General features: G+C 41.5%; 1 protein-coding gene across 1 annotated transcript; it reads right to left on the reverse strand.

Moving 5' to 3' along the window:
- Nucleotides 1-2447: 2447 nt before the first annotated feature.
- On the reverse strand, nt 2448-44284 carry KPNA3 (karyopherin subunit alpha 3). The gene is made up of 17 exons (XM_063428789.1): nt 44113-44284; nt 31070-31114; nt 27083-27172; nt 23972-24001; nt 23827-23879; nt 22751-22846; nt 21598-21683; nt 19928-20014; nt 18373-18542; nt 12203-12247; nt 11880-12011; nt 10775-10903; nt 9912-10016; nt 9718-9789; nt 8194-8356; nt 5784-5878; nt 2448-5477 (listed from the first exon to the last, which is right to left on the reverse strand). Exons 1-17 carry the CDS (start codon nt 44179-44181, stop codon nt 5379-5381), a joined length of 1566 nt encoding a protein of 521 aa, XP_063284859.1. The 5' UTR covers nt 44182-44284; the 3' UTR covers nt 2448-5378.
- Nucleotides 44285-72089: the final 27805 nt, after the last annotated feature.

The raw sequence follows: 72089 nt of genomic DNA on the forward strand, positions 1-72089 counted from the left end.
ACAAGTAATAAGAAAAATATGTGCAAATATTTAAATATAAGAAAGTTGCTACAGTTGCTGAACAAAAAGATGTTGAGCCACTGATGCAAAAATGGGCTAGGTAGTTTACTCTGATTTATGTCCTTTGTTGCCTATCACAAAGAAAAAATATTTGTAGAATAAAACAAGAGGCTTTATTGCATAACTCCCCGTTAGACATACTGTTAAAATAATTTTAAAAAAAAATATTCTACCACAAGATGGCAGAAGAAACCTTTATCTCATTACTAAAAAAGTAAATGGAAGGAACATTAAAATAACTGTTGCCCTTTCAGGTCATATTGATGTCCAAGTCCAACTACATTCCCAATCTGAGATTGCACTTTAGATCTTCAGATAAAAGTTTTAAGATAAATACCTGATATCCTAATGTAATTTGGTACATCACACATTTATTTGAATTCTTATATGAAAAGTGTTTAAACTGCAACTTGTGCCTCCATCTTAGTTCCCAGGCAATTATAGTTATAAGCTCTGTTCTTTGCACCTGGCAGTCCACATAAAAAAAAAAAAAAAAACATCTACAAGAGGAGAAATTAAATCTTGTTTCTATTTATCTTCCTCATTGACATATGCTTTGTTTTTTTTCTTGTTCTGAATAGTTATTGGCTAAATCTTTAAAGGAACACTATAGGGTCAGGAACAAAAACATGTATTTCTGACCCTATAGTGTTAAAACCACCATCTAGCCTCGCTTAATTTAGTAAAATCATACTTGTATTCAAGTCTACAGCTTCTGCTTCTGCCCCTGATCTGCCTGCTTGGCTGACATCAGAAGTGCATCTCATGAAAAAGTTAAACAGAACATGTTTTAGCCAGTTATAAAATCCAAAATAACAGTTCCTCTCTATTAAGGGTGCTTTTTTTCAACACACAGGTTAAATGGACATGCTTATCTTTGAATGAGATAGTTGCCTCACTCTGCATGCTGAAAATAGCAGGAAAATAGGAATCATTTTCATATTTACCCCTTAAGGGTCGACCGTGATCTAACCAGTGTTCTATCCATTAGAATATTTGTATTTTAAGCTAGAAATTTTATTGGGAGGGACATGAGAAAAAAGTTTCCCTCTTGCAGGCTCTCTGCAAGGGAAAGCTCAATACGTGCATTGTGCGCTGAAGGATGTATTTTATGCACATAATTTATATTAATCTGGAACAGAGCATCAGCCCAAGTCACAAGTGCTGGGGTTTAAGTAGCCCCCCGTACACAAGTGCAGATTACATTGTATGTGCAGTCAGTGGAGGCACTAACAGAGAAGGCCATGGGGCAAGAATTTGTTTGGCCCCGCTACTGCAACAGGGCCAAAAAAGTAGATCCCTATCTGTCATACAACTTCCACATTGCTTTGCCATTTGAGGATCTACAATCAACCCATCCTTGAAGGGTTGTATCCAGCACTGAGCATTGGTGTGTTTGAATGTAAGATTTTTTTGTATGGAGTGAATTTAGGGGTGTGGTTGTATGTAGTGTTGGTGTTTGAATGCAGGTGTACATTTTTTTTCCGCAGTATTGGCTTTGAATGCAGACACAAACACTGATACACAAACAGATATACTAGTTTACTGCCTTCTGTGTGCAGGAGGATGGTTTTGCTGGCTGAGGCCAAGGCTATAAGGAATCCTACAAAAGTATCGAACATGAGCATGTAATCTGAAGTCACCTGCGCACACCACAGTGAGGACGTGCACTCTACGCTATGCCAAGTCAGTGACCTGTGAATAAAATTCTACACCCCCTGCCCAAACATTATATACAAATAAGAAAAAGGTAACAGTATGCCGGGTGTAATTTGTATGTGGTTGAATTTATGTCCTGTCTATATGAAGACCAATACTATGCATTATTACATATTGATACTTGGAACTATGTACCCTTCATAGTTCCCAGTGTAGTGGTTAAGGCTTACATGCCTTTGTCAAACAGGGGAATCTTACCTAGAATTAATATTGTGAGCTCCAGGATCTGAAGGTAGGTTACACTTACATGCCCTAAAGCAGAGGTTCCCAACCCAGTCCTCGAGTACCCCCCTACAGTCCAGGATTTAGGGATTACCCTGTTGTGTCTTAAGTGTTTTGTTTTTTTCTTTCTAAGAACACCTTAGACACAACTGGGTAATCCCTAAGTCCTGGACTGGTAGGGGGGTACTTGAGGAAGGGTTGGGAACCACTGCCCTAAAGCATGGGATGCAAACATTTGGACCAGTAGTAGTATGTTGTAAACTCCAATTCCATCGACTAAGACTACATTAATATGGTTAACACAATATTCTCCCGTGGGGAGTGGGCGTTGCAAGGATAGAGGATCCCTTTATTGATTTGCAATTTACACTCAAAGTTTCCACCCAATTGCAAGGTGCTTTAGAAAAACTAGTTCAACTAGCACAAAACACAAAAGGAATAGTATATAGTATTTGATAGCAGCTTTTTATTGGTTACAAAACCTAAGCCCATATACAAAATTAGGAACACATTTTGATGCCTCTTTTGAAAGAACATTTTGTCTAGTTAAACAGAGTTTAAAAAAAAAAATTAAAAAAAAAATGCATTTTTTTCAAACACTGTTCTGAAAATTGAAGAGAAAAAAAAAAGTGCAGCAATATTCTTTTTTCTTCTTCTTGTAACTAACTGATGCAATCCCCACCAAAACTTGATAAGGTCACAATGGAGAAAAGCTAACCAGACAATTGGTTAGCGCTTTAAAGTAGTCATGTACACTTTAAAGGCTTTATAATGCAGAAAAAAAATTATTAAAAAGGTATAATTTGCAAAAAAATTCTGTTTTACGGGGTGCATCACCCACAAAAGAAGCAGCACTGAGAGAACAGAGTCTTGGAAAGAAACATCCTCTTCATGGACATAAATACGTTTTATGAATTTCAAACCGCGCAACCTTTGTGAAAATTAGAACGTAGATTAAATTTAAAAAAAAAAAAAAACACTACTAATTTTAATTGAGGCTTAGTCTTAAACAATGTGACCATATCAAGTCCTGGTTTTACTATTAAAGAAAGAAAAACAAAAACAAAAAAAAAACCAATTTTTAACTATATTGTGTTGTGTGAATGGGATGCAGTTACGATATTAAGCTTCAACTCTGAAGGATGGGGAGAGGGGGAAGAAAAAAAGGCACAATGAACTTCAACTCAATTTTTTTTTATGTGCACAAGAGTTGAAAACTTTTTGAGCCACCTTAAAGAGAAATTGAATCTAAAATTTATAAAACCTATAAATAATCAGAGGCCAAACCGCTATATTAAAACAAATTCTCTAGCAAGTAAAAATCTTGCAGTTTAAACATACGCTTGTATCATTCTTGGAATACAAGACAAACCCCCCTCTTTAAAGTGGCTCCACCTTGGCAGATATATATTGTAATGAATGCACATCTGCTGTGTAGTTCATAAAGTGAAAGGATTTGGGTAAAGGAAAGCTGATCCACGAAGCTTGGATGGCTTGGATGAAAATCTGTTTTCATTATCACAGTAAACATGACCCAAGTCTGCTAACTATAGTAGTTTTAATTAAATCTATCCCTTTACATCAATTATTTAGGGACGTCAAGTAAACTGCGTCATGTTACAGTTGCACCATGTCTTTCTTTGACACTTTGACAACTGAAGCTTTCACCACAATCAAAATAAATTTTCAGTTTTTGAAAGCAACAAAGCCATTCACAATGTAACACCATTTCAACATCTTACCAGATTCTAAACAATTTAACTATAATTGGGGTTCATGCCATTTAATAAATAACCCTTGCTTTAGGTCTACAAACATTAGGTGGAGGTTAATAGAATAGCACTGTACAGCTGAAAAGCAAAACTGCATTGCATCATTATCCTAGTGAACCTAGATCCATACTGCCTGTTTGGCCTAGAAATCCATTACTGGGCCCTCAAGATTGAACCTAGGTTCCTTGCAATGCCTAGAATTCCATTACGGGGTCTTCAAGATTGACCCTAGAACCTTGGTTCCTTGCTACGCCTAGAATTCCATTACTGGGCCCTCAAGATTTAAACTAGAACCTTGGTTCCTTGCTACGCCTAGAGTTCCACTCCTGTCCCCTCACATATGTATGCGATTAAACATGCCCCATTTGATTTTACCATTACGTCACTGTTTTTTTTGTTTTTACAAGCTTTTTAGGAATAAACCCTTGTGTTACTTAGAATAAAGCTTTCAGGGGTTTCTTCGTATTGAGTTGTCAACCACACTTTCAAAAGCACTGATTACGAAGTATAAATTCATTGTTTAAGACTAAATTACAGTAAACATGAAAAGCTCCACAGTTTGACCCCAATAAAAATTACCTATGTCCAACTAGATAAAAACAAAAATATATTATGTCCACTAAAAGTTGAAAGCAAGGTTTAGTTTCCCACCCTACCCCCGATTTTAGGAGGTTTTTTTTTTAGCAAAATATTCTATATTTATTGTTTAGTTTTAGAAACTCTTGCTTTCAGCTTGAAATCAAGTTTATAAATGTCAGGATCTAGAGCTCAGAGTAAATTCCATGCACAGCTTGTTACTCCAAAACAGCAGGAAAATATAGGCTGAAGTGGTCAAATAGGGCTTGATGTAATAAAATACAAAGCAATTCGCTTTTGTATAATTAGTTCCTCTTTTTTTGTTTTTACCGACCCTAACCCGCGAGGCAGTTTAGCAAATGCCAATTAGAGATAGAAGTCGTTTTCCTTCTTCTAAACATAATGTGTTTCAACAAATCACCCAAGTTAAACTTTTATTCAGTTTCATGAATGAAATCTTTTGGCTTGCCTGTTTTTTTTTGTTTTTTGTTTTTCATTAAATTTATAGTTCCACAAAATATGAAAAATGTCCATGTAGGAAGATGGAGGCTCAGAGCAGACTAACTCCTGTGAAGTCTTCCCCCCCAAAAAAGAACAAGGGAAAAAAAAGAAAAAAAGAAAGAAGAAAAAAAAAAAAAGTATGCATCATACCAAAGTCTTGATGTACAGTGCACCAGATTCAATAGAAGCTACTTTTCCACAGTAAGCTGATAAGCCACCACTATGGAATAATCTTAACAAAACTGTTGAATAATTGTGGCTGTCAGCACATGGTGCCAAATGGAAAAGGTAAAAAAATATAGTTGGGACTGTTAGAATTTCAAAGAAAACCGAGATCATGCATATGCAATTACAGTCCATGTGAGTGTGACATTTGGCAACTGCAAAGTGACAGATACATGGTTTGCTTTGCTTTAGAAGCATCAAAACGAAGAGGCGTGTCTATCTTGAAGCCTTGGGGTTTCTTCAACGGTTGGATGTCTGGTGGTGCTATACTTTGTGGGACAGAGAAAAGCTGCACTGCAACACTCAGAAGTTAAATTCTTTCGTTGGAAGGTTTGATGATGACTCAAAACTGTAAGTACCTCCCTGGGTGGCTTCAGGAATGAGGCTCTGATCTTCATCAATCTGTAGGCAAGAAGACAGAAGTAAATGCCTGTTAGTTCAAAAGGACTTCTCAAACCACAGAGGGAATTGTTTTAAGAAGGAGTAATACAGGTGTTCAAAGTCAATATATTCCATGCTTGAAAATCGTGGTTTGGTATTCAGCTTATACAAGATTCGTACAGAAATCCATACTGAAAGCAAATTCAGCTGATGGGGATTATGAAAGGCCAAAATTTAGTAAAATGTTGTTTACAAGCCTGGTCACATGGCAGTAGAGATTAAAGACACAAACTGTGATAAACACATTTGTAATACAGAAGTACTTACGTCATCACCAGAAAAATACTGGTCTATGATTTCAAAAGCTAGTTTATATATTTCTTCATTCTCATGTTGCTGCAGTGCTTCTATTTTCTCCAAACCTAAGCATAAACAGACAGACATGTTGAAAGCACCTTATCAAAAGAGTAATGTGCAGATAATGCTTGCAGTTAGATACAGTAATATATTCCATTTAAATACACAACGTCAGAGTATCAAAGCATGATAGTTACTTTGCTTGTTCCATATTTCAAGTACAGTAGCAGAAAGCACAGAGAGCTTTTGACAGGAATTTCCCATAATAAACCAGTTAATAACAGCCTGTTGGTTAAATGAACACACCAACCCTCCATCCCCCCGCAAAGCATCTCAGCCTGCTTAAAGTAACCTAGACCACTACATCTTAATGAAGTGGTCTGGTGCACTGTAAATGTTTACATTGCAGGGTTAAACACACTTATAGAGGCCGTCTTCTTGACAGCCAATAGGGGCGCTTCAACTGCACTGACCAAGTAAACCTCACCTGAAGTGGAAGCTAAAAGAAAAGCATTAAATAGAATTCTTTGCAATGGAGAAGCATGGTCCCCAATGCTTCCCTATAGTGAGCATTGGATTGGACTAGCACTAGAGGAGTACATGCCTGCTCCATGACGTTGCCTTAGTGCTGGAAAAAGGTAAGTAAAACTGTTTTAAACTTTAAGTAAAACAGATTTGAGTTTGCAACGCTATATTGTTTCTTTAAGACGTGCTGTAGTAGTTAAAGGGACACTATAGTCACCTGAACAACTTTAGCTTAATTAAGCAGTTTTGGTGTATAGAACATGCCCCTGCAGCCTCACTGCTCAATCCTCTGCCATTTAGGAGTTAAATCCCTTTGTTTATGAACCCTAGTCACACCTCCCTGCATGTGACTTGCACAGCCTGCCATAAACACTTCCTGTAAAGAGAGCCCTATTTAGGCTTTCCTTATTGCAAGTTCTGTTTAATTAAGATTTTCTTATCCCCTGCTATGTTAGTAGCTTGCTAGACCCTGCAAGAGCCTCCTGTATGTGATTAAAGTTCAATTTAGAGATTGAGATACAATTATTTATGGTAAATTACATCTGTTTGAAAGTGAAAGCAGTGTTTTTTCATGCAGGCTCTGTCAATCATAGCCAGGGGAGGTGTGGCTAGGGCTGCATAAACAGAAACAAAGTGATTTAACTCCTAAATGACAGTGAATTGAGCAGTGAAATTGCAGGGGAATGATCTATACACTAAAACTGCTTTATTTAGCTAAAGTAATTTAGGTGACTATAGTGTTCCTTTAACATTGTTAGCAGATTTTGGCACTTTTATAATAAACTGACATTGTTGCACCTTCCGGCTGGGAGGATGCTTAACCTGATGTAACACAAAGACAACATTAATGCTTCTAACAGAGAAGTACCGGATTCAATGCTTCCAAATGAGAAGCATCACCAGGCATTTGCTCTGTGTGGTCTTTATAGGGCTCACCTCTAAGTCTTTATAGTGCAGGAGCTTGCCCAACAAGCCAAAGTTAAAAAAAAAAAAAAAAAAAAATATATATATAAATATATATATATAGAATGCTGAAGTATTACTTCAGAAATTGCAATCAGGTCTGCTTATCTATATGGCCCACATACATATCAATCTGAGCCCGACTTGGAACTAGAACCGCACGCCAATAAGGTATTCTACAATAAAGATGAGAAGTTCCATACAGCTTTATTTTTACCTACTGCTTACTTTACACTTCTCCCATATTTATTGTAGCAACAACACTACAAGTGCTTGCATTAATATCTTGAAAGAAATAATGTTGCTATAATGTCCAGTTTACACATATGTTGTTTCCCTTCATCCCCCCACCAGACTACCATCTGACACCAACAATTTGCTAAACAGAAAAAGGAACCAGACCTCATCTATGGTCAGGTAGAATTTGGGGTGTTCATGGTGGTGTTGCTCTTTATAAGGCAATATATATTTAGCCTTTTAAATGCTAAATGTCCTGTAAGACAGGAAAGGAAAACTACCCATTTGTGATGAATGCTGCTTGGGGATGTTTGGAAAAAAAAAATACAAAAAAAATTAAAAGTGCACAGCAAGTAACCAAGGAAGCATTCCCTTTAAATTATTTCACACAAAAAGCATGTTCGGATTATAGGCCACATCCAATAACAATGTAAAAGGGTTTGTGGAACAAGCATATAAGGAAGGTGGAAAAAGAGGTTTGTGAGGAAATAAATTCACAAAATATCACAATTATTCTGACAAACAGAGGTATTTCAACATGACACATGGTATTATGCGCATCTGCATAATGAAGGGAAAAAAAAACCCAAAAAAGGATTTTCCTTACACTCCAATTTACATGATGTAGCTTGAGAAACATTAAACTGATGCTTACCTCCACATTCCTCTATGATCTCTGCAATGGTACTTGCCTCCTCCCCAGCCATTATAAGAATATTTTTTAATCCATCTAAAACAACCTGCACAACTTGGGAATCTTTGACAGAAAGCAAGCTGCAAAATGGCGGGATCACGTTCTGCTGAACAAGATACTCCACCTGCGAGGGAAAAAAAATGGAATATTTTCACACTGAGCAAATTGCCATTTTCCTACAGCAGGGATAATGTTCACAAACAGGCATCAATGTCACAGAACTGATGCAAAGCTCAATTTAATGTAAAAAATGGTGTGCATTCGCCTGCACTAGAGTATCAGTGGTCCAAAAATTTCCAAGATCCACTTTGGTAATTACCAGTCACTTTTAGATCATCTTGAAGGTATTGCCATAAAAGATGTTTTGGGGACATTACATAAATATGTATACATACACGTACTTCAGTGTTGTTTTTGTTAAAAGTCCAAAAGGTATTCTTTTGCATTAGAAACCCAACATCAAATCATGATCCAGCAGGCCTAATACCCGATATTATAGGAACACTCCAAGCATCATAACCACTACAACCCGTGTTCCAATGAATTGGGCTCACCTCTTGGTCTTTATAGCCCAGGAGCTTGCCCAACATGCCAGAGTTATAAAAAAATATATATTTTTTTAAATTATGTATTATTTAGAATGCTGAAGTATTACTTTTAATTGCAATCAGATCTGCTTATCTATATGGCCCACATACATATCAATCTGAGCCCAACTTTGGAACAAGAACTGCATGCCAATAAGGTATTCTACATGAAGATCAGAAGTTCCATACAGCTTTATTTTTACCTACTGCTTACTTTATACTTCTCCCACTGTAAGTATTCAAACTGATTAAGAACAGCTTGACAACATGTCCTGGGGACTGTCAGATGTCCATCAAAGCCCTCTCTGGAGTGGGCTGATTGTTATGGCGCATAGACTGTTCAGTCAATAAGGCATGAGTGCCAGACTACAATAAATCTGGGACAATGAAATAAGACCTTGGGATCCTTCACACCTAGATCAACAGGGCGGTTTTGTTTAAAGGAAAATTCATTTTATACACAGCAATATAGCCAAGATGTGTTCCTTTATCTGAACACTTACATGCATTCAAAACAAGTAAATATTCAGTGCATTTCCTGTCTTAACCTTGTATTATCTGAAGGACTGAAAGCAGTCACTTTCAAAAGGCAAGTGGAATTGTTAATATTTTTTTTTACCCTTTGTCAGCATCCAATGCATATAGAGATACAAATAACTTTTTAGGGACCTACATGTTTGTGCTATATAAAAATAATGATCAATAAACAGCAAATGCAATACTGGATAATCACATTAATTATACAATGACTGCCCCTACACTCTTGTCTTTTCAATTAAAGTGTACAAAAGCACAATCACCATTACATTTTAATACATTTGCAAATGTGTAACTACTTGTTTTAAGAAGTAATCCGATGCACACCAAGGATTGCATTTTATTATATAGTATATCTTACTTGATCTTTTCGCCCGCTAATTGTCAAGTTACTGATTGCCCACGCGGCTTCTTTTTGTGTTCCAAAGTCACCCTACAAAAACAAAAAAAAAACCCAGATGGATATGACAAGTATAAGAATTGGTTCTGTGCACAAGAGATCTGTAAAAAAAGGCTGTAGAAAAGGCTGAACAACCAGTGCTATCCTGGACTTACCTTTGCCAGTTGATGTATGATCATTGGGATAAGTCCAGCATCAATAACTGCCTGAACTTGCTGCTGGTTCCCTGCAGTGATATTGGACAAAAACCACACTGCTTCCTGCAAGATAGGGAATAAAAAAAAAAAAAACAAATAAAAAAAAAAAACATAAGGACAAAATGTACAGTTACTATGCAGTTTCATACGGGAATAGGCATTTGCATCCAAGCACAATCAAGGGCCATGCAGTTATTCTAGCTTTTATCTGATTAAACAAGACACTAGTCCAAGGTTATACTGTATATTAAACTAAGCTATATACATATTAACGGACACTTTTCCAAGGATGTGAGCAAGACCTGCTCTGTCTGTAGAATTGACTGTAACCGAGTGTGTGAATGCAGGAGTCTATTTTGTGTACGTGAAGGATCCCTGTATTTGTGTGAAACTTTATAAATTGAGTGCAAGGGTTATGTTGCCATTTCTAAACATGCCAGGTGACACGTGGAGGTAGTTAATCTCTGACATGTTACAGTCATTCCCCTTTACTTCTGACATTTTTCTCTTTATTGTGAGGTCCCCACTTGTTTTTTTTATGAAAGCAGGTGGGAGATTTGTCACTTGTTGCAAAAGCCAAGAGCTGCACTTTAGAGAATTACATACACAACCTTCCTAAAAAAAATAATCTCAAATTGTAGCGCTAGATAAAGCACAAAAAAAACACTAAAAACAAAACAACAGCACTTTGAGCCATTATCTACATTTTAATATTTTTTTTTTTAAATGAATGGTTAGGAGGACCTATAATAAGTAAAAAAAAAAAAAAAACAACACATTCTGTCCGTCAGCTTAATTTCGCTAATCTAGCAAATCATTACCTTGTTAATTTTCTCTTTAGGATGTGACAGGAGATTTTGGAAATGAGACAGCACATCACAGTTTAAGACCACTTGAGTCTGTTCGTCTGTGCCAGTCACAATGTTACCCACTGCTCTTAGAGCTGCAGTCTGAAAATAAAAATACAGTTAAGTAAGCATGATGACAATGCCAGGTGTGATACCACAGTTTATAATGATGTATGTGCCAAACAACAAGGCTAAACAGAACTGCATAAAGAGCAAGCATACGTCACAGATTTCCAAGGAGACAACCTCAAAACACGGCCTGAAGACGAAGTCTTACCTTTGGGCACTTTTTGTGGTTTTTTTTTTTTTTTTTTTTAAATCAAGGACACCAAATAGTATGTACTAAAATAATATATAGGCTACAAATTCCTGACGAATACTCCTTGAAACCTCTGGTGCTTGAGTGTATCGGCTGCCATACAAGTTAATTTGTGGTACAGTGTTTCTCAATGCCTTGCATGTATGTCATTAAAGGACCACTCCAGACATCATTACAACTACATCTCAAATCAAGCTGTTATGGTGCCAGGAGGTCCCAGATGCCATCTAATGGTAATGGACTAAACAGTTGCAAAGGCGGTGCTCATCAGCTCTATCTAGCTAATTCCACCAATGACTGGGCACCCTTGACTCTCAGCCTTGTCAGCTCCCCATTGACAAAGCTGAGTGAAAAAGATAGCCGAGTGGGAAGCTATTGATAGGCTGAGAGCGTCAGCTGACCCCTTCAGCCTATCAGTGCCGCCCAGTCCAAGGCTTCTTGAAGATTCAGTGGAATTAGCTGGGCACAGCGAACAGGCACTGCCTTTGCAAAGGTTTAACCGTTCATAAAACCACAAAACCCCAACACAGATAAAGGATGTGTGAACCTGAACAATTTGACTCTGCACCTTGAAGCAGCAATGTCTGAGATTTTTATATGAAGTGTCCCATTAAAATTGCTGCACAATAAAAAAATAAATAGTTGGAATTGCTGTCTGGGTAAGGAATTCAAACTTAATTTTAAATTTACGGTCAAAGTAGCCAAACTGGAAGCACAGCAGACTTGAAGAGAAACAAACAAAAAAAAAAACAATCTTACCTGTACTTTCACTTCCTGGTGGCTCAGAAGAGGTACTAAGTAAGGCACCACTCCAGAATCAATTACCATTTGGATTTGTTCATTACCCCCATCGGTTAAGTATGACAAAGCCCACACTGTATCCACGAGAATCTAAAAATAAAAGTGGAAAAGAAGATTAGTCCTGCAATATGTCCCCATTACTCATACCATGGTGCTGCAACTAAACAAACGCAACTAGGTTTAAACAAGTAATAAAACATTGCCCAAGTGTCTTAACTTATGTATATATATGTATATTTTAAAACAAAACTTATGTTATGAAAAAAGATGTTCACACTTACATTAATATCTGTATGATAGATGAGCACACACAGTGCCGGCAATATCTGAAAAAACAAAAAGCTCCAGTTTAATGGTTGCAGCAATTCAAACAGAATATATTAACATAACACTGACCAGTTGCTCTTTTTCCCACCCCACTCAGCTACAATAAACCTACATGGAAAGAACATTTAGGACAGTTATGCCAAGTCATTTCCTTAGATAATATTTGCCTATCAAGGCCTTCCTGAAAAATATCTGTTTTATAGGTCTAAAGAACATATGTGTAATTTAAGGCAAATTCGTAAAATATATTAAACCAATGACTGTAAAACATCCAGAAAAGTGTATACCAGAAATCATGGATCACAAACAGACCTTGAAGACCTTGAAAACAGACCTGACTTACAACTACAGAGGATTATGGGAACAGAAGTTCACAACAGGCATGCTGAACGCAAGGTAGCCAGTTGGACCACAAAATGCACATAAAAAAAAATAAAAAAAAGAATTTGGGATGTATTGCTTAAAAGTGAACCAGCACCACAAGGTATTGTCCAGATTTGGATTTGTCAGAAAGAGTGCAGACATATTGTATATATGTATATAAAGATATTTATAGCACGGATTATCTCTGTTCCAGTCTTAGCAACAAGGATTAACCTTGGCTCACTATCAATCACGTTCCAGTGCTGTATCCACGGCACACAAACATGTATCTTGTGCAATTATCTCAGCATTACATTATCGAACATTCTTAACAGGAACACATTATATCACTCCCCAAGCTTAAAATGATGCCCCCTTGGTGACATAAAAATTGCCTATTTTTAGCCAATCCAATGGATTGGCTAAAATCGTCAAGGGGCGGGGGAAACACTGTTTTGGCCAACCAGCACCTCCTCATAGAGATGCATTGAATCAATGCATCTCTATAAGGAAAATTCAGCGTCCCGATGCAGAGCGTTGAGACGCTGAACGGCAGGGCTGCCTACTGTGCAGCCCTGAGCCAGGAAGCCCCTCCAATGGCCATCTGAGGAGTGGCCACTTGGAGGTATCCCTAGGGGCAATGTAAACACTATCTTTTCCCTGAAAAGGCAGTGTTTACATGAAAATGCCTGAAGTGAGCTATTATACACACCAGATCAACTACATTAAGCTGTAGTTGTTCTGGTGACTATAGTGTCCCTTTAATATCTCAAGAAGAAAAATTGGACGATCTAAAAAATTTTTTAAGAAGAAACAATCTAGGATTTGTGGCCTCTCCCGAATCCTTGAAACCAGGTGATATTATTTCTATTATTTAAACCTGGATGCTAGACACTCCAAATTGCCACCATAACTATTTTAAATAATGTAGAACCAGACTGGGAGACTGTCTCGCCGATCCCTTCGTTCCACTCACCTGTTCGAGAAGAGCAATGATTTCAAAATAATGTCGTTTATCAGTTTCGTTTTTTGTATATTGTTTGGGTCAGATGGCCTTTTAGGTGTCGGATTCCCAGAAGCCCCATGCCTACTAATGACTTTGCGCCTCTATGGGCTGTGATGGACAGAGTTCCTTTCCTTTCTATAACCCTTTGTTACATCACTTCAGAGATGAGAGATGTCTACCAGACAACCCTTAAATCTACTCTAGCTTGTGTCCTGAAATTTAAGGTGGGCCAACACAAAAGAAAGGAAATTCTTACTTATTTAACAAACACCAACCACATTTCCTGTAGGAAACTCACTGATCAGCTACTACCCAACTTATTGCCCCGTGGATTTAATCTTGTATAGCGGTTAAATACAACTCCAAGGCCAGAGCAGTGGCAATCCTGCTGCATTAGCAAGCATACTCTGAACACCTGAGGGTCATGCACAATCCAAATTAGGTTTCCAAATGCAACACTTTTTTTTTTTTACTTGATGTGGAAGGACTGGGAAACTGCTAGTTTACATGGCCAATCCTAGAAACAAATTAAAACCCATAACTGCGATTGTTTCCCCTGAGGATCATAGACTTGCGTCTCATGAAACCATCAATAAAGTTTTCTTACTGTAGACAACTTATGAACCCAACAGACAACCATGATCAGGGCATGGCCTTCCACGAAAGCCTACAATTATCTCACATGTGTTTAAATAACCCATTACTGAAAGAGATCCATAAAGCCATTGCATCCCTTAAATATGGAAAAGCACTAGGTACAGATGACTATACTGCCAAATATTATAAACTCCTGAAACAGAACAGCACTACCCTCAAAGCCCTTTTCAAATGTATTTGTAGGGATTCCTGAAACACATGCTTAATAAGGCATGCACCGTTCTTCCAAAACCAGACACAGTGGCCCTGGCATCATATAGTCTAGTATCCCTACTCAACCACGACCTTAAACACCTCACTAAAATCATTGCACTGAGAGTGCAGACATTCCTACCCCAGGTGCTCACTGCACATCAGCTGGGCTTTGTGGTGGGACGTCAAGCAGCTACTGCAGTCCAGAGGGTACTGGTGGCGGTAGCCACTAGGGAGAGGGTTGGCTCTGCTTCCCCCTCACTCCTCAGTCTCGAGATAGAAAAAGTTTTTGATAGTATCACTTGGCAACACCTAATCAGAGTATTGAAACTGCGTTAATCTGGGCATATTTTTTTTTAATTGAGATGAGATTTTAATACAAGTGGAAATGAATACCAGCATACTTAAACATAGCAGTGAGAATCATACAAATCCCATGGTATAATTAAGGCTAGCATATAACGATCTCATTCTGTGAATTACATAGTGGATAGTCTAGTAGCATAGAACAAAAGTAAATGCAGATATATTTTCCACTGAGAGCGACAAGAATATAGTGAAAAACTATTTCTTGTGTATGCAACGTTTAACTTGTGGGCTGCAGAGATTACATCCTAGAATATGAATTGCCAAGTAACAGCTGGCTAAACTGTATACTTCCTACTGGGTTGGAATATGCAGCCATTCAACCTCACTTGGGTTGGTAGAAAGAGACAGCAGGCTGGTGCCAGGATCCACTTCTCGCAGGAACGCACAATTTACTGGTACGGCGTTGTGTAGCCCACAGTATAGTCTGCCCAGAAGAAATGTGAATTTGCTCAGTTGCTGAAGGACAGGTGGGCCCCACTGATCAGTGCATGTAGTAGAAAGGTGATTCCCTGACCCGCTGGTGATCTGGGTGTTCGCACCCAACTAGCCTGAACAAGTGGTGGCCATTCACTTTGCTGCAGTTTGGTCAGCTGCACTGGGCCCAGGAGGTCTGTCCAATAGTGTACCCTGTTGAGCTAGGGCCTCCCAGAAACTGTTGCATGGTCTATCGAACTTTGCCTCCAAGGAAGAGAATCCGGTTTCCAATGGCTCCCTGCTGCGGCAAGTAGCACCGCTTAAGCTTGGGGATCGGCCGGCTCCCTCGCCAGGTCAGGTGCCTAGGCCGCAGTCACTGAGACACAGTGAAAACAGGCGCGTAACAAGAACTGAGCAGACCTGACTGGATGACAAGATCAGCTATTTTGAGGCACAAAAGCTGTATGTTTGGGTCAAGAGCTCTGGAAAAGCATGTCTGCACAGCATGGCAATCAGGCCCGCCTCTCACGTTAATTTCTTTCAACATAATCCAACCTTTTGTATTAGCACAAAAGGCCTTAACGCCCCATACTTTTCCCTGGAAAGAGGGGTAAGGCACAGATGCCCCCTATCACCATTACTATTTAATTCAGCCATAGATCCATTATTCCGAGCATTAGGTTTTCCACAGGTGTTGAGAAACACCCCAATGAGCGACCACACCTAGAGCGTCTTGGGCTTTGCTGATGACCTCCAAGGACATAGATCACTGAATCTGCCCTGTCACTACCACCCTTCCTTGAACTGCTTGAGACTTTACATGACATGGCAGAACTCTAGATCAATAGCTCCAAATCTAGTGGACGCCACCTTTGTCATGGCATCCAACAGCTTTCAAATACCTTGGGATTAAAAATCATCAATCCCTTTACAAATTGACAGATGTTTACACTTATTTTTCAAGAACTAGAACGGCAAAAATTGCATCTCCTATATATAGGATGGGCTGATCTATATAAATTAGCTTTCCAAAACTACTATATCTCTTACAGGTACTCCCACTTCTCCTTTCCAAAAATAAAAACACAAATGCCTTCTGAATAAAAGGGTGGAGAGCTTGTTTGACCAAACTAAAATCAATCCAAAGAAAACGGTGGACTTAACCTCCCAACAGCTAGGGAATATAGCTTGGTGGCTGAACTTCGACATGCAGTGGATTGGTTTCAAACAAAGATTTTCAGAGCCAACCTTGGAGTCCTTCCTGTTGTTGCCAAACTCACTGCCAGCTCTCCTCAGACTACATAACCTCCTTTTTCGTTTGATATCCTCACAAGCCCTCTGGTAACTGTTCCTATTAGGGTTTGAAAATGATCAAGTTCCAGATTGGGAGCCAATACTTTATACTCTCTCCAAACAACCCTACCTTGAAATCACAACTTAAGGATGGAAATAATCACCATCCGTTCACAACATGGTCAACACAAGATGTACTTTCGTGGACTTTAACAGCCAAAAAGCTCTCTCATTTGAGAACTTCAGGGAGCGTTTCCTATGCCTTTCACTGCCATTGTGCGACATTATTTCCAAATCATAACACTTTACGCCTGCTGATTGGGATAATCCCTTGGACACTCTTATACAAATAAAACCTGGCTTTCTACTCCATAACAAAATGATATCAACTCTTGCGGTACACATCACACTGGACCACGATAGAGACAGGCTTGGGGCACTGGAAGGCAAGTTTTCCTGATATAAGCCAAGATATCTCTTCATTGCACACTACACCACAAAGCCAACTTCTACCCATTGACTCCTATTGAGATATGTTCCTAAAAATCACGCATTGGGTATATTATATTATTCCCCTGGTTAGACAGGATTCAGTGACTTATTTCAAATGCACACATACAAACACGGACTTATATCACTGTCTGTTGAAGTGCACCCCGATTAAGTCCTTTTAGAGGGAATTAAAACAGTACGTACACACTAATAACATTCTCTCTACCCCTCAATCCGGTGTTTCTGTTATAGAGGACCCTCACAGGTAATCCCATAACTCACAACAGATTTTTTTTTTAGTACAATAGCAGCAGTAGGATATTAAACTATCCTTCAGGTCTGGAACCAACTGGGTGCACCACCTTTGCACTAATTCTTGACAAACCTGGAGTACACAGCTGGTCGTGACCCTTTACAAAACTATGTCCCAAGATATCAACTACTCCTTCATATACACACTACCTAGATGGCCATTACAGTTCACACTTTTTTGTTTTTAGGCTTTTTACTTGTTTTGTTTCTTTGTTATGTGAGCTTTGGTTTATGGTTTACTGCCCTGCCTCTCTGTTTGATTAACCATTCCAAACCCCAAGATTGAGTAACACCTATTGCATAAGAGATCATGGCTCCTACAAACTCTTCAATCCACAATGCAATTGCTTCTCTTCCTAAAGCGAGGAGAGGACAAAGGGATGGGCAAATGAGTGGACAAGATTGGGAGGTGGTTTATTTTTCACAGATTAGGATTACTTTTAGTTTGATATTGAGAATTTTATAATCAAAATGTTTGAGTGTTGAATGCTGTATTGTATTGCACATTACGATCTTGCTTAACTTTTCATACTGATTACTACTCACTGTTTGTCAGGTATGGTTAATTACATTAATAAGATTCATAAAAATGCATTTTCAAAAACCCCCCAAAAAACGCATGTATTTGCATAGTAAATGAACTCTCCCAACCTTATTTTAATGAAGTTGCTATGGTGTCTTGAGGCCCTCGCTGCAGTGTTACCTTAAAAGATTAAACCATTTACAAATTGTTTAACACCAAAGTTGTATAGACTGCGTTTGTCTGCTTTGCCCATTTTCTTCCAGCTAAGTCTCAGCTTCAATGAGGAAACCTTAGACTGGACATTGGTAAAAGGCTGAACTGACACTCACAGCCTAGGACTAGCTTCCCACTGAGAAAACTGTGTGAGACAGGTATGTACTCAAAAAACTTATGTTCAAGGTTTCTGGACGAAAAAAATGCCATTTGATACAGAACCAAATTTACAAGCCAGATTTGCATACAAAAAATTAATTGTTCTCAATATCTTTGCTAATTTTAGTTACCTCCTGGACAGTCTCCATTGGCGGTGGGGGATCCTTATTCCTGCAAAGATTGACAATGACCCATGTGACGTTCCGGAGGAAGGTGATGGGTATGGAGGGGTTGATGAACGACAGGAGCGGTTTGACAACTCCAAGTGAGATGACGTAATCTCTACACTGGGGGCCGTCACCTATAGACGCGAGAAGAGTTTATAAAAATAAAATGGGGGGGGGGTAAAATATTTTTATCAATGATGCTGACAGGGCAGGGAAGAAAATAAAGAAATAAAAATGTGGAAATATACAGCATACCAGCAACCAGATTGTAACTTGATTTTATGGGGAAAAGAATGAATACATATGAAGGCAAAGGATTATATCAATCCTTTGGATATAATTTGCGCTTCTGCAAGTGCTCAATTAACAGAATAATGTCACTATTCCATAAAGTGATCAAAGTGCATCAAATATTAAAAGTACTGGCAACAATATACATGATAATGTTAAAAACAATGTTGCGCTCGTACTTTTGTGTGTCAGTGCAATGATGTGAAGAAGCGATTCCAAGGGCAGAAACTGCTACAGACGTCTTACCCTTAAAAGGAAAGCACGACAATAACATTTGTGACTTTTACTTGCTGCTAGTCTTAATAAAGGTGTTAAAGACCCTGGATTGACTGATGGAGAGTCCTTTAAAAGGAATACAGTGGATTCAACCAACACAAAGTATTGATCCTACCTGGGCCTGAAAGTTGAAACTGGTACGGAATCCACTCCATATTTGTGAGTGAAATTCCAATTTCTTTACAATATCACACATTTTTAATTTGACAGTGTTGTATTATGTTTGTATGTATTATTTGCAAGCTGTGTTGTCTACATAATTGAAGCATAGGCAAGTATATGTACACTGCATTGATATTTTTAAGTGTTTACACAGTGCACTGACTTTTTTTGGGGGGGGGGGGGGGGGGGGGGGGGGGGGGAGAACCTTTGTTTTTAACATGATCCGTCCAAATAACCAAGTGAAACTTATATCAGTCAGATGGTATCAGATACCATTTGAGTGGCACAGCGTGTTTTGCCCTGCATGCGGACTAATCTCTCAGTGCTTCCCTGCTGAGCCTAGCATTGCAAGGGAGAAAAGGTAAGGAAGATGGCTTTTTTTTTATACAAATGGGTGAACGTATGCATGCGTCACCTAACTAGTTAGAAAGGTACTATAGCCTTAGATACACATTGCTTTGAAAACAGTTCAGCAATTTCTAATATGTCATTACCACTATCATTAGCAGGCAGCTAAATCCAATTAATGTTAATTCTGTATTTGTAATTACCCCTACATAGGAGAGGAATAAAAAGAACAAATGTCAGATGTTATCTTGAGGTCGCACTTCATTTATGTTTGCCTTTAAGAAGTTGCAGAGTTTGTTTTTGCTTTGACTCACAGCTAGTCAAACATGAATGCACATTTATGTGCCAATGGATTGCTGTACTAATCATTTAAAAAAAAAAAAGCAAACAAAAAAAAAAAAACATAATTCTGTTTGTTGTCCAATAGACTAGTCATACTTACCAATTATATTTCCAAGTGCCCAAACTGCTTGTTCACATACATTTTGATGCAGGGAATGGAGAAGTCGTAAGAACAGAGGTACAGCATCTACGTGAATAATAAACATGGTCACATGGTGTGCCAAGCCTTCTGACATCCAAACAAACAATTCTGGCTAGTGCTCAAGACGTTACTAGCTATGGGACAGTCTTATCCAGATGCATAATACATACATTCACTAAAACTGTAGTTGCACAACATTTAATACATTAGATATACATGCGATAATTTTTTAATACAGAATCTGAGTGACTAATATTTGAATTTTAGACCACATATTTGTGTGTGTGTCCCTTCCTTTGTTCTTACCCTGCCCTTCTTTTCCCCAGTAGTACATACGTTAACCTGTTCCCTCTCAATTCTATTATATCTAGGTCTCATACACATTTCTATATCCACTACAAGCAATCTCTCACACACTCTCCCCCTTCTCCCACCTCTCTACTTTGGGCTTCATTTATAGCATGCCTTTGCAGGTGTTTGGCATCTTCCTTAAAGGACCACTCTAGGCACCCGGACCACTTCAGCTTAATGAGGTGGTCTGGGTGCCAGGTCCTTCTAGGGTTAACCCATTTTTTCATAAACATAGCAGTTTCAGAGAAACTGCTATGTTTATGAATGGGTTAAGCCTTCCCCCTATGTCCTCTAGTGGCTGTCTCACTGACAGCCACTAGAGGCGCTTACGTGATTCTCACTGTGATTTTCACAGTGAGAGCACGCCAGCATCCATAGGAAAGCATTATGAATGCTTTCCTATGTGACCGGCTGAATGCGCGCGCAGCTCTTGCCGCGCGTGCGCATTCAGCCGACGGGGAGGAGAAGAGGAGGATCGGAGGAGGAGAGCAGGAGGAGATCTCTCCGCCCAGCGCTGGAAAAAGGTAAGATTTAACCCCTTTCCCCTTTCCAGAGCCGGGCGGGAGGGGGTCCCTGAGGGTGGGGGCACCCTCAGGGCACTCTAGTGCCAGGAAAACGAGTATGCTTTCCTGGCACTAGAGTGGTCCTTTAACCCCTTAAGGACCAAACTTCTGGAATAAAAGGGAATCATGACATGTCACACACGTCATGTGTCCTTAAGGGGTTAATCACATCTAAGCAGTCTATGCTCTAGGCTCTCCGTCCATAATCTTCAAAATGTTCCCCTGCTCCCTCTTGTTTCAAGTCCCCATAGCATAATGCTTTTTATTGTAAGCTCACGAGCCCTCTGCTTTAGAACGGCTGTAAATGGCTGATCTCCGCTCATGGGGTGCAGGGTCCTCTATTTCCTTATATTTGTCTAATCTGCACTGTCCCTTTTCCTGATTGTACAGCAGTGGGGAATAAGTTGGTGCTTTATAAATAGGACTACCGTCTTAAATTATTCTACTACTATTCTATTATTGTAAGTCACACTAAAGTGCTGAAACATCCAAGAAAATAGCATAACAGAATCAAGTGGTCATTAAGAGCAACTCGTTTGATATAAATTACATTTGGTTAACAGACAGTTCAATATTCTATTTGGATTTTTTATCTAAAAAAACACACTAATAACTTTCCCAAATCCGCTATATTCCCAGCTTGGCTATATTAGCACATGTTTAGTTTCCCATTCACCACAATGCAGTGATCAGACACCATTTAGACAGACTTACTTGACTGAACCACTGCTTGTGTCTGTGCAGATGTGCCAGAGGCTATGTTGGTAAGTGCCCATGCTGCCTCAAACTGTAAAGAAGGGCTAAAAAGAGAGGGAAAAAAGTCACAAAAACTGCTTAGAAGCTGAAAAAAAAATCCTGGTCACAAATTAGTCAATAAAAACTTCAGAATGAATTTCACCAAAAAAAAATTTAATATAAAAAGTCTATGCTACAGTGATGAAAATATAGGTTTTAAAATTAATTTGAAGTAGATCTATTGAAACCAAAACTATAAGAAAAAAAGAAAACCTTGCAAAGGATAAACAAGTAGCAACTTGCTCTGTGCAATGGTAACCACTTATGGTCTCAAAATACCTGGAGCCCTATCCTCACTGACTGAACCAAGATATGAAATGTTGAATACACATGTATTTTTACTAGTTTGCTCATGTCTTAAACTATATAAAAAAAACAAAAACAAATAATATTGTATCCATAAATAAAAGTTTTATCTCATTAGTGCCATTACAAAAGAAGAATATCAGACAGGCCCCATAAATAAGACCCAGATATGGAAAGCAAATAAACTCCAAAGTATTTGCTTCATGTTGTATTTTTAATACACAATAAACTTTTCGGTAGCATAAATAAATATCAACGCCAGCTAGAACAGAAGAGGAGGGAAACAAAACAAAAAATGGTGGCTTTGATGCAGAGGAGGTTGACTGGCAGTTTGGACCTGGACTGGCCTTACAGGCAGATTAGGTCTTAAGTGGCGTGTGGCAAAGTCTCTAGTGATGGCTCGAGTTCATTAATGGCTGCTTGAGACAGCTGCCTGATTAAATGCAGTATATCTACATTTAGATTTTTAGTTAAGTAGTTACTAATATGTAGCCCTTGTTTTATTAACAGTCAAAAGAGTAGTGGCGATAAACTTGCAAAGTTTGATACAGTCCACGGTGCTTTACCATACATTACAATTTTTTTTTTTTTTTTTCAATCTCTACTGATCAATAGCTTTTAAGGAATATCAGTGACAACCCAATTCATAGATTATTTCAGAAGTAACATTCTCGTAAAGGTCTGCTTTTACAAAATGTACATTTTAATTAACAGAAATACATTAAAAGTGTTCACTATAGCAATAAGAAAATTTAACCATTCATACTTATCATCAGCCTCTAAGCACTTCACCAAGATTGGCAGAATTCCGGATTTTATAAGGTCATCAATCGGAGGGTTTCTGTCACTGGATAACAACTTTCTGGAAGGGGGAAAAAAAGTCAGTCAGTCATATAGCCTTAATCAGAGAAGGTAGAAAAACATTTTCAATGGTATATAGATATATAGACACAGTTTATTAATGTATTGGGATAAAATAGAAGTTGGAGAAGCATAAAATGTTGGAAAAGACTAAAATGGTATTTTAAAGAAGCCTACAGTGTAGTCTCTTCATTATCAGAGTGGCTATAAAAGCACCTGGGTGAACCTATTTTTTGCCAAACGTCTTAAAAATAGACTTGGGGAGACTGGAATGGGGTGAGGGGTAAGAAAAAATATCGAAGGATTTAGCCCACAGATGTTAAGCACCCCAGCCACTATAAAAAGTTGTAATGGAGATTGTACCTCCTCTTTAATAAGTACACAACTCATACTCAAGTAGAGGGAGATGAATCATTTAGTGCTTGGCAGATAAATGTAATTTTAGTTGCACAATTGGAGGACCTGAATCTTTTTGGATGTGATTTTTACAAGCATATATCTATAGTTGGCTAGGGCCAGTTTTGTGAATGCAGCTGTGCAGCATCTGACTGACATGTTATGCGAGTAAACAGCATGTGCACAATTTACAATTATTTGTACAGTCACCTTATTTGCTGTCAGAGGGCAAGAAAATTGCCTTACAGCAAAATTTTGCAAATCACTGCAGTTGTATGCAACAAGTAATAAGCATACATAGAGAAAGACACCATAACCTAGGCAATGAGCAGGTAGTGATGTTGCTTAAGGTGTCCCTTTAAGTAAAATAGGAACGCAGTTCTAAATGTTGCTTTTCAGAGAGGGAGAAATAGTATGTTTTCAGTTTAACACAAATAGCACTGCTCTAGCACTGAACACCAAGTGTTCTGAATGTTAACAAAAACAGGCAAATTGAAAAAATGTAGACTGTCATTGTTATATTTATGTCATATAGAAGAAATACAGCTGAATGTAAACATTTAAATAGAAATCTTGGTAGATTACCTTGCTGCCTGAACAGCGCTCAGCTGGGTTGTTGGGTTATCACTGGTAGCATTCTGTCAATTAGACAACACAAAACACATTAAAACTACAGGATGCAAATAAGCAAACTTGTGAGGCTATGAGAAATAGCAGTTTTAATACATACCTGTAATATTGCCTCTAGTGTTACGTTTTGCTTCAGAGAGAAAAAAAACAAACAAAAAAAACAATTATCAAGTTTCAGTTTTTGAAACAGATTTAAGCATAAACAAAAATGTAAAGATGATCTGTCATGTAAAAACTAAATTATGTACCTTATATATTGAGTGACTCGAATTGCTGGCATATATAAGAATTTTTTTTAGATAAAAATAAATAAATAAAAAGTACGATTATAAAGTCAAAATATGCCCTTGCAAAGATAAAGCGGTTATGCCAAAACATATTCACAAACAGTTGCAGATACCAGCAAAACCTTTCCAGCAGCAATAGGCATATACAGTTGCAAGAAAAAGTATGTGAACCCTTTGGAATGCTATGGATTTCTGCACAAATTGGTCATAAAATGTGATCTGATCATCATCTAAGTCACAACAATAGACAATCACAGTCTGCTTAAACTAATAACACACAAAGAATGAAATGTTGCCGTGTTTTTATTGAACACACCATGTAAACATTCACAGTGCTGGTGGAAAAAGTATGTGAACCCCTAGACTAATGACATCTCCAAGAGCTAATTGGAGTGAGATGTCAGCCAACTGGAGGCTAATCAATGAGATGAGATTGGAGGTGTTGGTTACAGCTGCCCTGCCCTATAAAAAACACACACCAGTCCTGGGTTTGCTTTTCACAAGAAGCATTGCCTGATGTGAATGATGCATCGCACAAAAGAGCTCTCAAGACCTACGATTAAGAATTGTTGACTTGCATAAAGCTGGAAAGGGTTATAACAGTATCTCCAAAAGCCTCCTGTTTATCAGTCCACGGTAAGACAAATTGTCTATAAATGGAGAAAGTTCAGCACTGCTGCTACTCTACCTAGGAGTGGCCGTCCTGTAAAGATGACTGCAAGAGCACAGCGCAGACTGCTCAATGAGGTGAAGAAGAATCCTAGAGTGTCAGCTAAAGACTTACAAAAGTCACTGGCAAATGCCAACATCCCTGTAAGCGAATCTACAATACGTAAAACACTAAACAAGAATGGATTTCATGGGAGGATACCACAGAGGAAGCCACTGCTGTCCAAACAAAACATTGCTGCACGTTTACAGTTTGCACAAGAGCACCTGGATGTTCCACAGCAGTACTGGCAAAATATTCTGTGGACAGATGAAACCAAAGTTGAGTTGTTTGGAAGAAACACACAACACTATGTGTGGCGAAAAAGAGGCACAGCACACCAACATCAAAACCTCATCACAACTGTAAAGTATGGTGGTGGGGGCATCATGGTTTGGGGCTGCTTTGCTGCGTCAGGGCCTGGACGGATTGCTATTTTTCTTTTTTGCATTTTGCAGGAGAACTTAAGGCCATCTGTCTACCAGCTGAAGCTCAACAGAAGATGGGTGTGGCAACAGGACAATGACCCAAAGCATAGAAGTAAATCAACAACAGAATGGCTTAAACAGAAGAAAATACGCCTTCTGAAGTGGCCCAGTCAGAGTCCTGATTGAGATGCTGTGGCATGACCTCATGAAAGCGATTTACACCAGACATCCCAAGAATATTGCTGAACTGAAACAGTTCTGTAAAGAGGAATGGTCAAGAATTACTCCTGACCGTTGTGCACGTCTGATCTGCAACTACAGGAAACGTTTGGTTGAAGTTATTGCTGCCAAAGGAGGTTCAACCAGTTATTAAATCCAAGGGTTCACATACTTTTTCCACCTGCACTTTGAATGTTTACATGGTGTTTTCAATAAAAACATGGCAACATTTCATTCTTTGTGTGTTATTAGTTTAAGCAGACTGTGATTGTCTATTGTTGTGACTTAGATGATGATCAGATCACATTTTATGACCAATTTGTGCAGAAATCCATATCATTCCAAAGGGTTCACATACTTTTTCTTGCAACTGTAGTAGAAGCATTTAAAAAGGTTTTGGGATATATGCATTGCTGCAAAATTAGGAGTAAGGAATGTATTCTTAGAGGGAAACTAAGCACTATAACCATTTCATATATTGAGTTAGACAGCACCTGGAATCCTCTGCGGCTGTCCCTCCATTCAGTGCTAAACCATTTCAAAGTAGCAATGAATGAGATGCCCTTGGCTACATCATAGCCTGGTCCCTACTGAAGCTACGACTAAGGCAGAGGTTACATACTGTCTTCTGGCCATAATCATACCAGCGCTGAGATAGGCTGAAAGTGGTCTTTTGGCATTCTTTTAATAACACCCTCATTAAAAATGTTTTAATACTGAATGGAAGGATGGTGCCAGTGGACTCCAGACATAGCCACTTACAGTGCCTACAGTGTCCCTTTAAGCCAGAAAATGGGTACATTAAATGCACCAATAGATTTATATATGCAATTACAAGTTATGATACTTTATTCTCATTTTAATTAAGACTATTAGACCATACCACATATTAAAGGACACTCAAGCACCATTAATACTATCATTTAGTATTTATAGTGCTATGAGGTCATTTTTCTTTTTGTCAAACATTTGGGCATTCTACAGTATCATACGCCCACCACATCCAATGAAGACATAATGAGGAAATTCCCCTCCTCATTAACCAGCCAAAATATCTGTATAAGAGGAAAGCAATGGAATACAGATTGATTCAGCCAAGTCGAACTCACACTGACCAATCCAACATGGTGAAATTGCAGTTACTGCTTATGATGGTGTTACATTGGCACAGGCTCCTGTTTAAACGCTGAACCACTAAATGTATTTGGCATGGGGTGTCCTCCTACACCAGTGATGCATCACCTCCTGTAAGCTATAGTGGTTATGATGACAGGAGTGCACTTTAAATCGGCATAGGTAATGTATCCAGTATTATAGTGAGGCATACTAGATATATCTACTAATGTTCATGCAAATGGACATCCACATCTGTATATGACACATCCGCTCTTATGAAACTGAATATTCACGTATCCAGAGAATTTACTCATAACTACTAAATAAAGCATGACTATACAAATGAAGACATTGCTGTGTAATAAAAAAAAGGACAATACCGTTTAACACGTATGCTTTTATGGTTTGCCTTCTTTAAAAATGAAAACGCCACAAAAATCCCCAAACCATACCGATTTGAAGTCTCCATCTACATCTGAATCTTCCAGACTCTCTTCTTGTGGAACATTTCTTTTTTTCAGCAGATGCTCCTCTCTTTTGTTCTGAAACGGAAATGTTGTCCATCATTTCATGCACAAAAAAGTGTCAAAGATTTGATCAGTAAACAATGATAATTTATAAGCATACACCCAGCATCATAACCACTTCATCTCAATGAAGTGATTATGGTTCTGCAGTCCAATGGTGCCACCTTACCTTCCAGTTTTAACAGTGCTTTCAGTTGTACTGACAGTGGGTGGTCATAGAAGGCTGAAACGGTCACCTGATACTCTTAGGCTAGCAATGCCTCTTTCACTCCTCGAGCAAATGCTTCCACATTAGCCAAGCACCAGAGAAAAGGAAATGTGACAGGCGTCTGGAGACAATACTACTTTGCTAAACTGGTTAGTACCACTGAAAGGTAAGAAGGTGCCAAGGGACTCAGACGCCATAACCATTTTACTGAAATGAAGTGGTTCTGGTGCCTGGAATATCCCTTTTATGATACAATTCTTATTTCCCCCATCAATCTTTAAAATAGAAAGGCCAGCTGTTTTAGGGAACAAGTCTGCAGAATATAAAAAAACTGCAAAACATTAATATTTTCAAATTGCGCTCATATTCAGATTGCTTTACAGTTTTTCTAACAGACAGTTAAGTTTAATTAAACATACCTGCACAAAAGGAGTAGAGGGCCTACCCCACAGACTTAGGTCTGACATTTGTAGCACTTTTATACAAACTGCTAGGTATGCTTACAATCAAAAGGAAATGGACACGGACAAAAAGGTTACAGGAAAGAAAACATTTTTTAGGTGTATCCAAGAAAAAGTTATACACTTCTAAAACAGACTGGCAACAGTTCGGATACCAACCTGACCTATTTAAGTACATAGCTCTACAGGAGTGCAATTCTTTGCATAGCTCACACAGAGCAACAGCTTAAAGCCTTGTACGACAGAAAGGTAATACAATAAATGCACAAAGAAAATGTTCTTTACATAAGTGAGATTTTATTATAGAAAAAAAAAATAGTACTTCTGTTTTGATATTTCTATTTGCATGTAATTACCTGTGCCTTTTATATCCACTCTGCATGTAAAGTTCTCTGTAAGTTTGACATTTCCTTTATTTATCCAGTATAGCCTAATTATATGTTTGCTGTGGTGAAATCACTTTCTTCAGCTGCACACAAGGTAGTGGGCAACTCTATTAAAATACTGTTAAGGATTGCATGCTGCTGCAGCAGAGGTCACATCCAAAACCAGGAAGATACTCCACCAACCAGGAGTTTGTCAGGTTCTGTAGGATCTAATTTCCTGAGCTGTGACCGTTAAAGTTCCAGGTTTGAAAGCAGGAGAGAGGAAGGGTAGATGCAGTGTGCACAAAGAAGAAATGAATATCCTGACTTTATAAGGGCAGTAGCTTTTGTGAATCCTGAAGTTAGAAGCCACTATGTAAATTGACACAAACTGAGGTCCTAGCACGATAACCTGTGCAATTGGGACATGCTAGGTTGCTTAAAGTGTACCTTTAAAAAGTGCACTCAGAGAAATGTCTTGAGTTTCCTTCAGAATTCTACTGTTGGAAACCGTTTTAGTAGTCACTATTGCAGAGTGGACTTCACATTTAGGCCACAATTACCAAACTGGAAAAGATTCATTTTAAAGTCAGCTCTGTTCCCAATTCAGCTATTTTGTCCTAAAACTTAAAATGAATTTTCAATTCTAACTATTCATGTATGTGTTTCTAATACTGTAATTGTGATTTCCACACAATTTTGATTTTGCTTCCCTGTGAAGAATGGCCGATATTTTTCAAGTCTTGCAACAAGCATATTTGTTAATGAGTTTGATCTCACAGACAGCCCATCTACGTGCTTCTTGACAGCACTACTAAAAATCTGAAATACCAAAGTTAAAATGTATCCTAGTACCCTCTGATGTAAAAAACATCCATATTACGTCAAAGACACTGAATGGGATTTAAATCATTTAATTTATTTGTAACCAGTGCAGAGAACGGAAGATGGGAGTCATGAGACAAGTGCATCTGATTAGTAAGTAACCTGATCGGAGTATTTTGCACCATCTGCATACTGTGTAATTCTTTTTCTGGAAGTCCCAGATATAGTGCCTTACAGTAGTCCAGGCATGACACAAAAGGCATGTATAGTTTTGGGAGAACTTCCAGAGGAACCATCAGCTTAATCCAATGTTTCTCATGTGGAAGGAGGAGGATCTGAATGTAGCTTGCAATTTACATACGAGTTAAAGGGACACTGTAGTCACCAGAACAACTACTGCTTATTAAATTTGTTCTGGTTAGTAGAAACATTACCTTCAGGCTTTTTGCTGTAAACACTGTCTTTTCAGAGAAAATGCAGTGTTTACATTACAGCCTAGTGATAACTTCACTGGCCACTCCTCAGATGGCTGCAGGTCTAAAGGAAACAGTGACAATGTATTTAGCTCCATACTTGAAAACAAGTAAGATTTCTATATTTAGGGAGGCATGAGGGGAGCAGAGTGGCTAGATGGTGGTTTTAACCCTATAGGATCAGGAATACATATAAGGATGTGAGGAAGACTGGCACTAGGTAAGGAAGGGGGGATAGGACAAATTATATCCGACCTATAATATTCCTATAAGTGCTTCCACCACTGCCTGCAAATGCAGAAAGACTACGCCTGACACCAGCATGCTGATTGCTGAAGACAGACATTTTGTGAAACAAAAACAGCATTAGGCAGTCCGGAACAGATCCTGTGCCAGGGGTACAACTTGGCCCCTGCATAAAATTTCAGATTTCTCTTCTCACTTTTAAAATAAGAAGTGGTCACAGAGGTTGGAGTAACCCATTAACACTACAGCCCCATAATGACTACTACACATGCTGAGGCACAAATTTAGCTCACTCAAAGTGAAGTCAAGTGAATTTACGTCTTATCAATCCAAATGACTTGATCTGTCAATGCCCGGAGGTCCACCAAAAAAAAAAAAAAAAAAGCCTTCAATGGAGGTTCATAATGATGTTATAGATGACTGAAATTCTAGGAAGTTGTGACAAATAAAATAACCCAATTAAAAGTAATTTTCTACATGATTATCAATGTGAATAGACATAGAATAGCATGTAGAGGGCCGCATACTACTGGTCCCTTTAACCCCTTAAGGACACGACATGTGTGACATGTCATGATTCCCTTTTATTCCAGAAGTTTGGTCCTTAAGGGGTTAAAGTACATGTCATGCATTACATTGTCACAGCCACCTGTTTTGAGGTGAACAAAAACAGCATAACAGAAAGACAGCAGAAACCAGTCTAGTCAAATGTCAGAAACTGTAAGATAATGTTTGAAGCTATTAAGGGGAGTTTAAAAAATCCATATGCTTCTTTCCAAGTCCCCCAGCTCATTGTAACAGCCGCTGAGAAGCATAACCCTACCTTCAGTATATGAAATACATGTGATCAGTATAATATTCCAGAATTATAGGGCGGTCATGTGATTAACTGCAGATGTAAGGCACCCACTGTGCATCTTTTGCATTGAGGGTACCTTTCCTTATGATGTTCTGTTTCCATATCTATATATAACAAAGTTCTTTTTATAGTACAGGTATCTTGTTCCTGACTAATAAAATATAAGTTAGCTGCAGAAGGCAGTGTCACATCTATAAATAAACAGACACACAATCAAACCGAGCTGATCTCTCTGTGGAGGACCACCAATGGGATTAACGTACGAAAGTGTTTTGCTACCATAAGAAACTGGACAATAACAAATATCCATCAGCAGAGATATAGATAAAATATCCTGCAGTTTGTGTTTGCTGGAGCCATTCATCTGTAACTCTAGTACCTATTTAGTGTATCATAGAAAAGTGTAAAAGATACCCCCTTGCGCACATTTTAAAAAAGGAAAATCTCAAAATATTAACATTGCTCTAGATGTTACCTTTCGTAGCTCAACGGTCACTTCATTTCGATGTCTTCTCATAGTCTGTATAAAAAAAAATAGAAAGATTACAATTGTATATTTATCAGAAATCCAGACTAGAAGTATGTCATAACAAATGCATAGTCCTCACTTACCAACCGGGTTCTGTTCTTACGACTGTTGTAAAACAAATTGTTTGGTAAGTGAGGATGCGCTACATAGCATGCGCACCAGAGCAGATCTATGTTCGGGAAAATTTTTCGAACATAGACAAGCGCAACGAAGCAGGGAATCCCTCAAATCTATGTTCGGAGAACATTCCAAGAACATAGACCAGCTCTCTAACGTGGGGAATCCTTTGTATCCCTGCGCTAGAGAGCTGGTCATAAGTCTGAGCCGTCAAACAGGTAAGTCTCAAAGTGAGGACTACATGTGGCACAATTGATAAAGGCTAGAAGAACTCTTCTAGCATTTTGACTATGCATGAAGTGCATCCCAGAGCAGCAGGTGGGCTGGAGGTTTCCTGCACATACCACTCTAGCTGTCCTATTAATTCATTTCATATGGTTTTAGTTCAAATAATAGGGGATGAGGGAAGGAGGAGAGTAAATAAATAAGATCCATACATGTACACCAAGCATGTTAAACATGCAGCCCACAATGAGTATCTTTGCGGCCCAAACCCGGACTGGCCTACTGGGATACCGGGAAATTTCCCGGTAGGCTGCCTGCCCTGGGGCCGCTTTGTGCTGTGGCCCTTCCACAAGCAATGGCCGACCACATGAACACAAAACATTCTTCCACACCGGCCGCCAGATATGCGCATACAGCAAATGGAGTCATATCTGGCAGCTGCGCGCAGAGCAGGCCAGTCACTCCCCCTTCCCTGCTGCTCAAGTGCCAGAGGAGCAGATGCAGAGAAGATCGTACAGGACGGGACAGGAAAGACTGCTTAAGGCAGTGGAAGATGGGCTTGGGGGAACCTTCATGTAGTGTAGTGTATTCAACCGGGGGGGGGAGGGGAGGTGAGGCAGTGTATTAAACCGGGGGGGAGGAGGAGGGGCAGTGTATTCGAGAGAAGGGGGTAGTGTATTAAATTATGGGGAATTAGATTAAGGGGGGCAGTGTAAATTGGGGAAAAGAGGGACACAGTGTATTATAGAGTGGTGGGAGGGGGCCATTGCATTAAATTGGTGGGAGTGGGCAGTGTATCAAATTGGGGAAGGGAGCAGTCTGTTAGAGTGGTTGGAGGGAGGGAGCAGTGTGTTAAATTTGGGGGTGAGGGGTGGGGAGGGGAGAGGAGGCATTGTATTATATTGGGGGGAGGGAGGGGAAGCATTGTGTTAAATTAAAATGGTAGGAGTGGGGGCAGTGTATTAACCCCTTAAGGACCAAACTTCTGGAATAAAATGGAATCATGACATGTCACACACGTCATGTGTCCTTAAGGGGTTAAATTAGAGTGGGGGGAGGGTGGGCAGTGTACTAGATTGGGGGACATAGTAAGTAATTTGAAGAGAAGCTTTTTAGTAAATTATATATAGGTAACCAGGATTACATATTTTTTGCATGAGAACGATCAGAGTAATTTTAGTTTGTGTTGGTCTAGGTTGAACTATTTTTTTTGCGGCCCACAAACAAACTATGTATTTGGCCCGTGTTCACTTTTGAGTTTGACAAGCTTGATTTACACAGTGTATTCCTACAGGAATATTTTGGTTTTGTCAGTTTATGTATGCACACTGCACTATTTATAATTATAGCTTTCAGACACATTGTTATTAAAAGAACTGCTTATACAGTACATTTAATTGTTTACCCTTTGTTGTATGAATTTGCATGAATTACTTTTTTTTAATCTAGAAGGAAAAAGTGTAATTCATATCAACAATCCCCCTTCTTAAAATATGCCATCTCCAGTAATGCCTCCACTGTCACTTGACAACCTAACACAGTAGTCTAGAAATACTCCAGACTGCTTCCAGTTTCCGCACAGTAGTGACGGGTTTAGATCAGTCAAGGCAGTAGGTATAGATGTCACAAGAAGCATTCAGAGCATCACGGAGAGTGTGGGCACAGAAGGTGAAAAAAAAAATGGAGGTGGAGGCTGGAAAAAATAAATCAAATGACAGAAGCTGTGGACATGCACTTGAGGGTCTTTCCCAAAGACCTTGGGTATATTGCTACTCTGGAGTACAGTCAGAAAGCAATCACTTTTAGGTGCAGGTTAAATAACTATTCAAACAAACCTATACAATAAACAAATAAATAAAAATAAAATACATAACATAAGAATAATGTTACATAATAAAATAAGAACAAATTAGCAGAAGTCCGTATTAAAAGGATAGTTTAAGGACCACAACCACTACAGTACACCATCGACAAATGGTTTGACTATTGTGGAACACCACCAGGGGACTCCTGCCACCATAACCACGATGCACTATTGTAGTTATGGTGCCAAGACAGATCCAATAATCCAATAAGGTCTGACGAAAATACATGGAACAGATATAGAAATTGGAACACATGTAAAGGACTTCTATGTAGAGAAAATATACTGACAGTACAAATGTCTATCCACACGGAAGAGAATATGCACTACGGTTGACTAAGAGTAACTCTTATAATCAAAGTCCCCACATGAGGCCTATGAATGTAGAATGTCATACTTTCATAACCATCACAAAAAGTTTGGGAAACATAGAAAATCCTGGTAACATGCTGATCTCCTGAAAGTTTAGCAGAAATCTGGTACACAACTTATTTCCTCATCTCTTCAAAACGGCAAACTGGGTTAAGGAAAAATGTAACAAAGAAAGAGGACTACTCTGTAACCTCAATGTTAAAGGACCACTATAGGCACCCAGACCACTTCAGCTTAATGAGGTGGTCTGGGTGCCTGGTCCAGCTAGTATTAACCCTTTTTTCTATAAACATAGCAGTTTCAGAGAAACTGCTATGTTTATAAATGGGTTAATCCAGCATCTAGTGGCTGTCTCATTGACAGCCGCTAGAGGGCTTCCGCGATTCTCACTGTGAGAAGACGCCAGCGTCCATAGGAAAGCATTGATAATGCTTTCCTATGGAATGGCTAAATGCGCGCGCGGCTCTTGCCGCGCATGCGCATTCAGCCGAAGAGGAGGCGGAGAACTCCCCGCCCGGCACTGGAGAAAGAGGTAAGTTTAACCCCTTTCTCTCCATCCAGCCCGGCGGGAGGGGGACCCTGAGGGTGGGGGCACCCTCAGGGCACTATAGTGCCAGGAAAACAAGTATGTTTTCCTGGCACTATAGTGGTCCTGTAAGAACCAAAAATGGCTCCCTATTGGACAGTCACATTATATTTTTCAGGCCTCACAAAACTGCCACAAAAAAATAGTATACTGTGGTGGCACAAAATGTCTAAAAACCTACTTTACTCCTTAACCAGAGGATCTTTAGAATTTGTTGTTCTCATAAACAACCACGTGTTTCATTACTTTTAAATTTCCTTTTTCTTCCTAAATGCTAGAAAGCGTTTACAAGAACTTGAACTTTGATAGCAATGTTTAGTTATTTTAAACCTTTTATATAGTATACTGCAAGAAGCTGTGGTATAGGAGAAAAGGAAGGGTACATTTTGCATTATCAATGGTGCTGATGAGGGGACAGTATTTAGATTTCCATGGAGAGCATTTGTCTTTGTTAAATTGCTCACAAAAGGTTTGACAAAGAACCAGTGGACAGTAACCGAAGTCTTTAGGCAACATAAACATTAGTCCAAGCCTTACTGGGAGGGGGAGAGAGAAGGGGGAGAGGGGGGGGGGGGGGGGGGAGAGAGTGAGTGTGAGTGTTCATTTTGAAACTCACCCTTTTCCCCCCCCTCATAAGCAGTTGTGGCAACTTTATACTTTTGCCATTACCATGATATGGATAATGTTTCTATGTCGTCAACATGTGGATTGTAAATGTGTGTCTAGCACAGGGATAGGCAACCTTCAGGCCTCCAGAGGTTGTGGACTACATCCCCCAGAATGCTGGCAAATCATCATGGGACGTGTGGTCCAAAACATCTGGAGTGCCGAAGGTTATGATGCAAGGGCTTTGCATTCCTATACAATGAAGTAATGCAGACATCAAACCACCACTGTGAATATAGAAATCACTGATCTTGTTGTAGGTGGTGTTGGCTGCTGCAACAGGGCTGAACATTTCCAACATATAAGCAGAGGAAATTAGGGTTTAAAGGACACACTTCAAAAAGTTGTCTGTGAATCCCATTTTCCAAAATACTGAACTATATTCCATATTGAAGGATGCTACGGCAAATGCTGTCCAGGTACGCCTGACACATACTAATCTGGGTTACATACTTACTGTAAATTGACACTGACGGTAGTTTCAGAAGCAAGTGTACATGGGTACAACACATTTACACTAAATGGATGAGCATTTGATTCATATACACAATTTCATTTAAATTCTTTTTATATATAACTAAACTTAAAAAAAAAAAAAAAAAAAAAAATTAACCTCCTCCTAATCTGGCAATCTAAACGCACATTCTTAAAGGACCACTCTAGTGCCAGGAAAACACACTCGTTTTCCTGGCACTATAGTGCCCTGAGGGTGCCCCCCCACCCTCAGGGTCCCACTCCCGCCTGGCTCTGGAAAGGGGTAAAAACTTACTTTTTTCCAGCGGTGGGCAGAGAGCTCTCCTCCTCCGATCCTCCTCTTCTCCTCCCCGTCGGCTGGCTGCGCGCGCATTCAGCCGGTCACATAGGAAAGCATTCATAATGCTTTCCTATGGACGCTTGCGTGCTCTCACTGTGATTTTCACAGTGAGAATCACGCAAGCGCCTCTAGCGGCTGTCAGTGAGACAGCCACTAGAGGAAATAGGGGAAGGCTTAACCCATTCACAAACATAGCAGTTTCTCTGAAACTGCTATGTTTATGAAAAAATGGGTTAACCCTAGAAGGACCTGGCACCCAGACCACTTCATTAAGCTGAAGTGGTCTGGGTGCCTAGAGTGGTCCTTTAATGCCGAGTAAAACTGCTCACCCTCTAAAGCAGCTAAAGTAGAGTTCTATAGATTATCTGCTAAAGATTACAAGAGGCTTGCACTTTGCCATATGATTAAAGAAAAACACACAGGGGTAGTAAGGACAAGGAGATGGGTGTCACAGACTTAAAAACCTTTACCTGGACAGTGCAGGGGAAGGGGTAAATAAGACATTAAAAGTAGCCTGGGTTCAAGCACTGTCATTTATGCTTATGAAGAATCTGAACGTATATATATTATATCAGATATCAAATAATACGATTAATTGTGCACTTAAACAACTACATTAAAGAAAGTGAATAACCCAGTTATTTAAACAAGTTAAGATCACATTAGTATTGATTACACAAATAGCTTGCAAGGAGTGGCTTTGAACTTTGACTATCCCATTGATATTTAATAATCAAAAAATAAGTGTGGTTTTCTGGCCAATGTAAATAGTGTGAAAACATATTGAAAGTGAAGCTTCTGGTTTTGGGTAACTCAGTGGGCTTTCCTAGTGGTAAGGTTAGGGAAACGGACTGACTGTTCTTCTGGTACAGATAAGAACCCTTTGAAACATTTATTATAAGAGACCACGGCAAGGACCAGGGTGAGTAAATCGACCAGACATATAAATGTGGGGTTGCCAGGGAATTGGAGGGAGATAGGAATGGACAGTTTGTCTACTTTCCCTATAGAGTTTAGGGATACTTAGATTCCAAGATCTAAACAAATCAGACTTTGATTATCAATACCTGTTGCAAAAGTGTTACAGCCATATATACACTACGGCTCCAGGTGTGGCATGGAAATCTGTGCAGGGTTGCAAGAGTGAGTACGGCACTACTGAAGGAATACCTGAGGATGCATGCACCACCTTTTTACAGATCCCCAAGAATGCCTGGAAGATCACAGGTAAAGTTACCCTACACTGGAAATGCAGTGGAGGTATCAGTGTTTGTTGTGTTTTAATTTACCACTGCTGTGTTACTCACAGTAGTTCGTATACGCTTCAATAGCATTTACAGAGGTGTGAAATGAGAAATGTCACTTTCAAAGATGTTAAGCTTTTAAATCACTAGCATGACAAGCCATTAATTTACTGCAATATAATTTGGATATTTGATTCAGGAACAAATGCATGATTGGTAAAAAGACAAATGCTTTTAAGTGGCAATAGTTCCATGTTTGCCTTTCCTGGTCAGCCTTCTTTCTATCTGTTCCTAAAAGATTATGTGATTTGAAATATTGCCATGCTTGTACAACAGTCACAGGCGTAGGAGGCTATGATAAGCTTAAATTATGAAGTATGGCATGCAGTGCAGCTTTACTATAGGTATGTTCCTGTATGGCTGATAAACTAGGTAGTTTTATGGACGGTGACATAATTTCAAGGGCTGATTTAAAAGGACCTAATTTGAACCAGCACAGAATTATCACATACTGATCTGCAAAAATGAAAAGGCCCCTTCTGTTAATCTAACATTTAGATGAAGTGGTGGATAAGCAATATTCTGAACCTGTTTGACACTACTTTAAATAGAAACTATAGTCACCAGAACAACTACGGGTTAGTGTAGTTCTGGTAAATATAACCAGTCCCTTTAGGCATTTTCATGTAAACACTGCTTTTTCAGAGAAAAGGCAGTGTTTACATTGCCCCTAGAGATACCTCCTGTGGCCACTGAAGGTGCTTCCAAGGGCAGTGCTGCACAGTAGGCTGCATTGCCGTTCAGCGTCTCCACGCTCTTCATGGAGAAGCTGAATTGTCCTCATTTAAACCCAATTACTCAATGCTTTCCTACGGGGATCTTTTTTGACGCTGGAGGTTCGTGAGGACGTCCAGCATCAAATAAGTGCGATGTACTCAGTGTAAACGGCGGAAGCTCTGAAACTGCTATGTTTTCAGCTGTAGGGTTAAAACTAGGGGGACCTGGCACCCAGACCACTTCATTGAGCTTGGTCCTTTAATGCCAGATTCTGTGGAACTCCTTTCCCTTCTCCGTTAGACTTTCACCCAGTCTCGACTCCTTCAAAAAATCCTTGAAAACACACTTCTTCAGGAAAGAATAGCATTTAAACTGTTAGCGGGTTTTCATTCATCCGCCTCTCCCTCCCCATGACTCTTCTCCTGCAACTGTCAAAAATAACCTAAGTTTATTTAAATACTTTTCTAGCAACCTATTTCATTACCCCTACTTACACCCTTTGTGTCACTATACCCCACTCCCTCTAGGATGTAGGCTCATTGAGCAGGGCCCTAAACCCCTCTGTTCCTGTGCATCCATTTGTCTGGTTACAATTACATGTCCGTTAGTCCACCCATTGTACAGTGCTATGAAATTTACTGGCGCTATATAAATAAAATTAAAATAATTTGTGAAGAAATTGTGTTGCTTACGCAAAACACATTAAATGTACAGAAAATCGGCACCTGTTATCGCCAATCAGCTCAAAAGACAACCAATAATCTGTACTGGCTCTGGAAATTGGATATTGGTCATGGTCTAGTTTAAATAGTCTGCTCTTCAAGGCCTGCTCTCACTCCCGGGAAAGTGATCAGTCCAAGTTATAAGTGCAGCATGTGTATGCCTCATACACAATTTGTGCAAAAATTGACAGAAGAACAGCATACCAGCTGTCTGGCCAATGTTTTTGGTGGGCTGTCTTATAACTACAATAATTATTACAAATCACGGCAGTTACAAGCCACTCATCAGTAAGTGGGTGTAGGGTATTCTCTGCACCATCAAGTTTGCAATAATGGAAAGTTATTATAGTGCAGATTCTGATAACCATTTATTGGTTCTAGTGCCTCAAGTTCCTTGGCACTGTGTCTCTGTTCAATGTTGAAACACATTCAAGCGGTTTAGCACTGAATGAAAGCCTGTGGCTTTCCACAGTCAAAGGTTTGGCTAAGGCAGAGATTACATACTTCTTTACTCATATAAAGTCATAGCAGCAATGTACGGCTGTGATGGGCTGAAGGAGGCTAGCTGACATTTTCAGCCTACCACCACCACCATTGCTCATGCGAATGCTTACTTCACTCAGCGCAATCAGCAGAGAATGGACTGCTTGGGACTCTAGCTTAGCATTAGACCCTTAAAAACAGATTAATACTGAGCTGAAGGATTGTGCCTGGAAACTCCAGGGACTCAAATGAGATTAAGTTGCCTACATTGCCTACAGTGTCCCTTTAACAGAATGTAGACAAAGAATGTGGGGCGTCAACTCTACAGTCACCAAAACAATTTTAGAGGTAGTTTTGGTGTATAGATCATGCCCCTACAGTCTCACTGCTCAATTTTCTGCAATTTAGGAGTTAAAAACTATATTTATATAGTCTTAGGCACACCTCACTGCATGTGACCTACACAGCCTTCCTAAACACTTCCTGTAAAGAGTCATCAAATGTTTATACTATATTGCACACCAATTATAGTGTATGTATGCTAAAGTAAAAAAAAAGTAATTCTCTAAGCAATTTAAAATTGGGAAAAAGGAATGCGTCCCAAAGTCATGCTGTGGGCATTACCCTAAAATCAACCGTATTCCTCAACAAAAAGGTACAAGAACCGAGCTATTAGAATTAAACTAGAACCTAAATGAATTCCCAGATATCACCCACTTTGAACAGGTAAGTAATATTCACTATAATAAGCTAGCCTCAAAGTCTCCGGGCCAAAGAATTATGCAGCTAGTTTCCGTTTGTAAGCAGATCAGTGAGGTAGTTGCAAACTAGCAGGAGTCAGCTCCTAGAGAGAGCTTAAAGGGACACTATAGTCACCAAAACAACTTTAGCTTAATGAAGCAGTTTTGGTGTATAGAACATGCCCCTCCAGCCTCACTGCTCCATTCTCTGCCATTTAGGAGTTAAATCACTTTGTTTATGAACCCTAGTCACACCTCCCTGCATGTGACATGCACAGCCTCCCTAAACACTTTAACTTCTAAATAGTGAATTGAGCAGTAAAACCCAAGAGGCATGATCTATACACTAAAACCGCTTCATTAAGCTAAAGATGTTTAAGCTAAAGTTGTTTAAGTGACTATAGTGTTTCTTTAACCCCTTAACGCCGTTACGACGTACCATGCCGTCATGCATTAAATGGGCTTTAAAGCCGTTGCGACGGCATGGTACGCCGTAACGGCTTGCAGCCCCAGGAGGTGAGTTGTACTTACCTCCGCCGCGATCCTCTTCTGGGGGGCTGCCTGATAGCCCAGGCAGCCCCCCTCCGGCAAATGAGGCCCCCGGGGGCCATGTGATCTGTTTGTGACTAAGTGGCTACTAAAAAAAGACTAAACATACCCCACTTTCAATACCTTGGCTTGTCTACTTTTTCAAATGCTATGCCATTATGGGGGTAATTCTCATTCCTGGGCTACCACACCGTCTCAAAGGTAACATTACTAATCTGGAAAATTTCAATTTGAAAATGGAATGTTCTATATTTGACCCTGTAACTTTCCAAAACAACATAAAACCTGTTAATGGGGGGTACTGTTGTACTCGTGAGACATCGCTGATTACAAATACAGTGTTATGACATTCACAGTTAAAATGTCAGACGGAAATGCAAATTTTTAAAAAAAAAAAAAACTTATTTTCTCACTTTTTTAAATTTTATTCATAATAAATTATGTTCCATATATGAATAGTTAATGATAGATTAAAGCCCTGTTTCTCCTGAACAAAATGATATATAATAAGTGTGGGTGCATATAATTTGAAAGAGAGGAACTACGGGTGAACAGACATATAGCGCAAATTCCAGTTTTTGTTTACGTTTTGTTTTGATCAGAACGTGCACTATTGACTCCGTCCTGAAGGGGTTAAGATAGGAGGAAAATAGAAACAAAGGCAGCAACAATGTAACTCACTGATTGATACATAAACTTATAGTCTTAGAATAGTCAATCAATAAAAGCTAATTTATTCTGATCCACTTAAAGTGACACTATACAGGGTGGCCCATAAGTCCATACCCATCCAGCACACAGATACACTGGATACATAAGATATATGGATGGCTAGTGACTTACGGGCCATGCTGTAGTCACCAGAACCACTACGAAATTTTAATGTAGAGGTTCTGGTGTCTATAGCATGTCCCTGCAGTGTGCAGAGAAAAGGGCAGTGGCATTGCTGGCTACAAATACCTCTAGTGGCAGTCACTCAGGAACTGAACGTTCCCCATAGAGATGCACTAATTCAATGCATCTGTATAAAGTGATGCAGCTTGGCACAGGGAAGCGTTTTGCCGCACATGTGCAATAGCCTTCAAATACTTTCCTGTGGAAAAGCATTGGATTGGTTGAGATTATAAAGACTGATCACCTCAGCCATAGAGGATGAAATGAACGGAAACAACCGCGGCGAGTCCAGCATGGCATGGGATAAGAGGAAAGTAAAATCACCTTTTTACTGCAGAGAGGAGGCCGGTATTCTAAACAGCCACTTCAGCACTATAGTGTCTGGAATACATGTTTGTATTCCTGACACTAAAGCGTCCCTCTAACTACTGAAGGCAAACATTTAATGCTTGACTAAGCTAACACTAACTTTATGTATCAATCAAGGGGTTACTTTGCTGCTGTTTTTCTCTCTCTCTCTCGGAGTCTGATGCCTATTTGTTTACAACTATATAAGAGATCTGCTTACAGACACACTAGCTGTATGATAATTTACTCCTTTGGCCCAGAGACTCAAAAGAGCCACTATAATAACCCAGACAATTTCATCTCAATACTGTCATACTGACAGCCACTATAGGCGCTTCCACTGCTCTGACCAAGTATAAATCAATCACGTGATACGAAAGTCCCCATAGGAAAGCATTTCTTAAACGCGTATGTGGCACTTTCCACGCGTTGGCAAGGTTGCCAATGCTCCTCTATGATAAGCACTGGACCATCATTGAGGTGGCCATGCTTCATTTATGGTCTCGCAAGAGGCAATCAACACTCTTTAAAACAGAGACCTTAATACAAGAAGTGACAAGGACAATATAGCATTAGGAATACAGGTTTGTATTCTTAATGCTATATAGTTCCTTTAAGGGTAGTCCCTTTTAGTAATTGTTACACTTACCTGTTTACATTGGCTGATTTGGGGGAATTTATTTAGGTTCTAGATTAATTCTAATTAGGTTCCAGTATCTTCTTATTGATAAATAATTATTTAAATCGCAGTTTAGGGGTTAGATTATTGGTGTCAGAGGTCTGATTTTTTTTTTTCAAACCACATTGAGCTTTAGTGGTTATGGATGGCCCCATTTCATATTATTAGTGGTACATGTGGTGAGAGTGTCATGGTTGCTTTACGTCATAAGCACTATTACTTTGCAAGAGTTATTAATCCACCTCAATTAAATAGACCAGTCAGTACCGTTATGGGAGAATGAATGAATGTGTGTGTATATATATATATATATATATACACACACACACACCTAGTAGAAACCAAGAGGAACTTAAACATTTATCGTTAAAGAAAAAAGAAAGAAGACAAATGGACATTGTTTAATAACTAAATTTGACATTAGACTTGATGACATTCATTTCCATTGTACAGCCAATTACTCGTAAACGAAGCATGTCACATATTTGGTACAAGAATAGAGTATGATGGACTTAGTAAGCATTCCTTTAATAAGATGATGTGTACTTGTAGACATGACGTGTATGGGAATAAAATGCTTTAACACAATAAACCAAAAAAATTTAAAATGACTTCTAAAGTAAATGTCTCCAATGCATAATATTGTAAATTTGACTTTAAAATACAAATCTGTCACAGATCATACTCAAAGTAGATGACAGATTTGGAAAATAACAGCAGAATTGTGAGACTTCACATGTTGATTTACACAGAAACTTAAATATGAACAACTGTCGTACACCACCAATATTAACCAATATAGTTTAATGGTTTTCGTTAACTTCTTAAAACAAAACACATTCAACATAATATTAAAGCGCATTTTAATATTTAAAAATGCAATATAACCTTAATATTCATATTTTGAAATCTTCATTCTTATTCCTGTAAATATGGACTCACTTATATCCATAAACCATGGACTCATTTGCCTATTTCAAGAGTGTATGGAATCAACTCAACAATGAATGCCAAGCAATATTGATACGATACCTTACCAACCGGCATAACAAACTGATTTGCCAATTATGTCCATGTTACAGAAGTTAATGCCTATGTGAATGGAGGCTCCCACTTTGGGCTGTGTGACCTTTATAACTGGGGCCTGTATAACTAGCAAGTCTGTCTGTATCAGGTGGAGGGGCAGCATTAATAATACTGGTGCCATCTAAAGGAAGTCAGATTCATGGTCACCACCAAATTCCCACACTCTCATTCTCTTTTTTACTCAGCATTGCAGAGTATCACTACATTATTCTGACCATCAAAATATTTATGGGAAAATTTATAATAAGTCCCCTTTATGAGTCCAACAAATCCTAATTATTAGTAATCCCCTATTGCAGTGATTGCCCATCTCTGACATTCTAGGTGTTAATTCTATCTCCCATCACACTCAGCCAGCTGGGAATCAGCACAAGCAGGCTGAGGGTCCTGTGATTGGCAATCCGCACGGCTGGCTAGATGGGAGTGCCATTAGGGTGTCCCTCGCATCACGGGAGCCACGGGGCACAGGATTTGGCTGCTGACTGGCCCACAGCGAGTTAAACGTCGCTGTGCATGATGGGAGTGGGAGTCACAGGGCTGCTGGAATGCCATTGTGACAGCGGGGCATCCTGGGAAACGTAGTTCCCGGCAGCCGGAGGTTTCCCCATCCCTGCCCAATCCGGTTCCCCAGGCCGGGCCCGGATGCTGTGCCCGGGGCTGGATGGAGCCGCCATGGCCGGCCGGGAGGGGGGCTCGGATCCCCTCAGGCCGGCTCTCAGCCCGTGGGGGGCGGGTGGCTAGCAGCGGGGCTGGCCTGGCGACCTCTCACACCGCGGGCCCCGGGCACAGCCGGGCTCTCTCTCTCTCTCTCTCGCTCGCTCACCTCCACATCCCGCCCTTTGTTCTTGAAGCTCTTGATGCGGTGGTTCTCCAGGCCGGCGTTCTCCGCCATGGCGGCTCTCTGCCTCTCACTGCCCGTTACCGGCTGCGACAACAAGCACCGCGCGAGCCGCACTCCCCCGCCCTGCGCGCGCTCGACGACGACGACAATGTGGGAGGGAGTGTGCGAGAGGAGGCAGGGGGCGGGGCTGTTACGTCACCTGGCAGGGCGGAGACAGGCTGCGCGTGCTGGGCGAGCCTGCCATGCGACCTGCTGTTACCACACTCAGTTACTTAGAACTCCAGCCTCCCATACAGCAAATATAAATAATGTACGTCCTGCTTTAATAGGGATACATAATGGGAATTGTTGGATAAATGAATAGGTTGTAAGGGGGTGGAACACGTGGTGGATGTCTGTGAAATCTAAGAGTTTATGTCTCCGCTTGCTCATTATAGAAGTCAATGACGGCGGCCATTTATTCGGAGACTATTTGCTCGTTGAAGCTTACGGAGTTGTCTCCGCAAAAATGGCGCCGTTGGTGGAGACGAGCGTTTTTTTTTGTCTCTAGTGTTTATAGTGCTCTCCGCCCAGCAGGAGGAGTTCCAGTGACGTTCCTTTGTCGCGTGACGTTATAAAGTCAGGTGACTCAGGAGAACGCTCTAGAGCCGCAGTGGATTAAAGGTCACGCCCACTTGGTGCAGAGGTTAATGTCGCCGTTCTCAGTTTGTGCAATGGTTGGGCTGGGGCAGTTTGGGATGTCACACCTGATAGCCTATAGCTAGGATGTGCTGGAAATACAACTCCCTTGATGCTTTGCAAACATAATGGCTTTCTGTGTATCATGGGAGTTGCAGATAAAACATATCTGAGCTTCTCATATGTAATTTAGGGTTGGGCAACCTTTGACACTCTAGATGTTATGGACTACAGCTCCCATAATGCTCTCAAAGACAAAATGCTGGCAAAGCATCTGGGAAATGTAGTTCACAACATCTAGAGTGCCAAAGATTTCCTGACTTAGATACTGCTCATTTAGCACAATGCATGTACAAAATGGGGGTGTCCTGGGTGTGCTCCGGCACTCCCTAGGACACGCCATCCGGCTTCTTGTTAGCTGCACTTTTAATGGATATTCACTCAAAAGGTGTAGTCTTTGAACTCTAAATTAATTTTAAATCACCTCCATAATTTGCTGGCCCTGTATAAATAATAATAAAATAATAGCCACGCTGTAGGGGAGTCCAGGAATTGTTTCAGCTGTTTTTAACTTATTTAGTATAATTCAGAATCTAGTAAATGAGCCACTTGCTGGGAATTCCAAGTTATAGGCTAAAATATTTGAACTGAAAATTCAGCTGCAAATCTGAGATTTATTTTTTCCAGTTATGTTGTTTTGGCTTAAAGGACCACTATAGGCACCCAGACTCATACCGGAGAAACTGACGGAAGCCAAGCACAGAGAAGTGGACACAGGTTTCTTCAGGAAGGAAGAGATCTTTATTCGATTCACCGACCGGGTGCTCAGAGGGACTAATGTCACCAAAAAACAGCAAAGTCTGAGCCCTGATCATACACTGTAGGTCCCTTATATAGGCATGTAGCTCCTCCCATAATCAGTTCAACCTACACATACTTTTATCCATCAACTGAATAGAGACTAAATTCCTGTTTGACCACATGGCTTGCCCAGCACAATGGAGGAGGGGAAATACTCGTATATCCTGTATTCCTACACTTGCTCAGTACACTGTTGATTGTATCTTAGCTACGTGTAACTGACTAACTGATAAATCAACATATGCAAGTGCACATACCATGTGGCAATCTTGTCCTAGTAAATTTATTTTTACTGAGATTCCACCACATTCCCCCCTTTGACGCTTCTGATATTTCACAATTCCAGATGCATCACTTAACCATAGTTTGCTTATACCTCAGGTTGCTATGAACCAGACCAGACTTTGCGACTCCCTAACGATATGAATCCCTCAACATTCCTCTTCCTGTACTAATTCTCCCTGATTTAGAGCCTCATACCTATATATAGCCATTATCTGTGCAGTAGCCTTTCTCTCTGCTATATTCTCTATAATGCTCTGCACAGACCTAACTACCAAAGGAATCAGACATGGTAGGAGAAGGCACAGCATCAAGATTAGCATGATTCCACCTACCAATGCCTTAAGTCCTCCAAACTGCTCATACCAGTTACCAAACCAACTACTTGGATTATACCCTTTCCATACCTGGGTAGGCACATGTGCTAGTTTAACCATATGGCTAGTAAGCTCAGCTATTGCTTGCCCTTCATCATCTATTTGAAGACAACAATTGCTTAAGTTAAACTTCCAACATACACCTCCCTCTACTGCCAATAGGTAATCCAAGGCTAATCTATTTTGGTAAACGGCTGTCCTCATCCTAGTATTATGTTTCGCTAGGAGATTGAGCGCTTGCAATGTTTCATTGGTAATTATCTCAACCACTGCCTGTAACCTTATAATACGGTTGAGCATATATATTGGGGTTCTATATCCAAAAGTACCATCCTCTGCCCACGTAGCTGGCCCATAATAATCTATAATACGCTGGGGAGGCCACTCATTATCTTCCCAGGTACCTATCTCTAGGGGTCCCCTTTTCTTTCTATGATTCACATCATATACTTTAACTCCCAAAGTCTCTCCTGTTTCAATAGGCAACAAGAAGAAGGATGGTTTGAGCATACCTAACACACATGCCCCTTCCCAGTCCTGTGGTAACTCCGAATAGGCTTTCTTACCACAGATCCAGTACAAATTTGCTGGGGCTTTCCAACTCGATGTAGCAGATAAGTCAAACCATACATCCTTTAAATTGGTATAACTTGCAAACGGGTTAGGTGATTCTGAGACATTTGAAGCTGACCACCAAGTTGTATTCTTTGTATCCTCATCATAAGCTTTTTACCCTAGACAAGTCAATTCTCCTACAGATGTATTAAACATTATTCCTTTCCTTACTATGCAAACATAACCTATAATGGAGGTCTTTAATCGCCACTCAGATTTACCTCTAACACTCATTTGATAATCAGCTTGAGAAGATGTTATCTATTCAATTGTCTCAGAACCGGAATACATTACCTCCTTTGCTTCCCAGGGCAATTGGTCTCCCATATTAGTACCTCCACACACATAGCAGTTGGTTACATTAAAACTACCGGCAATACTCTCGGCTAGATCAATAAACAAGTTCTTAGCATTATGGGGGATCTTATTCTCTACACTCATCTCCTCGTAGAAAGAATGGAAAACCTGATGAGTCTGGGCTGCCACAGTATCAGTCTCTATCCCTATAAATAATATTGTCCCAGGATCCAAACCTGTCCCATATATCTGGAACCCAAATAAGTTTCCGAACCTATCTATAAACTGTTCAGGATTATTAATAAGTATATGGACTGGGTTACACTCCATAGACTTACAATATGGTTTGGTAGGCAACTTAGTAACAATCATATCCTTATCTACTGTCTGTCCCCAAGTTGCCCACCCTACACAAGACCAATATGGACAATAATTATAATTCTTATTTGGGCATTTATAAAAAAGGTAACCAAAATCACTTTTATTATTAAAATACACAATGTAAAACCATAATGGTTTTACATTGTGTATTTTAATAATAAAAGTGATTTTGGTTACCTTTTTTATAGGACCAACTCCTACTTTATTTTATCTTATATACAATTTTATTATTTTTTATTTTTATTTTATTCTATTATTTTTTATCTTTTATCACTCGTATCCTGAGCCAAAGAAATCCTAGGTGGGGATTATTCCACCAGCGCTGTATTAATAGAGCAGTATTTCCTGCTCTATACTTGTAAGTATATTTTATTTATTGTATTTCTACATACTTTTCCTACTGAGAGCACTATTGTTGTTTCCCATACATTTCGGAGTACCAAGGTTGGATTGACGGACGATTCCTCCAGTTTATCCTGGTAGCGGGGATCATACCGCTGCAACGCCCAAAAGTCTAGAGCTGGTCCAAAGCTCCTGCAAATGTGAGTGTATTATCCTATTTTTTACTCTTCATTTTATCCTTGGAGCCGCAATACTTCACCATTGGCAGTTTGTCGTGTTTCCTATTTTGTCTCCACATATACGGATTATCCTACTACCCGGACGGATCAACTCCTGAGGACTGTATAGATATCCCACCAAGTTATATCAGTGAGACTTTTTATATTTATTTTTATTTTTACACTGTATTTTTATCATCTACAAAGACTCTTTTTATATATATTTTTCTACACTTGTTTCTAGAGACTTACGCTTACCGTTACCATCGGATTGTGACCATTTGGTCTGGTTTATACTGTATTATTACTCTCTAGCGCAGCCCTTCCCCCCTCTTTTTATTTCCAGTCTGTTTTATTAGGGTTTTGTGGGATTCCCTAATTAGGGTTGCAGCCTTTTCTGTTATTTAGCGCAGACTCTTCTTTTTGTTTTTCTACTGGTGAACAAAGGCTGGACCATTATCCGATCCTATAGAACATGGTAGTCCATATCGGGGTATTATTTCTCGCAACAGGAATCGCACAACTTCTCCTGCTTTCTCTGTACGAGTAGGACATGCTTCTACCCATCCTGAGTAGGTACACACAGCTACTAGTAGGTAGCGATGTCCACCGGATTTAGGCATTACCGTATAGTCTATTTGGAGATCGGACATAGGGAGTCCTCCCATATACTGGACTCCCGGTGGGTGCACTGGACCTTGCCTTGCGTTGTTCTTGGCACATATCACACATCTTCGTACAATGGCTTGAGTCAAGTTGGACAATCTTGGTATGTAGAAATGCTTCCTAAGAGATTCTTCCATGCTATCTCTTCCGAAATGTGTCCCGTTATGATAATTCTGGACAATTTCTACAGCTAGCGATGCTGGAATAACTATTCTTCCATCTTCTAACTGATACCAATTGTTCTCCAGGTACTTCCCAGCTTCAGTCTTTAACCACTCTTCTTCTTGAGCTGTATAAACTGGAGTCCATTGAGACAAAGGGGTTGGTATGAGAGCAACTATACTTTCCACATACTCCTGTTTTCCTGATTCAGCGGCACGCTTGGCTGCATTATCTGCCATCCGATTTCCTTTTCTTACATCACCATCACCTTTCAGATGCGCTCGACAATGTATGATACCAACTTCTTTCGGTTCCCACACAGCTTCCAGTAGTTGTAATATCTCAGCTGCGTACTTGATTTCTTTACCCTCTGAGTTCAGTAGTCCTCTTTCTTTATACAAAGCTCCATGGGCATGAGTGGTTAAAAACGCATACTTGGAGTCCGTGTAGATGTTCACCCTCAAACCTTCAGCCAATTGTAACGCTCGTGTGAGTGCGATAAGTTCTGCCTTCTGTGCTGATATTCCTTTTGACAATGGCCGAGCTTCTATCACCTTGTCTATGGTTGTCACTGCATATCCTGCATAGCGAATCCCTTCTTTCACATAACTACTGCCGTCCGTATAGTACTGGACATCAGGGTTCTGGATGGGAAAATCACGAAGGTCCGGTCTACTTGAAAACACTTCATCCATCACCTCCAGGCAATCATGTTGACTCTCAGTAGGTTGTGGCAAAAGGGTAGCTGGATTTAAGGTGTTAACAGTCTCTAGATGCACTCTCGAGTTTTCACATAACATAGCTTGATACTTAGTCATGCGGCTATTACTAAACCAATGATTGCATTTATAGTCTAGCAACGTCTGTACTGCGTGCGGGACTCGCACGTAGAGTTCCTGACCCAGAGTGAGCTTATCAGCTTCGGCTACCAGCAGGGCAGCGGCAGCTACGGCTCTTAGACAAGGTGGAAGACCACTGGCCACTGCATCCAATTGTTTGGACATATATGCAACAGGTCGTTGCCATGATCCCAAGTACTGTGTCAATACTCCCACAGCCATTCTTCTTTGCTAGTGTACATATAAGTAGAATGGGCGTGTATGATCAGGTAGACCTAATGCTGGGGCGCTCATCAATGCCTTCTTCACATCCTCAAATGCCTTTTGCTGTTCGGGGGTCCACAGGAAGGGATCGTGTTCTGTACCTTTTATAGCCACATAAAGAGGTTTCACCAATATCGCATAACTGGGAATCCATATCCTACAGAAGCCTGCTGCCCCCAAGAACTCTCGCACTTGTCTTCTATTCTTGGGTATTGGTATTTGGCATACAGCTACTTTTCTCTCTGGCCCCATTATCCTTTGACCTTCAGAGATATGGAATCCCAGATACTTGACAGTTGGCAGACACAACTGGGCTTTCTTCCTGGACACCTTGTATCCTGCCTTCCAAAGAATGTGCAGTAGATCATGTGTTGCTTGCTGACATATCTCTCTTGTAACTGCCGCTATCAACAAATCATCTACGTATTGTAATAGTACACATTCTCCTGGGATGGACTTGAAATCCTATTACGGTGATAGTTCTTCCTGAAGGAGGAGCGACTAGCTCAGTCACCACCGAATGTTCAGCACCAGTGTCAATCATGAAAGAACTCCTTTCCCCCCCTATTTCTACATCGACCATAGGCTCCGCTCGGCCAAGGGGGATGGAGCCCGGTCGGTATCAATAGTCCTCCATGACTGTGTCAGCCAAAACCACAAAGTCCCTATCCTCTCTTTCGCGGGGTCTCTGCGCTGCTGGGTAATATCTATCTCCACTAACACTTCCTCTATTATTCCCACTATTTCCTCCAGGACCTCCTCTACCTCTCGCTCTACCTCTATAATTACTGCTATATCCTGCCCTAGGTCTGTCTCTCTCATACTGTTCCCTTCGTGGACACTCACTTCTCCAATGCCCTTCTTCCCTACAGTACGCGCATTGGTTCCTACTCAAAGGTTCCCCATTCCACTTATTCTCACCTTTATCCGTTCCCCTATATACTTCCTTTTCCCTTCTATCTACGCCTGCGATAGCTACTGCTAGCATATCTGCTTTCCTACGCATCTTTCGCTCTTCCTCCTTCTTCGTCTCTGTCTCCCTATTCATATAGACCTTATTTGCTATTTCCATTAGTTGGGTTATGGACATCCCTACACACCCTTATAACTTCTGTAGCTTGCGCTTTATATCTCCGTAGGCTTGGCTGACAAAGGCAGAGTTAACCATTCGGGAATTCTCAGGAGCCTCTGGATTAAAGGGGGTATACAAACGGTATGCCTCCAATAATCGGTCATAAAAGGCACTGGGCGATTCATCACATTTCTGCAATACATCAGCCGTCTTAGACATATTAATCGCCTTTTTTCCTCCGGCTTTCATGCCAACAATAATAGCGTCCCTGTATGCTTTTAAATGGGCCATATCTGCGCCATTGACATTCCACTCCGGATCAGTATTTGGATAATGTGCTGCGGCCCATGCTGCTGGGTTGGCCTGATTTTGTGTACGGGCCACTTCTTCCAGCGCTTTAATTGCCGTCAGTTGCTGGCAATCAGCCCAAGTGGGATTATGTGTCTGGACTATAGAGGTAAACAAATCCGTCATGGCTTGAGGTTTATCGGTGTATGAGGAGTTATGGGTCTTCCAGTTAAATAGATCAGTAGTAGTGAAGGGAACATAGACGAATACAGGATCAGCATATTGTAACTGGCCGTCACCGTTAATGTGTGTCGGGCCTGGTGTCAGTCGGAGAGGCATTTGATAATGTCGGGTTGGAGGGTACCGGTCAGTTGTCGGGTTAGTATGGGGCTTCGTTTAGAAATGTCAGTTAGGGGTTCCGGTCGAGGGGTAGTAAGACGAGGGGAAGGGGACGCTTTACTGAGGGGGAGATCAGTGAGTAAAATATTCCGGGCCGGACTAGGAGGAGCCTGACCAGGAACTAGATATGACGTCAAATCTGGATAGGTGGGGTTAACGGAGGTAGGTACCGGAAGGGGAGGGTTTAAAACAAGAGGGCTGGGCTCTGAGCTAGAGGAGGGGGTAGGTGGGGACAACGGGGCAAGGGGAGTAGCGTTACCAACAGCACCTCCTCTTCCTGTGGGGGAGGAGTAAGGGGGCGGCATGGGGATCTCGGATTCAGGAGGCGTGTCCAAAATGGGCGTAATTACGGCCTTAGTGGACAAGCGAGTTCTGGCCACCATGAGGCGACATTGTTCCTCGTGGCATACCCGGATCCATTTTGGCAAGTCATTTACGGCCTGCTTCCAACAATCAATATACGGAAACTGGCGTAAAGTTCAGGCCTACCTGATACAGCCACGTGTACACGCTGTACCTGATTAGGATCCAAACTGCCACGTGGTGGCCATGCAGCCACCAAAGTAGGCCATTCCCTACTACATAAAGTAGTCAGGCGTGTTGGAGACATTTTTACCCCAAAATCATAATACAGTTACACACTAATCACACTCTCGCTAGACGGCAGAGCTCACGCTATCTAGCAAGATATACACGCTACTACAACAATCTTTAACACATTTACAATTCCCAACTAATCTATTGGCCAGTACCTCGATGGACTACCTAAAACTATTTACATCCGTTTTGGTTAGCCACGCTGCCCAAGCACCACATATAGCAAACTAGAGGGCGGAATTTACAACAGCACCCTCTTAGTCTATATACTCTATCAAAAATCTAGTGGGTTCCAAATTTACATGCCTTCCCACTTAGCCAAGATAGGTTGAGATCTAGCGGACCGAATTTACACAGACGCCGCTTAGTCTCCCGGTCCCTCCGACCTAGCGAACGTAATATACACCCTAGAACGCTAGTCTAGACAAGACACCGGTGTCCGGCTTGGGCTATTTACACAGAACCCAGCCTGACTCCAAACCAAAATTAAACGGGCTGACTACAGGGCGTTTAATTGAGCGGTGCGCCTTCCCTCCACTGGAGGGGGCAGATTCCATACACAAATAACCCCTTATGGGCCTACCGCACAATCGGTATCCAATACCCCTAGTGGGTCCACCGTCTAAAACAGCGGTCGTCTTACCTCCTCGTTCCTGGACCTGAGTTCACACTCATCGATGGGGACACCCCAGCACTTACTACGTAGAGGCCAATGATGTCCTGGACAACAGACCAGTGGCGCCGAGACGAAGGGAGGTCCACGCAGAAGTTCAGGGGTGCAGCCGTAGAGAGCGTGGGCAAAGATAGACCATCTCACGCCTCTGCATCTCAGCTACCGAACGATGAGCTTCCCGGCCAATTGCACGAAATGATACCGGAGAAACTGACGGAAGCCAAGCACAGAGAAGTGGACACAGGTTTCTTCAGGAAGGAAGAGATCTTTATTCGATTCACCGACCAGGACTCAGAGGGACTAATGTCTCCAAAAAACAGCAAAGTCTGAGCCCTGATCATACAGTGTAGGTCCCTCATATAGGCAGGGCCGGTGCTTGGATTTTTAGGTACATAGGCGAAGATGCATTTTTCCGCCCCCCCCCCCAAAAAAAAACATCTTCACCTATGTGCCTCTTAACCAGCCCCTCCCTGGTCCCTTCCCTGTCCCTTAGTGTTCTTCTCCCCTCCCCCCTCTTTTCCCTGTCTCTTGGTGTTTCTCTCCCATTCCCTCCCTGTCCCTTGGTGCACCCCACACCCCTTTAGTGGTCACACTCTTCTTCCTGGTGTGTCAGTGTGTACAGAGTGTAGCGGAGCGGAGCGCGGTACAGGAGCTTCAGTTTTCTGTACCCGGCCGAACTGACAGGGAGTGCTCTCTCTGTGAGCACCTCCTGTCAGTCTGGCCAGGTACAGGAAACAGAAGCTCCTGTACCGCGCTCCGCTCCGCTACACTCTGTACACACTGACAGACACAGACTCATTGACAGACACACTGATAGTCACACACAGACTCAATGACAAACATACTCTCACTGATTTGACAGACACACGCCGTCACTCGCACACACACACACGCCGTCACTCGCACACACACACACACACGCCGTCACTCGCACACACACACACACACGCCGTCACTCGCACACACACGCCGTCACTCGCACACACACACACACACACCGTCACTCGCACACACACACACGCCGTCACTCGCACACACACACACGCCGTCACTCGCACACACACACACACACACACACACGCCGTCACTCGCACACACACACACACACACTCACACACAGACACATACACTCACACACAGACACATACACTCACACACAGACACAGACACTCACACACAGACACTCACACACAGACACTCACACACAGACACATACACTCACACACAGACACACACAGACACTCACACAGACACTCACACAGACACACAGACACTCACACACAGACACACAGACACTCACACACAGACACACAGACACAGACACTGACTAATTATTTTACAAATACATATTTTCCACCCAGCCTCCCTACCTGGAGAGCTGGTGTGGATGAGGAATCCTTCCCTGGGGTCCAGTGGGGCTGCTGGGCGGCGTGCGGCTGTGCCGAGATCAGATGCGGCGAGGGAGCTCTAACCTCTCTGCTCTGCTCCCTCGCGCGCTGCCTGTCTGCTGATACCGCGGGAGCCGGAATATGACGTCATATTCCGGCTCTCGCGGTATCAGCAGACAGGCAGCGCGCGAGGGAGCAGAGCAGAGAGGTTAGAGCTCCCTCGCCGCATCTGATCTCGGCACAGCCGCACGCCGCACCGGGGGCCGAGATGGTGGCCCGGCAGGAGGGAGAGCTTCCCTCCTGCCGGTCACTGAAATCTTGCGCCCCCAGAGCCCGTGCGCCCTAAGGCGGCCGCCTGTGCCGCCTTATGGACGCGCCGGCCCTGCATATAGGCATGTAGCTCCTCCCATAATCAATTCAACCTACACATACTTTTATCCATCAACCGAATAGAGACTAAATTCCTGTTTGACCACATGGCTTGCCCAGCACAATGGAGGAGGGGAAATACTCGTATATACTGTATTCCTACACTTGCTCAGTACACTGTTGATTGTATCTTAGCTACGTGTAACTGACTAACTGATACACCAACATATGCAAGTGCACATACCATGTGGCAATCTTGTCCTAGTAAATTTATTTTTACTGAGATTCCACCACAAGACCACTTCAGCTGAATGAAGTGGTCTGGGTGCCAGGTCCAGCTAGGGTTAATCCATTTTTCTATAAACATAGCAGTTTCAGAGAAAATACTGGCTGAATGCGCACGCGGCTCTTGCCGCGCATGCGCATTCAGCCGAGGAGGAGGAGAGCTCCCCGCCCGGCGCTGGAGAAAGAGGTAAGTTTAACTCCTTCCACCCCCTAGGGCCCTGAGTATTTTCCTGGCACTATAATGGTCCTTTAAAAGGGCACACTTAACCCCTTAAGGACAGAGCTTCAGAAGCTTGTCTTTCACTTAATGACAACGGCATTTTTTGCTGTTTGCGTTCAACTGCAATTTGCATTTTACTAATTTATTGCACCGACGCATATTATATACCGTTTTAAAGGACAGAAAGGGCTTTAATTTGATGTAACACACACATATATATATATATATATATATATATATATATATATACATAAATGCTTATTTATTATTAAAAAATACAGAAAAATGCACAATGTGTGCACAATTAGTGCAGGTTAAGGAAAGTAATTAAAAAATAAATTAATTTAGTTGTTCTGATTTACAGAATATATAATGTGTCTGGGATTTTAAGTTTTTTTTTTTGGTAGTTACAGGTCACAAAGCACATCCCAATGAATGTCTTTGGCACTATTTTGTGAAGCTACAGTGCCATATTGGAGACCAAGCCATATCAGTTTTTACAGAACTTTGAATTTTGACGCTGGGCCTATGTGCAATTTCCAAGCATCTTCGCAGGTTTTAAATTCAAACTACCCCACAAAGGCCTACCATTTCTTAAAGTAGACACCCCAGGGTATTTCAAAAGGCATATTTTGAACCTTAGCGTGGGATAATTTTTCCGCTAGCTTGTACCAGGTGTAGTGGTAATAAGCGTTTTTTCTGCCTTTTTGACACACAAAGTGAGTTTGCACAGTATATTTAGCAAACCTTATGTGTGCTACGACTGTATAATACTTCATATGTTGCTCAGCTATGTCAGCTGAGTACAAAAATACCCCCGTATGTACCTTTGCCAGGTATATGTGGACATCGGAGGGGCACATTTGGGAAACAGCCATTCCATTTTTTTTTCAAACTTTACATTTTTACGCTGTGCCCATGTCCCATTTTAGAGTATTTTACCAGGCTATATAATCCAAATACCCCATAAAGCCATACCATTTCTTAAAGAAGACATCCCAGGGTATTTCAAAAGGCATATTTTGAACCTTAGCGTGGGATAATTTTTCCGCTAGCTTGTACCAGGTGTAGTGGTAATGAGAGTTATTAAATGTATCTTTTTAAAACTTTTTTTACTTTTTAAAACTATTTTTTAAACTTTTGTTTTGCGTATTAATTTTTTTAATGTTTCCTAAACTTTCGTAAAACTTTTTTTTACAGATTTAACATTTTTCTAAGCTTTTTTTTTTTTACCGTTAACCCCTAGCTAGCAGTAAGCACTAACAGTAAATTCCCCATTTTCCCATAACTCCCACCAACCCCAGCTAGCAAAATATTTAATTATACAATATTTAAATTAGTTAATTAAATAAATTTAACCCCTGAGGGTTAAAAAATAAATAAGTTAATCGTCAGGGGTTAAAAAAAATTAGATCACAGTATAATACTGTGATCTGTATTTGATCACTGTAGGCAGTGATCGACTGGCAGGGAAGGGGTTAATTTTTATTTGGACTGGGTAAAGGGTTTATTTTTTTAAATTTTTTACTTAAACATTATTAAAACTTTTTTAAACTTAATTTTTTAACTTTTTAAAGCTTATTTTAAAACTTTTTTTTAACTTTAACCCCTAGTTAGCCTAACACTAAATCCCCCAATTCCCCACTAACTTCCATCCTCCCCAGCTAGCTAAATTTCTAATTTTAAAATATTTAAATTAATTAATAAAATAAATGTAACCCCTCAGGGGTTAAAAAAAAAGAATTAACCCTCAGGGGTTAAAAAAAAATCAGATCATATTAAAATGTAATCCCTGCCAATTGATCACTGTAGTCAGTGATCAATTGTCAGGGAAGGGGTTAATTTTTTATTAAAATGGGTAGAGGGGGGTGGGATTTTAATTGTACTTTGTTTTTTTTTACACCAGGGGGCAGGATCAGCACTGTTCACAGTGAACCCGGAAGTGCTGGGAGGCGGAGGTGAGTATACTGAGCACATGTGCATGTCAGAGCGGGCACATGTGCTGGGGCAGCACTATCGGGTGCTCCCGGTCTGCCTCTAATACAGAGGCAGACCGGAGCACCATTAACCCCACGATCGCCGCGATTGCGGCGATCTGGGGTTAATTTTACCGCGTGACAGACGAGGTCCGTCACTCGTCATTAAGGGTTTCCCCTGAGTGACGGACCTTGTCCGTCACTCGTCCTTAAGGGGTTAAACCTTGGGGATAACTGCATTCCACCTCGTCTCTTATGTAAAAGTGCTGATTCTGAGAGAAATTGACTCTGAACTCTCAAGCTTCTGTACCTTTTTGGCAGTAAAACACCCTCCTCCTTGAGTAGATACTCCCAGTTAATCCCAGGGTATAAAAAAAGGAAATCTAGTGTTATAACGTAATACAGAGGGTTCCCAACCCAGTCCTCAAGTACCTCCTAATAGCCCAGGACTTGGGAATTACCCAATTATGTCTAAGGTGTTTTTAGAAAAAAAAAAACACTTTACACACAACAGGTTAATCCCTAAATCCTGGACCTGTAAGGAGTACTTGAGGACTGGGTTGGGAACCCCTGCCTTAAAGGGACACTGTAGGCCTAGACCACCTTAGCTCATTGAAGTGGTCTGGGTGCCAACCCCCATCACCCTTAACCTTGCAAGTGTACTTATTGCAGTTTTTATAAACTGCAATAATTACCTTTTAGGGTAGATTCATCCTCTTGTGGCTGTCTACTAGACCACCATTAGAGGGACTTCCGGCTTCTTAGATGACTTTTGGTCGTCTAAACGACGCAGGACGTCCTCACGCTCTGCCTGAGGACCTTTAGCATCGTCGAAATCCCCACAGGAAAGCATTGAATAATGCTTTCCTATGGGGATATCCTAATCCGAGTGCGACCATTGCCGAGCATGTGCATTAGGTCTCCCCCGTCAGTGGGGGAGGACCGCGGACACAGCCTGACCCAGCGCAGAGGGACATCGGTGCTGGATTCAGGTAAGTGTCTGAAAGGGTTTTAACCCCTTCAGCGACATGGGATGGGACACTCCAGGATTCTCTAGTGCCGGGTTTGTTTTCCTGGCACTAGAAATTACCTTTAATATGCAGAGGTAAATAATGGCAATAAAGACTATTGCTCATGTTGTAAAGAACCTAAAAGACCGGCTCAAGGTATTCAGTGCTCATTTTGGGTAGCACATAACCCTCGCTGTGCTGCAGGGCAGGCAATTAATATTGCATAATCCAACACATTTTAATAAAAACGATTCTATAAAACCACAATGCGTTTTGCCAATATCCTCTGCTTTTTTAGTTGGTAACCCGCATAATCCAGGCGAGTTCTCGTATAAGGTGTCTTTCAATCCGGCATGCTGTCACAGAATATCCTCTACCCTGATCTGCAAGATCATTCCACTCTTAGTGATACTCAATTTTGTCACTCCCACATTGCAGAATGTGACACCTAGAATATAAGTTGCAGGTTGTTTTTAACCCCCACAACCATTTCTGTCAATTGGATTGGTTGTGGGGTTTAAAGGGATGCTCTCTAGGGCTTCATATTGCAGTGATTTGTTTACAAAAAAAAGCATACTTTTCAGTGATGTCAAACAGTTGGGCCAGAGTTCCAATCAATAGAATGAGCAGGATAACATTAGGTAATATTTATTAATCAGGTGCTTTTTTGTTAAAGACTATCAGTGTGTCTATAACTTTCAATTCCCTTATGTTACTCCAACCCTTAAAACTATTTGGTTTATAAATTACAATGCAGTATGGGGAATAACCATTAGCCCATCCACCCTTAAAACCTGTATAAAGGTTTTAAACCTTACCTGACATCAAGTCCCTGCTGTGTTTCACGCCCCATCCTGATGTCATTCCTGATGTCATGTCGTCCACATGGAGGGAGGAGAAGTGAACTTTTCTTAGCAGGTACCCTGCCTGCAACGGAGAAGATGTGTCGGTCTGTTGTCCGCGCACAGTGCATGCTGACGACTCACACAAAATATGCACGAAACTGACAGGAACAGAATCTCTGCTTAAAGCGGCACTGTCATGCCGAACTTACCTTTCTTTAATCAATTCCTCTTCTCTCCCTCTGCCAGGATCTGTTCTTCATTTCTTCCTGTCTGCTCTAGATTCTTTAAAACATAAGACAAAGTAGGGACTACTTTGTCTTATGGAGGTTTACTACACTTGACCAGCGGAGGAGCAAAGTGTTCTCCATTCGTGTTAGGACGCAATTCGGGATTTTGTTCAGATCGGAATTTCATTCGAATGAATGAAACCGATACTATTCATGCTGCTTAGTAGATAGCTCCCTAATTCCCCTGAGCAACGGGTGGTGGCCCTAACCAAAAATGCCCCTGCCCCCCCCCCCCACCCCCGCCCCGTTCCCCACTCATGAGCGGCGGATGGGGGCCCTAAATGAATATATTAACCCCCTCCAGGTGATATTTGGTCCACAAGCCCCTAGTCACCTCCCACCAAAAAAAATAAAATAAACCTCAACCTACCCCCCTCACCCTAAAAATAGAGAGGGGGGAACAAGAGAACTAAATATCTGTAAAAACTAAATAAAACCGTTTGATGTCTTATTTTTTTCAAAAATCTTATTTTTTCAGCCCCAAAAAAGCCAAATAAAAGTCAACAACACCCGTCGCACTATAAAAAATAAAATAACCGGACGCTAAAAAATCCAGCTTCACCCGTGGAGGGCACGGCGCAGAATGAGCTCCCCCGGGGTGGGAAAAGGCTTATAAAGGCTTCCCACGCCCTGAAATTGGGCTCAGAGCTCTCTGATTGGTTGGTTTAAGCCAACCAATTAGAGTGCTCTGACAGGTAAATGAAGAGACTGACAGATAAGTCTCTAAATTTACCTGTCACAGCACTCTGATTTGTTGGCTTGAATTACAACCAATCAGAGTGCTCTGTGTAATTTTACACTGCGTGGGAAAGTTATTTGGAATTTTCCCATGCTGTGTAATTTGACTCATAACTCTCTGATTGGTTGTTTGATACTCCTATGTTATGAGTCAAATTACACAGCATGGGAAAATTCCAAAGAACTTTCCCACGCTATGTAAAGTGACACAGAGCACTCTGGTTGGATTTCAAGCCAACCAATCAAGTGCTGTGACAGGTAAATTTAGAGACCAATCAGAGCGCTGTGTGCCTAATTCCAGGGTGTGGGAAGGCTTTATAAGCCTTTCCCTGCCCTGCAGAGCTCATTCTGCGCCGTGCCCTCCATGGGTGAAGATGGATTTTTTTTTTTTGCGTCAGGGGTGGGTGTCGGTGGGAGATCATTGGTCCCCCCCCCTCATTGTTATTTAGGGCCACCCGCCCCTTAGGAGTGGGGGCCGGGTTGAGGACAATAGGTTCCCCCCCCTTATTGTAATTTAGGGCCCCCACCCGCCACTCATGGTGGAGGACAATAGGTTCCCCCATTTTCAATTTACATTTAGGGCCCCCACCCGCTGCTCGGTGGGGGCAGGAGGGGGGTCAGTAGGTAACCCCCATTTTTATTTAGGGCCCCCAACCGCCGCTCTGGAGTGGGGGCCGGGCGGAGGACAATAGGTCCCCCCCCCATTTTCATTTAGGGCCCTCACGGGTGGAGGCCGGGGGGGCAAAAGGTCCCCTGTTCAGTTTAATAGCCCCCGCTGTACGGGAGGGGGGGACACTTTTATTTTTTTTTTACAGTGAGCAGCCACTGGCTACTCACTGTTTACTAGACATGCACCTACTTGCGGTATAGCGAGTAGGGGCAAAATTTACTAACACTAAGTAATCTTTACTTAGTATTAGTAAATTTGGTAGATAGCTCCGTAATTGCTATCTACTAAGCGGCTGCGAGATGCAGCCGCGGCACGAATAGGATCGGAGTTTCATTCATTCGAATGAAATTCCGATCCGAACAAAATCCCGAATTGCGTCCTAACACGAATGGAGAAACTGTTCTCATTCTGTTAGGATGAAATTCGGTAGTTTCGTCGGCGTTCTAAGTGACAGGACGTTCAGGAATACTGACAGGAAGCATCGCAATATCATTGATCAAAGGTGAGAATTGTGGGGAAATTGCTTTGATCACCGGAAACAAAGCACACTTTGCTCCTCCGCTGGTCAAGCGTAGGAAACCTCCAGAAGAGAAATAGTCCCTACTTTGTCTTATGTTTTAGAAAGAAAACTAGAGCAGACAGGAAGAAATGAAGAACAGATCCTGAGGGAGGCATTTACCGTCAGATGCTGCAAGAGATGTCTTTTCTTCCAAATACTTTACTCCAGTGCCATGCATTGCATGAACTTTAGGATTAATTACCATTTTACCTGTCCACCTAATTTTAGTCTCCCAAACTAATAGAAAAAAAAGTAGGCCATGAACTACACACTTGGCTCTTTTACAAGAGATATATTGACACCAACATATATGAGAAAACTGCTATTCATTTTCAGAGACACACTCTCTCTAATAGACTATATCCATGAGACTATGCTGGTTAATCAATGTTTCCTGAGAACAGTTATTGGAATGTTATCACAAATGCTTGTTGTGCAATGGCTATAGATTTGCATTGCTTCGGCATTCTAAGTATTGCTTGCAGTTTTGATATATTTAGGCAGCCTATAAATGTGTTTCCTCTGAACATTCTAAATGAGTGGGAAATGGAAATGAGCAGCAGAACCAGGCCAAGTAGCTGGGCTGCCAAATGCTTGGCAGGGAACCTTTTTCCATTTAGAAGGAATGAAAGGATGGCCGGCTGAAATCAAACTACACACAGCATATTATAAACAGATATTTCATAACAAGGGCTTAGTACGGGCCAACCGCAGTCCTTGTCATGCACATGCAGGATTATTTGCCAAGTCATGAGCGAGGTTATGAAAGGGTTAGTAGCGCCTAACTACCCAAATTTTTCAAGCACGGCCTGAAAAGTTACAACAACCGCCAGGATGTCCTAACTCATTTCAATTAACAAGACTTTCTATTGGGTGTCTTACACTGATAAAGGGATTGTCTATTCAACATCTGAAACCATATTTCTTAATACATTACAAAAATAATAGCTAGGCCGACCCCTCCTCTCACTAGGATAAAACACTTTAATCAGAGATATCCATGTGATGATTTAAAAAAAAACTGATAGTCATACTGCAACTGCTCTAGGTTTATACACAACCCTGTACATTGTTTAGTGCATTGCGCTGTGGATCTCTCAAAGCACATTTCACAGCCCAGCTCTCTCTACTGGGAGGAAAGCCTCCCTCTCTTTGTTTGTGGTGTGTATGCATGTGGCACCCACAATATTTGGGGTAAAACACAACCTGCAATTTATATTCCAAGTGTCACACTCTGCAATGTGTGAGTGACCAATTGGAGGGGCTCACAGAGCTCCTTCTCCCACCAGTCACTCAGTGTAGCATGGTCTATCGTCTACACCAGGGAACCTTTACTTCTGCCAAGGGCCATGGATATTTATAACATCATTCGCGGGCCATACAAAATTATCAACTTTAAATTTTGCCTGCTATATTTGGTCAAACATTTAATTAACTCACCCCTAATGTGATGGATGTAACTGATTCTCTTTGGGAGGCGTGTGGTGTTAGCTGGTATTGATGATGTTGCTACTAGCAACTGCTTTTTCAAGTTAGTGTCTGTCAGTTGACTCTTTGCGATGCTCACTACAGACAAGCTCACTGACACATATGCTCACTAATAACAAGATCACTGAGACACACATGCTCACTAATAACAAGCTCACTGAGACACACATGCTTATTACTAACAAGCTCACTGACACATGCCTATTACTAACAAGCTCACTGACACATGCTCACTACAGACAAGCTGACTGACACATGCTTATTACTAATAAGCTGACTGACACATGCTTATTACTAATAAGCTCACTGACACATGCTCACTACAGACAAGCTCACTCACACACATGCTCACCAATAACAAGTTTACTCACACACACATTCTCATTACTAACAAGATCACTGACACAAGTTTACTACAGACAAGCTCACGGACGCCACCTTATTCACTACTAACAAAATCACTGACACAAGTTCACTACAGAAAGCTCACTGACACGTGCTCACTACAGACAAGCTCACAGACACACACACACGCTCACTACAAACAAGCTCACTCTCAGTCATGTGTTGCTGAGCAAGCCTACTGAGTGCTGTGGGAACACTGAGAGGTAAAGTACCCACTTTCCAGCCTCTTCCTGTCGGCGAGGTGAGCTGCTTGAGTCTGGGGGGCAAAGCTTGAGTGCAGGGTAGAGCGGGAGAGGCACAGAAAGCTCCCTCCTGCAGCTGTAATGTGGCCACACCAGCACCCCCCTTCCAATTCCCTTGGATGCTCACTTACAGTCCAAGAGGAAAAATTATTTAAATGTTATTAGGGCTATTGCATTTCGAGTCCCGTCTGTGGTTGTTTTGGCAAGGTTAGATCAAATGATTTTGCTGGCCTTATACGAACCGTGGGCCGGACGTTCCCCACCTCTGGTCTACACGGGCTGACAGGAAGCTGGTCTCTTTGAGCAGCAATCAGCTTCCTGTCTGATCAGGTAGACAATAAAGAAGATGCTCTACTGCAGCCTGCCATGTCACACAGGAGATCAGCTTGATAAAGACCTTAACGGGGGGGCGGAGCCTAACTGCCAAGCAGGACAGACGTGCTGTGAATCAGCTCCTGCACAAAGCGACAAAACTGGGGATAAATACCCCGAAAACAGACACGATTCTGAGCCGGAGGGCACACAACGAGTCAAGGGACCCAAGGGGCATCGAATGAACCTACAAACAAGATTTACACTGCCCGGGAACCCGACCAACAGCACACGGGGCCTACATGCGACCGAGCCAGGGAGAGGCGGCCGATCTCCTGGATGGTAAAGCCGAGTACAGCCCCCTATGCACACTCGCCTCCTTCCCCCCCCTCTGGACCGGTGGGGTTCATCCCGGTCCACACGCAACTCAAATAGCAAGCAGCACAAGCCTGACCCTGAACTGCAAGGCTGCAGACCCTTACAGAGTGCAACTAAAATGGCGGCCGGCGAAGCGACTCACATGGCGAGCACACACTCGGCACAAATGCCAAGGAAAGCACCCCTACAGAAGCTAGAGGCGATACTGAACCGCTTCTGGGACACACTCATGAAGCGGCAACAAGCAGCCCAAACTATGACACCTGCACCACCGACGCTGGGTAAGCGGACCCGCGGACGGCGGGGAGTGGAGGGAATGCCCTCGGGCACAACGTTGCCTCAACTACTTATCCACACGCAATCTAGCCCACCCGGGCTGCAGGCCGAAGGGCAGAAAGCCCCAAAGCACCAGCCACACTGGCGGAGGAACAAGATACGCAAGCGACAGGAAAAGACCAGCTCCCCCGTCACTCCCGCACGTGGAGGAAACCCGGACCCTAGCGGTAACCGAGTTAGTGGCAAGGAAGTGCAGGCCTCCAAGCCAGCCTGGGGCGGGAGGGACACCTCCACAGACACCCGCACAGCGGCGAGAATCAGAACCCCAGCGCCAGACGTACACTACTTTTGCAAGGAAGGTATCGGGTGAAAGAGACTCTGACAGGGGGCCAGTGAACTCGCTACAAAGGGACACTGAAGAAACGCCATCCCCCCCAATATAGCACCGACCAGCATAAGCTATGCTCTTATAATATTTTTGGTTTATAATATTTTTGTTGTTTTCTCAGCATTAGACTTACCTACTGTTCTCTCTACATATTGTGGGGCTCAAGGTACATTAAGCATAGTGGCCCAATATATCAGTATAACCTTGCAAGTCTCCATATGCCACTTTATCACACTGCTATTCAGTGGTGGATCCAGAGCCTGATCTCGGGAGGGGCACTTGTAGATTATTTAAATAAATAATCCAGACACAATAACCACTACAGCTCAGTGTAGTGGTTATTGTGCCAATAGTGCCGAGACCCCCTCCCAGAGTAAGTAGTCAAACTGTTTAAGAACAGTTTGACAACTTACCTGAGGTCCTCTGGGATATGGGGCTGTAGTAGGGCAGAGGAGCAGTGGTATGTGTGAGTGGTGCAATGTGTGAGGGGTGCAGTGTGTGTGTGTGTGTGTGTGTGTGTGTGTGAAGGTTGCAGTGTGTAAGTGAGGGTGGCAGTATATGTCAGGGGTGCAGTGTGTGTGTGGGTCAGTATGTGTGTGTGACAGTTACAGTGTGTGTGTGTATTGCAGTGTATGTGTGTATGGGGGGGCAGTGTATGTGTGGGGGCAATGTGTTTATGGGGGGCAGTGTGTGTGTATGTGGGGGCAGTGTGTGTGTATGTGGGGACAGTGTATGTGTGTGGGGGCTGTGTGTATGGGGGCAGTATGTATCTGGGGGCAGTGTGTGTATGGGGGGCAGGGGCAATGTGTGTGTGTATGGAGGGCAGGGGCAATGTGTGTGTTTATGGGGGCAGGGGCAATGTGTGTATTTATGGAGCAGGGGCAATGTGTGTGTGTTTGCGGCAGGGGCAATGTGTGTGTGTATGGGGGGCAGGGGCAATGTGTGTGTATATGGGGGGCAGGAGCAATGTGTGTGTATATGGGGGACAGGACAGGGGCAATGTGTGTGTGTGTATGGGGGCAGGGGCAATGTGTGTGTGTATGGGGGGGCAGGGGCAATGTGTGTGTGTATGGGGGGGCAGGGGCAATGTGTGTGTGTGTATGGGGGCAGGGGCAATGTGTTTGTGTATGGGGGCAGTGGCAATGTGTGTGTGTATGGGGGGCAGGGGCAATGTGTGTGTGTATGGGGGGCAGGGGCAATGTGTGTGTTTATGGGGGGCAGGGGCAATGTGTGTGTGTATGGGGGGCAGGGGCAACGTGTGTGTATGGGGGGCAGGGGCAACGTGTGTGTATGGGGGGCAGGGGCAACGTGTGTGTGTATGGGGGCAGGGGCAATGTGTGTGAATATGGGGGGCAGGGGCAATGTGTGTGTGAATATGGGGGGCAGGGGCAATGTGTGTGTGTATGGGGGGCAGGAGCAATGTGTGTGTGTATGGGGGCAGGGGCAATGTGTGTGTATATGGCGGCAGGGGCAATGTGTGTGTATGGGGGGCATGGGCAATGTGTGTGTATATGGGGGGCAGGGGCAATGTGTGGGTATGGGGGGGCAGGGGCAATGTGTGTGTGTATGGGGGGCAGGGGCAATGTGTGTGTGTATGGGGGGGCAGGGGCAATGTGTGTGTGTATGGGGGGCAGCATGTTTTTAGTCACATCAAGACTAGCGGTAGGATACGAGGCACCCCTCCTTTATAATGTTAGTCTCATCACTGTTTATGGTGTGCTTTCTTATAACTCAATCACATGGTCCCTAGATATTGGCCTTGCATATACCAATGCAGTGCTGCCCCTAAGGCTAATTGTATCTGCTAGTACCGCAGCCCCCATCTCAGAAGGCCAATGACCTCTACATTAAGTTTCATAGCCATTTCCAGTAAGTGTCTGCAAACATTTAAAGATGCACCAAATTTCACACTCAGACATATAGTAGACTTTGAGTCATCTGTTGTTATACGTAAGACCATTCTGTAAATACAGTAATCATTGTTAAATTGTTTCATTACTGAATTCAAGACTTTAAAGTAAAAAAAGTATTTAGCAAATGTATTACTTATATCCAATTGGGAGATTCCTTTTTCGCCTGTGGTGGAGAATAAGAACGGAATTTGTTCAAACTTGTGCTAATATCTTGCTAACTCTGTTTCTGTGTGTATAGTGGGTGGAATGTACTCTCCTTAAACAAAACAAAACCAAGAACTTAGATTGTAGTCATTTGTTTCCCACAGATGCCATTTCATTCTGAAGGGCATGGAATTTAGATTTTTCTTGTTAAGATCATATAGTGTCTTATGCCACGAGATTAATTGAACTTGTGAGGTGTGTTTTAATTTAGAGTGCTTGTGCACAATCCATAAAGTATCTGGTGCTATGTCATGGTACGTGTCATGGTATGTGTATTTTATTTAATGGGACTCTAGAGTGTTTGTATAGACAGAGTCATATGAGCAAGATTCATTAAGCCCCCAATGGCTTGTTTGTTTATAATCATAGTAGTCTTTTAATGCGAGAATGAGGGGAACATGGTCCAACCAGGAAATTATACCTACAGAGCAGCCTGATATCTGGCCTAGGTGTGCCAGTCATTAAAAAAACCCATCTGTGCACAAGTACATGTAATGGACATGACAGAAGTGTGTAGGTTCCTTCACCGGGTGAAGAAGCCTCCCGATGTCATAAGTTATTTATTTCCAATAACTTTGTGAAACTTTTGCATCAACAAACATAATGTTCCGTCCAAAATATAGACATATGGTCCCAAGTATGCAATATTTACCTAAACATCCCCTAGGAACCTGTGTAGTAAATGATTTCCATATCAATACCCAGGAATCAAAATCATACAATAAATAAAGAAAAACCCTAACAAACAATGTAAATACAATTTTCTTGAAAAATGTATAATACTTGCTGGAACCAGTGAGATTAAAGTGCGAGTCCAAATCACTGGTGTCTGTCTCAGGCTTGTGGCTCCAGTGTTTCACTCTCTTCCACTCAGGAGATAGGTGTGGGGAAGCAGAGGATTTTCTGTTTGACTGTTGTAGTGAAATTCCCCAGTTTCGGAGCACCTATTTGTCGGGGAGATTGGTGTCAGAGTACCATTTCAACGGTTTCTTCGGGTATCCCCAGCGATATTGGTCGTGTTGCTGTCTCAAAGCGTCGTAATCTCCTGGAATTCCTTCCTCTTCTACTAGGTAAATGTTAAGTCAGCGTAAATTTGGAGGGCTTTGTGGATCAGGGCTACATCAGCAGCCATCTTGGATGCTTTCAGAATTGCCTCCTTGGGGCGGAGCTAGCGGAGCAACGAGCCGGTCGCCATTTACAACCGCTCCGACAAACCAGCGCTTAAATTAGCGATAATTACCAGTGTACCCTCACCACCGACTAAGCAGAGCCACAGGTATCAAACCCGGACACTCAGCGGCACCCTCAGATGCCTTTCTTTCAACCATCGGGCACGAAACGCCGCACCAAGGGATCCGGGGCCTACCGCACACACGACCAGCGGCAGATAAGAGAGCTGTCGTCGTGGCTCGGAGCAACCTCTCCATACGCTGAGGACGATTTTTACACCTCTGAAGACATGGGACGGAGATCCCTCAAACAGACCGCAAGTGCCCCCAAAACGCACCGGGACATAGGCAGCCTGCTACAATCTCCCCCTCTGGCGCGAACTCGGGCCGCTGAGGCGGTTTCACCTGAGAGGTCAGAAGCAGGGGATTCTACGCACAGCATGGCCGCGGCAAGCACCAACGCCGCACCCACACAACTCACTGTTGACTTGCAACCGGCAACTAAGCAAGACATACAGCAAATGCTGACCGGACTACAACAGAACCTACAACAGATGTGGCAAGCCGACCTGCAGGGGCTAGCTGCGGAGGTACAAACGGTGTCGGCCCGTACCCAAACCGCAGAAAAGGAGGTAAAAGAATTACGCCTAGAACTAAATGCCCTTAAAACTACGGTTACACACATACAAACGACGCAAGCCAACACCAGCAGACAAATCTCCATACTCGACGACAGGGGCAGGAGAAAAAACATTAAGATTAGGGGAATTGCAGAAGCGGTGCCGTTGGACGAATTGCCCCAGTATGTCAGGCGGTTGGTGGCCTCACTCCTCCCAAACAAACAGGCGAAATATTTTGCATTCGACGGGGTATACCGCATAGCCAAACCCCAGCAAGCGCCGAAGGCAGCCCCCCGCGACACCATCTTGAGATGCCAAACCTTAATGGATAAAATTGCCCTAATGATGGCCGTCAAAGGACACTCACCATATGACTTCGAAACGCATAAACTTACCTTTTTCCAGGACTTAAGCAGAGACACTCTCCTGTGGCGCAAGAGCCTACAACCCCTTACCACCACCCTGCAGTCAGCGGGCATCACATACAGGTGGGCAACCCCCAGAACACTGTGGGTGACCAAGAACGACCAGCACTTCAAGATCTCCACTTTGAAAGAAGGCCCAGCCTTACTGACCACGCTGGGAATACCCGCGGATGCAACGGAACCAGCTATTGCCCATCCGGGGCCCGCGCCTTGACGCCCACATGGACTGTACCACTAGCTTAACAATAATGTTGTTACTATTGTTTATGTTGTTTAATTTCATTTCATTACATTTGTTTCTGACCAAGTTACGTTACTCGAGTCCACAAGGTACCTTGTCCCGATCCAACCCTGGAAAAAGGCATATAACATACGTAGATTAGCATATAGACCACCATACTGGCCTCACATCCCCCTCCCCTCCCCCCCCTTAATGCCTGAGGTTAAACGGCATGGCATGCTAAGGAGCTCTTGCGTACAATAAAACACTGAGCCTGGCAACCGGATGGGTCTACAACCCAATCAAAACTCGTACGCTTAGGCTCCACATAATAAATTCATACATAAGCGACACATAGGCGCCCAACCCATTAACCTAATAGGCCTATATGACTTCCAGCGAGCATGGGGCGCAGGCATTACAAGAACCCTCACCTGTACCTAGATCCCAACTTTGCTTAAAAGCCCCACTGGGACAAACCTGTGTCACACGTCACGGGTACAGTACGATGACTCATTAGAACCACAGTCATAGCTTTATAAAATGTAAAAATTTTTGTGCAGTATTGAAAACGGCTTTACATACATGACAACTACAGTGTGAATGTTCCAAAGCATACGCTGTTGTGGCGTTATTATCTATGTCTGTTATATTGCGAAGCACCAAAAATAAAGAATTTAAAAAAAAAAAAAGAATTGCCTCCTTAACGTGCTACTAGTGTAGGTGCATGAGGACATCTCTTGAAACATCAGCAGGTAGAAATGTTGGCTTTATACTATGTATGGGATTAACTAGAAGGATCTGTAAGTAGGTAAGGAACCAGCCACTCACAAATTTATGAAGGTAAGACAGCTAAGATTCTAATCTAAAATTTTGATGTGACTGGTCTTCTAGTTACATGAGTTTAAGTTAGTATGCCTCCAATTGTGCCTCCATCTGCCACACGTGTTCCGCCATGGTGTTGTGGGTGTCACGAATGCACCCTACTTCAAGAGTGTGCGTGACATAATTGTGGTGATGAAAGGGTTAAGGTTCACTATTTGTCTGCGCTAGACTGGAAATAATGATAAAATCCCCCTTAACACCACCCACATTTAAGCATAATAATACATATATTACTATCTTAACGCTGCCACCACCAAAACAATTTATAAATGGGGTGCCTTGGTCCACCAGGTAACTTAATAATAAAAACCCACCAAATACAACTTCACATAATATCTAAGTTATTGCAAAACACTAATTAGTCTCTTCAGGTAACGTGATTCTTTTAATCTGTGGGTAAATATTAATGTTTGTTTTGGATATGATACTGGAACACAAGGCTAATGGTCATTAACCCCTTAACGCCGTTACGGCGTGCTATGCCGTCACGGGTTAAATGGGCTTTAACGCCGTTATGACGGCATAGCACGCCGTAACGGCTTGCAGCCCCAGGAGGTAAGTTATACTTACCTCCGCCGCGATCCGCTTCGGGAGGACTGCCTCACAGCCCAGGCAGCCCTCCCACGGCAAATCAGGCCCCCGGGGGCCATGTGATCGCTCTCAAAGAGCGATCACATGGCCCCCTATAGCTGGCTGTGGATATGCCAGCAGGGGGACTGTTTGAAATATCAGACAGTCCCCCTGCTGGTGGGAAGTATAAAAAATAAATAAAAGACAAGTGTAAAAATAAATTAAATATATTTTTATATATATATATAATATGTATATATATTCTATATATAATATATATACATATTATATATATGTAACGTCATACAAAGTGTATTTTAATATTAATATAAGTATATATATTAATATTAAAATACACTTAGAATGACGTTACATATATATAATATGTATATATATTATATATATAATAGATGTACATATATATATTATATATAAATACGTATAATTAAAATAATAAATAAATAAAATAATAAAATAAATAAAATATTGAAACAAAATTTAATATAAATTATATATGCATATGTAATTTCATTCTAACTGTATTTTGTTATTAATATATATATATCGGTAACAAAATACACTTAGAATGACATTCTATATATATCTATATATATATATATAAAATACAAATAACCGCAAATATATATATAGATAAATACATATAATTACATAAAAGATTACATTAGTATACACGTAGAATTTAAATACCTATAAATGCATATATATTAAAATTCTACATGTATATTTAAATAATCTTTTAACGTAATTATGTGATTTGATTAATTAAAATTTGATTGACATGCCTGACAACACAGGGAGAAAGTGCAGAGAATTTAATTTGCAAGCACTATATTTGACCCTGTAACTCTCCAAGACACCATAAAACCTGTACATAGGGGGTACTGTTTTACTCGGGAGACTTCGCTGAACTCAAATATTCGTGTTTCAAACTGGTAAATTGTATTACAACGATGATATTTTAAGTAAAAGTTACGTTTTTTGCATTTTTTACAAACGAACGGCACTTTTATGGACTATATTATTGTTGTAATATGTTTTACTGTTTTAAAACACTAATATTTGTGTTTAGTGAAGTCTCCCGAGAA

This window comes from Pelobates fuscus, chromosome 1 (genome assembly GCF_036172605.1).
Source record: "Pelobates fuscus isolate aPelFus1 chromosome 1, aPelFus1.pri, whole genome shotgun sequence".
NCBI lineage: Eukaryota > Metazoa > Chordata > Amphibia > Anura > Pelobatidae > Pelobates > Pelobates fuscus.

Coding starts and splice junctions, on each gene's coding strand:
- KPNA3 (XM_063428789.1), bottom strand. CDS start 44,181: ATGGCGGAGAACGCCGGCCTGGAGAACCACCGCATCAAGAGCTTCAAG. Junction 23,880..23,971: donor CACTAGAGGCAATATTACAG/GTATGTATTAAA, acceptor TCTAATTGACAG/AATGCTACCAGTGATAACCC. Junction 12,012..12,202: donor TCTATCATACAGATATTAAT/GTAAGTGTGAAC, acceptor TTTTATTTTTAG/ATTCTCGTGGATACAGTGTG.